We start from the raw sequence: 72,089 nt of genomic DNA, 5'->3' as shown, positions 1-72,089 counted from the left end.
CTTAATATCCACAGCATTGTTATAATTAAATAGGAACCAGAATGTGGGCCAAACCCAAGAGAATAAATTGACCAAATAAATGGACTGTGAGCAAAGAGAAAGTCTGGAAGTGTATTGGAAGGAAGATATTAGAAGTAAAGGCAAAGAAATTCTACCTCATTTCTGTAACTAAAGAGTTACAATTAAATGTGTCCTTTGTCATAACAAACAACTGTGGATGAAGTAGCAAAAAATGACATTATGTGTTTTTTTTAATCACATGTCAGAAACTGTATGGAAATATCGCTCACACATGGCAAGTATAGAGAATGTGCACAGCTGCGTTTGCAGCCTATAAGTCATCATTGTTTTTGTTTCTTTTCACAGAATTTGCATCTATATTAGAAACAGAGGGGAAAATTAACTGTGTCTTCCATATATTTGTCAGCTGATAACTCAGCAGTAGCTGACTCTGCTTCTCGTTCAAAAACTGTTCTTGCATTTCCATGTTATAGCACTTAAATCCATGCAAAGGGACAAATCCAGGCACATTTGCTTTGCTGTCATTAGATGCTCAGCCATCTCGCCGTGAGGAATTGAGTAAATGAGGAGGTGGGGACTGTAAAATATGGCCTTTGACTTTTTGTTCTGTATTGCGTGACTGGTGTTGGCAAACCTTTGTACTGGCTCAGCACTAACTTTGACTGCGCAGTGACAGGAGTCCAACACACACACCGATCTTATCTTCCTGTGTGAAACCAGAGGAGACTTGGCACCTCTGTCCTACAGAGCTCGGCCCAGAGGGCATCATGGGAAGCCAGTTTGGGGATGAAACTCCCACAGAGGTTCAGAGTTCCTTTTGTTTTTTTTGACCACCTGTGAATCTAGATTTAAAATAACATCTGTTGGTCGTGCACATGGCTTGGCCAGCTTTCCAGGAGCAAAATTATATGGAATTGTCAGAACTCTTACGGTGAAAGATTAAACTCTATTCTTATTATTTATCATCTTAATTTCAGATTTCTTTTTGTTTTTTTCTGAAGTGCTATATATATATAAAACTGATTATATATCTCACACTTTCAACAATCTCAACGCAATTTCAATGGCATTCTCTACCAATGCTGATGGCCTATTTCTCTGTTTTAATTAAGACTCACCAGTAATGGGTTTATCCTTTTCCCTTGCTTGACCTCTTCACCAAGCTTCTTCAATTTCAGCTTGATACCTTTTGCATTTTCTTGCTGAGAGGAAGGTGTAGGGTTTTTTTTTTATAGTCAAGATCTAAATTTTTACAGGCTAAAACAAACCACACAAACCCCGGATCAAGAGAGCATATTAGAACTTCCATACATATATAGTTTAAAAAAATTAAAACACCCCCAGGCTACGAGTCATGTTTTACTTTGTGTTTCAATTTTCATGAAAATCTAAACCGAAACCCTTGTGCCAAATAACCTCCTCTGTTGGCCGGTGTCTTTCAAAGTTATGGAAGAGTTTAGGACTTCCACTGTTTCCTCGTATGAAATCTATCCACTCTGAAAAACCAAAACAAAAGTGATGTTTTATCCAAGCAAGGCAAACTAGAAACACACTTGGATGCAGCCTGACCGTGAAGATGGTATCAACCACCAACTGCGAATTGCCACAAAAATGTCTGACCTCCTTAGTTTGTGTTGCAACAGTAGAAATTCAGTCAATCAAAACTTTAGTTGTGTTATAACTTACAGGAATAGAGAGAAAACTATTTTTAAGTCAGGAAAAGTTAAGGTTTGTGTTTTTATATATGTATGAAGTGTGAAAAGGCACTGAGATGCACAGAAAAGCCCTTTATGACAAATGTGGAAACGCAGTGCCTGGATAAGAAATGCAATACATATTCATCACATGCCAAAGTCAGAGCTTAAACAAACAAGTGCAGACCTGGACAATGACAAATGCACGACTGTTTTTAAGTGAGTGTGCAGAGCTCTCGCACATGCGTGATCGTTTCCGATAAGTGCCCATGTGACATCAGGACACACAGGCAGCTGAAGTCTGGTTTGCATCCTTGACAAAAGTCATGACTGCGCCGTGTCCCAGAATTCCCTGTGCTTCTGGTGAGACTTGCACACAGACTAAGAGAGAGTATCTGGACCCTGTCAGTGTTTCCTGAAAGGCCTCAATTATACAGACCGGCCTAATTAGATCAGCTTTGATTGCTATTTTAAATAATGGAAATGACATGAAGTATTATGTTTGTGCTTCCCACCCATCTCTTTGCTGTCTTGCAGTTCTGCCTAGCTCCGTGCCTGTCACGTCTGGAGTCGGTGAGTGGGTGTTGTGATGTTGATGAAGGGCTGACGTGGCAGGTGCTCTGCTGATGATCTGGGGTCAGGCGCTACATTGAACCTGAAAAGATTTTAAAGGAAAGGCAGACTTTTGACATTACACATCAGGCTTCCCTCACAGTGTGTGGATTTATACAGAGTTACCAGCAACACAGGACTCCATCACAGACAAACACACAATGGCACGCACAGTGACATCCCCACAAGAAAAGTACCAGAAGCACAACCGCACTGAGGGAGGGCCGAGTTGTATCATCCGGAGTTCCACAACAGGTCTCCATTTGTGTTTTACGTGCACGTAAACAAAGCGGGGTAATTTTTCCTTGCCATGCTTGCAGCCTATTGAATTCATGCAATGTTTTTTTCTGCCCATGTATATATTTGTTTGCATGTTAATATGTCAGCATCAGAATCACTGAAATTTTACACATACAAGAAATGTTTTTTATATAAATGTGCTTGTTGTCATCACAAAACTGTGTTATGTGACTTTGAAAAATTGCGTGCCAAGAAAAAAAAAAAAAGGCACACTTGGAGTGATCTTGTGGAAAGATTTCTGACCACACAGCTCCCATTATTGCAACAGCACACATCATTTTAATGTTCTCACAGCAAGGTTTTGGTCGAAAACAACCTCACTGTACAAAAACCTTCATATTTATCATGTGACGCACAGGTACTTTTTTTCCTAATTGCAATTAATTACAACCAAATGACATTTAACGGGAGAAAGCTTTAGTGTTGTTAAACTTAAAATGCAGATTTTGAATCATCGTGGCAGTCTTGCTTACTAATTCCACAGAAATTTCAGACTACTGACATTTTAAATTCAAGACAATACATCATTGATTCCAATACGAATTTAAGCAATACATTTATTGTTAGTTTACACATATTAAACATTAAAGAACTAAAGTGGTTTCTTACAGTTGAAAGTGTTTGAGAGGAAAAAAATACACATTTTGATTCTTTTCTGCAGTTTCGTGATTGATAGCATATAAGTGTAATTATTTACTTATATGAAAATGTGCAGTTCAAAAAGAGATTGAAGATAAGGGGTGCAGGCTTATGAAGAGAGGGCGAGATAGCATGTGACTGACATCTGAGGAGAAACGTGTCATTATGTAGTTAGAGCTGAAGATCAAGTGTTATTGGAGGTGGTGTGACTATGCATTCATTGTGAGGCAGCCTTATGTTACATCAGGTACAAAAACACAGGCCACAGAAAATTGAGCTTGGCTACTTTCCCATTGTAAACCATTAAATTAATTTTCGTATTAAGCCCGGGCAATAAAGAAGAAGCAGAAGAAAAAACGTCTAACATGTCATTTTAAAACTGATGATTCAGCAGAACTTTTAAATGGCAGCCCCATCCACTACCTCTGAAGCAAACACTCACAATTATGTGCCAACACGTGTGAGCAGTAACCGTCTCAAATTTGGACTGTGTTAACTCTGGGGTTGAAAACAAAAACACAAAACAAAAACCATTGCATCTGAAATTTATAGTGAGCAAAGATTTCCAGTAAAAAAAGAAGAAGAAAAAACCAGATTTCACTGTGGTGATGGATGTTTGTTTGTGGACTGTGCCATTTTTTGCTAATTAGGCCTGCTAAACCCCCAAACAGGAAAACATGCAGTGCTAAGTGTGTAAACAGACGAAATTGATGGACACAAAAATTCTTTCCACTAATATGATAGTGTGTAGTGACATCATTTGTTGTAAAACTACTTGTGCTGCTCACTTATCCCATAATACTGTGATGCGTGACGGAGAAACACCCAAACATCGGACTTGCTGATCTGTTAGCAAGTCTGTCTGTTAGGCTCGTTGCCTTGCGCTAACAAGACTAATAAGCACGTAGCGCTGCAGTAGCCTCCGTATGTGCTAACCGTATGTATCTTGGTCAAACATGACATCTGTTTGGCTTGTCTTGCTTTGACTTATGTCAAGCTGTGGCTAATCCCTCCTGTTGCTCTGTGTCTGCATGGGAAAGAGGAGACTGCAGTGACGCTTGGATTTTGTGCTAAGGCGCAGGCCTTTGATGTCCTATGCCTCAGTGTCTTTAAAAATCTTCTTTTTTTTGGTTGCTTATTCCGTGTTTAATTGCTAGATCAGCTTATCTGACAATTAACTGGCACTAGGCTGTATCTCTGCTTGTTCTCTTTCTTAACCCAGGCCCCAAAAAAGCACTCTTTTGTTTGAAAAATATACTAAAACTTCCATCATGCCTATTGAGTTCATATCAATAAACATCTTTGGAGGTCAAGGGGTACGAGTCTGCGTCCCCGGGGATAGGAACAGAGCTGTGGTTCTGGTTTTAAACACACTGTAACTGCAAAAGGAGGAACAGAAAAGGGGCTCAGAGAATGCAGACGCTCTTGTCAGTAAAATATGGTCAAGCCATGCAGATAGCCAGCAGGGCTTGTTTCTCCCTGTCAGTGAAGAGAGAAGAGGATGAACAGCGTAAATACACCACTTCCTCCTCCTTCTCCTCATGGTTTTTATTTTAAGCCGCATTCTCCTTCCCTTCTGTGCATACCCCCTCGGTAATTTTATACAAACAAAAAGAAATACATGGCGCGGAGCGAGGAACGAATGTGGCGAGAACCTGTTCGAAATGATAAGACACGGTTATCCACTCACACAATGATAGAAGGCTTTATCTTTACATATTCGATTGCAAAGTCGGCCTGAATGCAAAAGAAGACGGTCTCATTCATAATTGCAACTGGCATAATTTTGCCACACTATACTATAGGGAAACTGTGCAGGACCAAACAATTACAGTGACCTTAAAGACACAATCAAGAGCATTCCCTTTCTTTGTTCCACAGACAACCCTAAGCACTTGTGTTTGCTGCTTTTTCAACAAAACAAACAAAGGCAAGCAGAGCTGGAACAGTGATTAAAGAAATCAACAAATCCTCAACAGGACATGAGCACATGGGCCTCTAGGCTGGATCATGTTCTTTGGAAATGGTGAGTCAATGACGGTACAGGACAAAGGGTGAATTTGAGGAGGGGATTTGGGGAGGGGGGTTGGACGGGCACTGTGGGACCAGAGGTGCGAACTACAAGCCGACGGAGCAGCCTCTCTCAATTTAGTTTACCATATCCGTCATGGGAACGTCACTTCTATTTTCTTTTCATTACAAGACCAATCTCATCAAAATCCTTTCAAACAACAGTGGAATAACAGCTTATTTGTTCAATGTGGCCTCTGAGGAGCGATTTTGGTCAGTATGGAGGTCTGTAGGGTATCTTTGTTGCTGGGCTCGGCACTTGGTGAAGGTGGAGACTGTTTTTTGACTCACCGTGAAAATTTAATTTAATTTCCCCCTTTTTTCATATGGTATATTTCAACATAGAAATGAATGCAGAATGCTACAAACTTAGATATATGTATATTTTTGTGCATAATTGGCAATCACTGTAATTTGAAGTAGAAAATAGACAGCCAAGCTGCGGTAATGAGATCATGACCTTATTTTTGTGGGTAATGTTTGGAGAGCTTAGTGATGTGGTGCCAGAAAAAAAATGGGGGGAACTAAAATAAAACTCCTGAAAAACACAGTGGGACGGACATTTTTAAGCAGTTTTACCAGATGTTTCCCTGCCTGGGTTTATTTAGGTAGACAGGTGAGTGATGCATAATGCTATGGCCTGAGACTCCTGTGCACAGCTCAGCTCTTTCCCTCCCTAATTGTCCCTCCCATCCCTCCAGCAGACATACAGAGAGTTACACCTATGACTTCTCTAAAAATGGCTTTATCTGCATGGATGGATCTAGATTTGAAGCTGCTTATACAAATTATGACGGCAGGTTACAAGACAAGTAGTGCCAGCAGAGGAGTCTGTAAAGTTGTCACGAGTTCGAGTGGTATGATGACAGGGTTTAGCATTTTATCAAAACTGCTCCAAAGCTCCAGCAAAAATCCTCTGAAACTCTGTTGAACCTCCAGATATGTACGCATAAAAGTCCATGTAATCAAATGCCAATTCTCTCCAGGGAGTGTGGTCTGAAAAGGCAGTAAATCAAAGCAGTGCTACAGGGAAATCAAATAAAAGGCAATGATACTGTTGGGGCAGTTTTTGCTCAAATGTATATCGTCCTTCTCTGCCAGGAGTCCTTGAGATAGTTTCCTGCCATAATAGCATGTGTGAAAAAGAAGAACATCAACGGCTTATTCTGAAAATGACTTACGTTAACACTGGAGCTGGAAAATGTCTGTTTTGAAAAATAAATCCGGGACTTATCTTGTGAGTGAATCAAAGGGAATGTTTTGAACATTATGTTGCCAATTACTGTCTGCGGACTGCGGTACTATCCAGCTATTCAGTATACTTTTTTGAAATAACCAGACACACTGTACAACCCCCCCCCCCTCCCCTACCCTTCTTTTTTGTCTGGGCATAGCTTTTAATGTAACTGCAATCAACCACAACAAGATTTTTGAGGCCCAGCATTCATCCCTTAGAAATCCCACCAAACGTGAGTAGTATTGGAATTCCGGAGCACCATGCCAACCGTGAAGCCTCCCTGCCTCTCACAAGCACTGCGTGGAAGGGCAATTTTCCTCCGGCTGAACTTCCCAAAGCTGCCTCACCTGGAACCAATCTGTAACACAATCGAAGGGTCCTGACTTGAAAGCCCATTCCTTCCCTTTGATAGTCTCTTCTTGGTAGCCTGCACGGTGCTGGAAATAGGCCCTTTGCAATCTGCAGATGCAAAAGAGCCGAGGATTGAGATGAGTATCCACCCATCAAAGTGTATTATGCAAATAATTGAGAAACAAAGCTCAGATCCTCTCTGAATTCCTTGCCTTTGTGCTGGGATGATACAAACATTCAGTTGCTTTTTTTAAGCGTTATTGTCATCTGCTACTTTCCTTTGGATAGTGTTATGCTGTTCATTGCTTTTCCATTTTGCTTAATAACTTCTGAAACTACAAGGCCACTCAGCTAGAGCATCCCTGCTAGTGCCAATGCACAACTTCAGAATTTTAAAGAAAGATCTGTTCCCGTGCGCCACCTCTCCATCAGTTTTCTTGGAAGTTTAGGAGTTTTGGGGTAAGAGAGGTGTGAGCAACAAGCTCCTTCAGTGTGACTAAACAACTTTCTTTTGATGGCAGCTCTGAAATGTACCACATCAGCACTGTCGCAGCTCTTCCAGCAGGAAAAAGGGGCAATTAAAGTTTAATAGCTGTCCATTTGGGACTGCTGGGAAATTAATCTTGAGTCAACATGCCAAACCTTATTTCCTTCCTTCACTTCTCCCTGTGTAGGCAAACTTTCCCTCAAGCAAAACTCAATCGCAGACTTTTTTCTCTCTGATGTAGTAGAACGTGGCTGTTTTGGAGCAAGTCTTTCCTGCAGAGGAAATAAAGGGTTAAATAACCACAAGAAAATATAAAAGCATCACTACATGCAATAACATGGAGCAGGATGATGCAGCCAAATACATTTCTTTCTCCATCCAAAGGAAGAAAAAGTTATTTTTGTGCTCAGTTCTTTGAATAGCCCATTTACTTGTTCATACATGTGATTTCAATTCCTTGATTAGCTGCAATTGAATCAGTGGCAGAAGAACGGAGCTTATGGATGTAAAGCATGAAATGAAAAGGACATTTGTTCTGGAAACCCTCCATCTACATAGTCACAGTCTCTAAGTTTGGCAATCAGTAAGTCACAAGCATGTGTCCACTGCTCTAACCAGTGTGAAGTCCAGCCAAGCTGTACGCTCCTCTGTTCATTCCATAATCAACTTATCCTGTCTGTCTTTTATGTTCCTCATTTTCACATGCAAACCTTTTTTAGAGGTTTGGACCTTCAGCTGAACTTGGAATCAACATGGATTTTGTAACTATAAACAGTAACCTCTCTGTCTGTTTGTTAGCTCGCTGTGTGGAGAAAGATAGAAAAAACAAATGCAATTTATAATTTCTGGAAGATGTGATGATTCAATATTGTTGACTCTTGACTGTCAGGTGAGAACAGCCAAGACAGAGACATATACAAGCCTATATATACAGGAAACATAAACAACAGATCTTCCATCGTAAATATGATCCAAAGATAGTTAAGCTGTCACAAATATTTTTGGCCCATAATAACTGCAAGCCAATATCTTGGCCAATGTTTAATCTAAACTGTTTTTTTTAGGAATCATTGATCCCTGAACCTGCTAGCAACAAATTCCCTAATTCGTCCATTTTCTTACATGTATGCAATTCAGGGTCACAGGGGGAAGAGGCTGGGGCCTATCCCAGCTGTCGTTTGACAAGAGGTAGAGTAGATCCTAGACAGCTCATCAGTCTGTTGCAGGGCTAATACAGAGAGACAGACAACCATTCACACTCACACCATTGGCCAATTTAGAATCATCAGTTAACCTAACATCATGCATGTGAGTGGACTGTGGGATGAAGCCAGAGGACTCAGAGAGAAACCATACAGACATGGGGAGAACATGCAAGCTCTGCTCAGAAAGGTCCAAGAGTGGATTCAAACCCATGACCTTCTTGCTGCAAGACATGTGTGCTAATCACCGCACCACCTAATTTAAAAGTGGATCTTTGTGAAGTTATCCCATGAGCTGTTCTAAAAGAGATAACTTGAATGATTTATAGGTCATTATTAAGTGGTTTAACGTCCAACCACCAATTTTTTGCTGAAAATGGTCAGATACTGAAAATGAGTGGAAAGTCTGGAAAAGTATTGCTCAAGACCACTTTAAAACTTATAAGACATTTTGTATCCTTGGAAGCAAAATATAAGAGTTTTGCACAATGTTGCATCTTGTTTGTTTGTTTGTTTTTCCTCACCTTTGAGTTCAGTTGGGCTGTTCGTGCTTATTTTCAGTATGTCATAGAAATGTCTGCCAGACATGGCTATATGAACTGTATGCCTTTCTTATAGGCTGCAGTTGTGTGCATGCCGGTTTTAGTTCTGTAAATCAATTAGACAAAACATATACAATAAAAAACCCCAGAAAAAAATAAAAAACATATTGCAAAATTTGAAAAGTATTGAAATGCAGACAGAAAGTTTCTATTGCGCGGTTAGAAAGTAAGACAATGGACCTCACTGTTCATCTGAATAGAAGATCCAAGGTTCTTTTCTGCTCTCTTCTTGTAAGATCAGACTCCTTTGTGTTTGACTTGCTCGACCCCAGCCTCAGTAAACAACACATGCAGCTTTAATTGGAATCACTTGGTCACCCTGAAGCAGGATGAACAGGGCTTTGTTGCCAGCATGGCGGCTCCCAGAACCTGAAATATCTCCAAAGAGGTGGCTGGACTACAGAAACCATATGAATTTCCAGCAAATGCAAAAGTCATGACCTATTGTAGTTATAGCGCTTTTACAAGCATTCCTAGTATGTCGTGGTATTGGTAATACGATAATAATGCATATTAAATGGCCAGAAATATAGTTGGTGCTGTTGTTGAAAAAGACAAAGATAAAAATTGTGAAACTGTTTTATTTTCACTGATATTCAGTTTATTCAGTTTGTTATTATCATTCACTTTATTCAACTGCCCTCATATGGTCTCCATATATAGATCTGGTCTGCAAAGATTAATAATGTCTTTATATCGAAATGATAAGATGCATGTGGTGTAAGATACAATTGCACAAATATCAGTGATACCAGATCACAATAAAAATTTGGCACATCTGCAGCTCTGGCTCTGACTCAGGGTAAATATAGCCACGGATCTAAATTGTATGGGCCAAATATCAGATGCTTCACAACATCTGGGCCCTATAGCATTTCCCAGTGCCATAACTGATCATTAAGTGCCAGAATTAGCACATTTGTGCTAAATGTTTTATAAGTAAAGTTATGATTATTTTCTTTAAAAGTGAGCTGTTGATTTATCTTTGCAGTTAGTGGCTGCATTGCTTTATATTTGATGTTCTGTCCCACTAATGCATGTCCAAGAGACCGACACATAGTGAACTCAAACATACAAAATAATTATTACATGTAACGTAAAACATGAGAGATCAATTTTTTTATTGTTATTGTAGTGCACTAGTTATGATCTGTTCTTGTATGATATAGAAAGACCTTATGAACGCTTTTTTAGACGATAGAAATAGCAACCATTCATCTTGTGTTTGTTTCATCGAACTTAAGTGAATAAATGAGTAGCTAAAGAAAGGAGCATCTGCTTTTGCGAGAATGTCATCTCAAATTCAATAAAGAACATGACTCTGATTAAGATGCTGCTTGAAAGGACTTCTTTCCTTGCAGCGTCCAGGACATTCCAGGATATTAGACCAGTGAGTGAGCTCTCTGTTTTCTCTGGCTGCTGACCCTTGATAAAAAGGTCACTTGGGTTTCAGTGCTGGTCATCAGTGCTGTTTCATTCTTGACATCTCAGTAGCTCAACAATGGATAATGACCCATCATTATCACAGGCTCAATTGTTTTCTGACATACAAAACCAATAAACAAAGCACTGTGGTGCAATGTAAAGTCTCTTAGCTTTTAGGCTGTAATCAAAGTGTCTCAACAATCATTTTTATGACACAACATAATCTCCATAACCGCTTTCAGATATGTCGTCCCATTCGCCATGGTGCTCCTTAGAGGGATTCCCGGTGGCATTTAGTGGCTTTGAAGAATCCTCAAATGCACGGGCATCTGTTTTGTAGCCACCCAACAGTCACTGCAATTTTTGACATGAGGAAACAGAAAATACCAAACTTTGATCCCATAGACTGTATTTAAATGCTGGATGTGGCTTCCAGGTCTCTGAAAACTGCTTGTTTTCTTGCTAATGGACAGAAGAGTGCAAATCTTCTGCTTACAAGAGAAGTCCAGTTGCAAAGACATTTATGTAACCTCTAGAAACACTTCCCTGATGAGATTATACTCTCAATCACTAGTTTTAAGTCTTACAGAATAAAAGATGATGTTTATTTAGTAAATTATGGTCTTCATTAGAGTCAGAAATAAAGCTAGAACAGATCCACATGTTTTTTAAAAAAAGATGGTAATCGCCAAAACACCCAAGGCTTTAACCAATGGATGATGTCACAGTTGTTACAGCCATCTTTTAGATACAGTCTTCTATCCAAGCACTTGGATAGAAGCAGAACGTTTTTTAAAGTTCTTGTGATGTATATTAAATCATGTTTTTCTATAATTAGATAAGTATGTTTACACTGACAAGTATGGCTACAACAAGCACACTGTAAATATCCAGATGGTGCACTTATAAAAGTCCAAATGTGGAGTCCAGAATGCTCCTCACTTCCATACTTGGTCACCAGTCTGGCCTTATAGTATCAGTAAAAAATACTGTAATTGCTATTGTCAGTCAGTGCACAACTTTCCATGTTCAATTTAAAACAGCATTCACATACTACCTAAGTACTTGGTATATACTGTACACTGAATTAATGTGTAATAACAGAAGTATCCAAATTAGGATAACTGTAACTTCTAATGGAAGAATAACAAAATTAATTTGGCCTGTGAGTAAACAGGAAAACTGTTGGTACCCCTGCTGTCTGCTAACTGCCAACAAGGACTTTTTAAAGTTAATGTAGGAACTACCTGAGGTATTTAATGTGGTCTTTTGTCTCTGGGTCCAAGGTGAAAAGAAATGACAAAAAGAATCAGAGACACTGTGCTAAAAGACCTTGATAAACTCTGCAGCACAGTACAAATGTTTATACAGGAACCTCTTTAAACTGCAGGTGTTTTGCAAAGAGCTGTAAATTTGGACACCAAGACATTCTTATGTTCATGTACAAATCTTAACCATGTGTTGACCTGACTGACTTGACACTGAATTTTCCCCAAGTTTCACACAGTTTACTCTAGGAAAGGCTACACTCTTAACAAGTGCACTCATGCCAAAAAGAAAGTACATTATTAATTTAATTAACAAAACTGTTAAATGCAAAAGCAGTGCGTGAAAAACAAAGTACACCCTTACTGCATCCAGAGGAATGAAGTACCTGAGAAATCCTTATCTTTATGAAAGGAACAATGCAGCATAGCACAGCATGATTTAGGATTTTCTACTGCCACAGGACCTTGGAGTCATTGAGTCGACCATAAAGTTCTCTGTGTACCAAAGTATTTTAGAATCAAATGTGAGGTGTGACAGCTAAAGTTTGGCCCACGTTCAGTCATGCATCAGCACAATAATCCCACGAACAGCAGCATATTTACAACAGAATGGCTCAAAAGAAAAGAACTGAGGTGTTGCAATGGCCCAGTCAAAGTCCAGACCTCAGCCTGAATCAAATTCTATGGCAGGACCTTAAGAAAGCGGCACATAAATCAATGCCTGCAAACCTCAATGAACTGGAGCAAAAGCGTAAAAAAGAGCAGGTGAAAATTCCTCCAAAAACGATAGACTGATAAAAACAAACAGTAAACACTTACTGCTAAGGATGGTTCTACAAGCTACTGAATCAGTTTTTCATCATACTGCTTCTGAGGTTTTGTTTTTTGTTAAAAGAATAAATAAATAATGATGCAATATGTTGATGAAATCAAAGAATATCCAGTGAGACTATTTCTGAACATCTGAGCAGCAGCCCTGGCCTTTGACCTGTTCACTGAGCCGCCCACATGCTGCTGTGGCACTAGTCTCTGGAGTCATGATGATGTCCGGCGGCCTGAGTTCGCAGGTCACGGTGATGACAGCAAGCACCTTGCTGCGAGACTTCTATCTGCCCACCAAAATAAATAGAGTTTCTGCTCCAGCCCTCCCACAACACACACCCTGTCCAGCTCTCACGGACTCTCTGAGATTAAACACTAAGGATGGACAGGATCCTGCCTGCTCTAACAAAAACACTGTCAGGGCAAAAGGTTGAGCTCAGAGATCACAGAAAACTTTTATCCCTGACATTGTTTCAGAGAATGTGGCTTTACACTGATGGAGGGAGAGTCCTTGCTGTTTTCCTTTGCTAGACTCCTATTTTAAGGGACCTGTTTCTCTTTCTCTTTTCTGTTTGCAGATCAGACTGTGTGCCTAAATGAAAAAGCTGAGCATGCACGTAAAGTCAGTGGTGTACATGACACTGCTGAGTTTAAATGCATCCAAATCTGATGTTCCTCTTTTGAAAAATCTTTACAACAAAATTAAAAATAATAATTTCATTTTTCTCCAAATAAATCTATCCAGATTCAGAAGCATTTGTGTCAGTAAGCCCTGTGTGAAATAAATAACACAGTCCCACATTAACCCCACATTAACCATATGCTCATGTTGCACTTTTATAGCAAAAGACAATGAATCTTCAATCCATCCATCCATCCATCCATCCATCCATCCATTCTCTTCTGCTTGTCCAATTCAGGGTCGCAGGGGTGCTGGTGCCTATCCCAGCTACCATAGAGTGAGAGGCAGGGTACAGCCTGGACAGGTTGCCAGTGTATCACAGGGCTAACACAGAGAGACAGACAACTATTCACGCTCACATTTAAAACAATGAATAATTTAGAATCAATAGTTAACCTAACCCCACTATCTGCGTGTCTTTGGACTGTGGGAGGAAGCTGGAGTACATGGAGAGAACCCATGCAGACAGGGCAACAGGAGCATATGGTTAATGTTGGTTTAATAGAGTGAAGGTCAGCACAATTTTATTAACTTTAAAAAAAATACAAATAAACTAAAGGGCATCTGAGCAGAGAGCAAAACAACAACAAAAAAAACTCCCCTGCATTCACTAAAACGAGGGTGTAAAGCTTTTAACTTTACTTTTAACTTAACTGGACCCACAATCAGTCGGTGTGCAGATAAACATTGGACGACTAGATTATTTAGCAAAATACATTTGCTTTGCTTTTATGGACCAGCAGTCTTACATAGGATCTTGTGCCTCATATAAAGTGATGTTAATGGATGGATGGGATTCCACAAAATTATGACCCTGCCAGACCCATCAAGGCCCCACTCTGCATCCCACAGGACTCAAAGAATCTTATTTCAGTGCGGTGATGACAGACACTGCTGTCTACACAATACTTGTTTTTAATGTTACAGGTTAATTGGTGACTCTAAACTGGCTGTAGGTGTGAATGTGAGCGTGAACGCCTGTCGACTCTCTGTGTTAGTGTTGTCATTGGACCTTGCATGTGTCAGCTGGGATGTGCTGCAGTGCCCGATAGAAATGAGTTGTATAAGCAGTTGATGATGGATGTAACGCATCGATGGCGTGGCTGAGGATATATTTAAAATAAATCTCAAAACTGTATTTGCTAAAACCAATCAGCAGCATAAGAAAATACTCCATGAAGTTTAGCTGTGCTCGTAATAATAAATTGTGTCAGATGGACTGTACTCTAAATAGTCTATTTGAACAGCTTTTGTTTGTTGCTATTCAAAGGGGAGATCACCCCTATTAATATATGACTGCATTACTCATAGGAATGCCATATGTTACATGAAAACTGTGAAACTGTCTATTTTGGTGATAGGTAGGTTTGTAGCCCCTCCAGCTGTTGCCAGGACTTTTAAATTCCCCTGTGCTGATAAATATATAAATAACTACAAATTTAAATTAGAGATCAGTGTTTGTGGCACAACAATAAAATGTCGCACAAACATGAAAATCTGTAGTGCGTGTTTCATATGACCAGGCTTTCATAAACCAATAAGGGTTGCTGATCAAATAAGCTTCGTGCTATTGAAGCAAATCAGTTGGAAAACCTCAAAGGACCGCGCCAGATACATTATGGTTTTATATCAGCTTTCATTTTTCAGTTTTATGGTGGAGTCCTGAAATCTTAGTAATAAGACTGAGGTTAGTTTGGGGCAGAAGAGCTCCAGTTAATGACCCATCTGTCTGTGTGCTAAGTCCAAATTAAAGACATTTGGTTTCACTGGCTGTCAGTAAAAACTCAATCTTTTCCAAATAACTTAAAGAACGAACTGACATTTAACGCTTTTTTGGCAGAAACTGTAACTTTATGGTTTTTAAGACTTTCAAGATAATATACTGCAAATAAATCTGGGTTTAACACAGCTGACAGCTCAGGGAACATCCAACTTTTCTTGTTTGTCTATAAATTTTTATTTTTATATTGAGTTTAAATTTGGAAAAATACAAAAAGACAATGCATTGTTGCAGTTGCACACTGAAAAAGGACCCAGTGGAACTAATACACTGACATTGCTGACCCACACAGCATGTAGACATTTACCAAGACAGGAGGACGGGGAGGGAGACAACAAATAACTGGACATTTGTGTAATTTATTCAGAATACTGTTCCCTCTAAATTGCAGCCTGCAACCTATTTGCACAGCATTATCTCTCAGAAGTGGTTGGATTGGGTGAGGTGCCAGTTCCTGAAGTCTCTTCATACTGTTACACATTATTATCACATGTATCCACTGCCTGTTTCCAACTTGCTGTATAGCTAAAACAAAAAAGAAGCATCACTTCAGTTTTTCTGTGAGCACTGTTGCTCATTTCAGTCGAGGAAGTAGGAAGTGGTAACAGCATCGTATATACAATCAGTCAATGACAAACTTTACCAGAGCTAATAATGATAACACTCAGTATCATAATGTCTTCACGTTATTCCTCAAGTGACATAAAAATCATTCATGTAATTTTAACTTCATCATAGGTCATCCTCGCCACAATAATACTGAGTCAGCTCAGCAGTCATCATCTCCAAGCATCTTTATCCTCTGAGGACCTCTATATGGACATATTTGTGGCCGTGGTTTCCACAGATTATAAAGCCAAGCCATTACAGCAGCTCAGGGGAATTAAATTATAGGTAGGGGCACCCACTTGGCAAGAGAGGTTACCAAATATGTCAAGCGTCAGCCATTTAAATACCTGTGGGTGACTCCTAAATAGCCACGAATTTAATTAGGGCCACAGCTTTTTTTCTGTCTCATGGATTCCTAATAACTGTACAATGATTCAGAAACACTTTCACAGGCAACTCTATCTCAGGTCTGAAGTGTAAAGCCAAAGCCAAAGCACAGAAAAGCTACATTCCTTCTATTGTCCAGCAGGGGGCAATGCTTCCGGTTTAAGAACAAATAAAAAATCAATCAGAGTAAATTCAGCTCACTATCTCTATAGCAATCTGGGGTGGCTGTAGCTCAGCTCAGAAAGGCGAGCAGGTCAAAAGCACTTTGAATGCTCAAATTGAGCAAAGGTGAGCTATATAAGAAGTAGTCCATTTACCTCAGTAAACACTGTTGGTGAGTTTATGGTCTCAGTCACTAGTTTCTCACTCACTGAATACAACACTCAGTTCAGTTTTATATATATGTAGTGCCAAATCACAACAACAGTCACCTCAAAGCCCTTTATAATGTGAGGTAAAGACCATACATGTCATGATCCATGTGAGTTTTTCTGTTCTGGCTGTTTCTCCTGGTTACACACCTACACCTCGCCACCAGTTGTCCATCTGCGGCGATCAGCAGGATGGTACTAAAGACCAGCATTGCCATCTGCCGTATTAGGAAAAAAACCACCTACAACATGATCCCTTATGAGCAAGTACCAGGCAACAGTGGGAAGGAAAAGCTCCATTTTAACAGGAAGAAACCTTGAGAAGGACCAAGCTCAGACAGGGGCAAACACCCACACAGCTGGATGAACATGATGTTCATTTTGTAAAGTCTAGTCTTAATAATATTTGAACAAGTATAAGTATGCTTTAGGTTGGTCCTACCTTATTGTATGTTGTAACCAAATGATGATGCAGTGTCTCCTCTGTTTCTTACTCAGATCCATCTTTGGTCCTGGTCTGGTTTTAAAATACATTGACCAAAATACTCAACTACAAGTCAGGGGTTCACCAACCTCTGGAAGAGGCCTGAGTTGTTTCCATCTAGTCCATCTTTTTGATGCAGTCTATGTTCAAGAAGTGAAGCCATCACCATAGATTATTGTAAAATGCAAAACTGTACAGCAAATCAAATTAAACACATTCACAGCATAGTGATGAAAATTACTTTAGTCTAATTTCATCCAATATGACAGCTCCCCTGTTTACATTTTATTCGAGTCGTGAGATGGGATCACTTGACTATATCTGTGATGTTTTGACATTTTTAACGTAATTTCCTGGGGGTGGGGAGTATGGCTTGTTCTGCAGCTAATCATACTAACCTTTAGGCTAGAACACAGTATAGCCGTGATTTCCCTGAAAGAACCAAGAAACGTGGTTTTGACTGTCCAGGTAGTGTGCATGCCTGGGTTCTCCTGCATTTGAAGCCAAAAAGACCCTTCAGCAGCGACCTGTTTATCTGTTAGCACAAAACAGCAGGTATGTTTCTTTGAAGCGCTCATACTGACTCATGTGGATCTGGGTGCTCATTGCTAACCATGCTAACTAGCATTAGCTATATAAATATCAGCGCTAGCCAGGGTTGCCCACTGTCCCGTTTTAGCTGGAACATCCCGTATAATGAGCAAAATTGGTTCACTATTGTTTTAGATGAGGTATTGATTAAACTGAATACCAGTTTTTGCATTTTTATTATACTAAAAATGCAAAAGCTTGCTGTGCACTGCGCTTCTGGCACGCCGGTGTCCCTTATTTGATAGTTAAAAAGTTGGCAACCCTAGTGCTAGCTGGTATTTTAAAAGCCACTTTCAGCTTCAGAAAAATAAGATGGCAAAGGTTTAATGAAGATCCCAAGGCTTTGAAACACAAGGCCACAAAACAAGGGATGTACAGTCTGTGTACCTCAGCATTATACCTGTATACTGTACCTGTTATTGTTACTGTAAAGGCTGCTCAGTTTATTGGGTTAAACTCCTCTCCTCCTATCCAAATATCAGTGTACTTGAAGAAGACTAAGGGAAAACTGTAAGAATCTCCTCAATACAGTGTCAATCTAATATTTAGTTCTTTATACATTTTTATTCAAACCTCAAGTTATCCCTTCTTTAAAGAAAATAGGCAAATTTAAATAAGATGCACATTATATCATGCTCATTTCCTCATGTCAGTCCCATCTCAGTCCATGTGAATATGAAACAGCATAAAAAGGTCAAGTCTGAACCTGATCCATCACTTCTCTGCAGATAGTGTTATTTTCTTTGTTTGTTTGTTTTCATAAATGTATGAAGGTCAGTAATATAATGTTCCTACCCACCAACTACTCAAATACAGGCACAAATGAAAACAGCAACAGCTTTGGACAGTGCAGTGGACCGTAAACCATTTGTGCCAGTGTCTCAGAATTACACAGGTGGATCAATAATCCCTCACAGAGGCTATTTCATTGCAAGAATGTCCTCATTTTAATTAAACCGCTCTCTCCAGAAATACACAAGTGCACACGTCTCTGTTGCAAGCTTTGCGTGCTAGCTGGGTGTGCCCTGAATATAATGAAGCAGGATTATTCTCTCAACCGATCATATCAGTAAAGGAGGAATCCCAAGATCAACACCAGATTCTGGAGGTAGTCACATATGGGACACATATTTCCAGATCCTAACACGCTTTCATCTGTGGATTTTGAGCATGTTGTGGGTTCGGATGGACCAGACACAATCTTTAGGTTTCCTACAAGAGCTGCAGCGCCCAAAAGTCAAGGTGTTTTTAAAGAAGGCAGATGGAAAATGATCTCTCTGGATTGAATCCATACTCTAGTTCTTGTACACGGTGTACAAACATGCTAAAACATTGAAGACTGAGGAGAAGAGACTGCCTATAAGAGGTACATAACATAAATCAGTGATTTATGCTCACATTCACATTACATGAATATTTAGTGAACCATGAAAGCACATTTGGAAATAAAATTTTATACTTATGAGAAAAACAACAGACACAGCCCACAGTGACTTTACCTGTTATCTTTAAACCTGACATAAGGTGCCAGATGTTTAACCCTCCACCACAAGAAGTCCAGCAGATGTTTCACCGGCACTGTGTGCACTGGAGGTCAGTGCAGTATACCCTAAGATTATACACTAACCTAACCTCTTAGTAAGACAGATGCTCTTTCTATCTTTACCGCCTTCTGGGCTTTTTAAAATTCAATTCAAGATTAATGCCACTGCTTTTTCTTTTCATTCTTTCTTCATTTAATTTCATTGGTACATCTGCTGACGCAGATCAGTGCCTCGCTCATGTGAAATCAATTTGAAGCAGCACGTTTCAAGCAAGCAGATCAGCAGACCCAGAAGGACACTGAAACTGTCCAGAGATGCGCGAACCTGCCGGTTTGTTCTCGCCACCTTCGACTGCACAGAGGATACAGAGAAGGAAGAGATGCCGGTTCACATAATCAACCAGACCGTCACACGAACAAAACCAGTAGCACTGACAAAATGTTCTGTGACTTGCACAGAAAGATGATATGCTGGCAAAGAAAAATCTGTTTGATTTTAAAGTGTGTGATTTTAAAATCAAACAGAGTCATGACCACCTTTACCATTACTTATAGAAAGGACGTCATTTTCAAGACTAAGTCTCAGAATTAGGGATATGATATAAAATGATAAATAATAAAAAACTTAATTTATGCAGCACATCTTAAAACAGAGTTAAAAAGTCATTCACAAGATAGAAAATCAACCAGCAATAAAACATCTGACAAAAGCTGTGGTTGATAAAGGGGAGATGAAAGTGAGCGAGAAAGTAAATTAACAATGTAAAAACAGGTAAATTAAGCTCAAATATAAAGTGTTTTAAACACACTTTGTAAGATGTTGCATCACTGAGAAGAAATAATAAAAAAAATCATTGAAGCCAACATAAAATAACTCAAAGGGGAAAAAATGGTTGTTCCAGAGAGCAGGGCCCTGACAGAAAAAGCCCGGTCACCCTTGGTCCTCAGATCAGATTATGGGGTGGCCAGCAGAGCCTTGCCTGAGCACATTCAGTGAGTCAGCTGCAGCATTTCATATGTGAGATACACTCAGCGTATTTATTGGGATTTAAAGAAATGCACTGCTGCGTGTGATCTGCATAAGAGTGAAAACTAATATCTATTTATTTTTACATGCAACCAAAACTTGAATGTTCAATAACCTAATTCTAAATATATTTTTGATATTATTTGAGCACTGTATGCTGGAAAAGTCTGCTAATATGCTCACAGTGGTTCTGACTTATTCTGCAGACCTCTAAAAATACAATCTACACTTGTGAGGTTGTATTGAACAAGGCCTTCGTATTTACATGAAGGTAAAAATAAAGAGCTATTTAATCCCACTAAACCATCTATATACACCACTGATGAAGTGACCAAAGGAAGTATCAGGTGTCATGCTTTAGTTTGGCGTTACCACAAGAAAAGTACTTGAAGCGTATAGATGTCGCTGTTCTGTTTGTTCTCTGAAGCCTGCCATTAAATAGAATAGGTCCTTTTTAATTCCTGCAATCCATGCCACTGGCTCTACTGGCTCTTCCAGAACTTCGTCCTCCAAAGCACTTTTCATATGGTTTTGATAAAATACAATTAATTTAAAGCATAGAGGAACAAACAAACAAGAACAAAGAATACAGATCAAAGCATAACAAAATGAAAGAAGTGTCAGTGTATATAATTAAAATATATACAGAAATATACTACAGAAGTATTGTGATGTATGTGACACAAATAATCTCTTACTCAGGCAGATTGATTACAGATGAACAGTTGAGTAGAGCTTAAGTAATTTTTACACAAAGACTAATTGCAGTTATTTATCCTCTGGCTCTCGTCATCGTGCCAGGTATGGGCTTCTGATTTGTCCACCGCCACTGAAAATGTTATTTCGAGCACGTTTTTAAATTGTCACAGGCAACATGCTCAAAATGGCGCAGGCCGAGCTGCTATGACTTCAGAAATCCTCAGCATATTTCTGCTGTGCACACACACGCACACACACACACACACACACACACACACACAGAGTTATGATCCTCAGATTGTTGGGAACACGGAATTTGTCTTTTATGTGAATTAAATAAGATCTTCTTGTGGGCCTCTCTCCTTCCTGTTCCGCTTTCCATTTTATGTTCATTTCCATTCCCGGACAAAGCCGTCTCTCCACGGTGTATTAATGCCCATCAAAGGCCTCAATCAAGTTGCTTTGCCACAGGCTAAAGTCAAACTGGAGAGGCTAAAGTTTAATGCTGTTAGTGCAGTGAGGATGTGGGCTCATGTCTCTTCCTTGTCCTGGAGTTTATTTTTAACCCCAACATCCACAGATATCTGGTAAGTCCGGTTAGTGGAATGAGGCGTCTGAAAAAACTGCACTCGCTGAAAGTGCCATTTCAAGGTCACTGACTATGACAACAGCCTTTTTCATTGTGCCATTAGGACAATGTCTTCATGTTTCACTGGGAAAGCAGAAAATTCATTAAATATAACATAATTACACAGGGCTTCCTTAAAAATTAGTCACGGCTGTGAGTCAGTAGACTCGTGGTTTCAAAGTATCCGGCTATAATAAATGTTTATGAAGAAGCTGCCGACTGTCTGCTGACATTTTCACTTCCTGAGTGGAATATTGGGCTTTGTATCAGTCCTAATTAAACTTTAACCTTTCAGTTCCATCTGCTACTTGATTTGAGATATGTTTTGAGCAATGCATCCACTAAGTGCACAAAATTAACACAAGACATGAATTTTACAGTCATAAATCCCCATTTTCCCCCCAAGTTAAGTGTGAAATTAAAGCTAAAGTAAGAGGAAAAAATGCTATAAATCATGGAATAGAAAAAGTCAGTCTTCATACAAAACTGCACGTCTTTCTGGTGCTGGTTAATGTACTTGTAATAACATGCAATTAAAACTATATTGGATTTGGTCAAATGAATTTTCATCAAGGGGCTCTAACCATGTGAACCTCATTATAGTTACTTAGTTAAACTTCTGTCATCAGTCGTCACTTCTCTCTAAAGGAATTTGACTAAATACTGGACTTTATAAAGACAGACGCAAGCCGAGTTTTTGGAAGTAAAATATGATCCATGAATGCATTCATTGTGTATGTGTGTGTGTGTGTGTGTTGTGTGCTTTAATGCTCCATTATTCACTGCAGGTGGGCCTACTGTTAGGGGGACGCTTCCACTCACGGTGCCAGAAAACTGACACGTAAATAATTTTTTAGTAGTGAGGACCACAATCCCACACGCTCTCGCTCTGACCTTCCTGGGCTGCAAAAAACAAAGAGTGTCCAAGGTTCTTGTAAGATCAGTTAGTAAAACTGTGGATACTTTTTCTGTTTTTTGTCCGCTGAATAAAAGGAGACCAGATTATGTTTGTGGCCAAAGCATGAAGCACCCTCTAAACACACCAAGAAAATTCAAAAGGAATAATAAATTATGCTACATTTCATCTTCATTTACAGCCATCACATTAGGTAATATTCTGACACTTAGGATACAAGTTTTTATCTCTGAAAGGATTCATTAATTAATCGATACTTTCTTGATTCACATGCAGTGCACAAGAAGCCACAAGCTCATCAGTTATCGTCAGGTTCTCTGCTAAGAAAAAGCCCAGACAGAAGTATACTGTTCTAGCAGGTTGACGATTAGTTTAAGTGATCATGAACTCTGGTTCACTGCCATAAATCGTCCTTCTGGCAAAAGAGGAGTGAGTTCAAAGCAATTAGATATTTGTTTGACAGCAAAAGATGCAACATAAACTGTTGTAAAGTCACTTTATCTCTTCCCTGAGGACAGTCGGTTTACAGCAGAGTGTGAGCCAGGTTTTCAGAGCATGAACATTGCATCAGACATGCAACTATGGACACCTTTCATTCTCATGGATTTAATTTGAAATCCAACCAAGTCAAAGAAGCAGATTTCTGCTCGTCTTTCACTCGCTTGCTTTCTTTTCTTCCCTCGGACATAAAACGCGTGTTTGCATGTGTCCACCATGTGTGTGTGACAGTATGAGCTTACTTGTGCCTTGAATGCAGTGTGTGTCCGCATATAATGTGAAGCGAGCAGTTCATCCGTCTTTCTTTCTGCTGCTTGCCCATAAGCTCTGTGAGTATATGCAAAACAAATGTGCACTCCACTGGAAGAGCAACTAACACACACACACACACACACACACATATATATATATCCATTTGGCATGGGTGTCTATGGATAATGGAAAATATCAGTATTGAAAATATCCTGAATCAAATATAACAGACTCATTTTGAAGCTGTGAGTACAATGATCACTTTTTTATTATCATCAAAAATATATTTTTCTCTGAGACAAATTCATAGCCTACAAAAATTTCATTCATAAATACAGCAGTGCTTGAATTGTACTGCACATGATTATAGGTAAAAAGCCATTATGTACTTAATTATTTGCGAATAATAATTATAAATGATAATAAGGGTCTTCCAAATACTGAGTTGTTGATTAAAGTAGGAAACCTCAATAAGCCAACAGGATGTTTTTATACTGGTCAAGTTAATAGAAAGGTTAGCTAAAGCAGACCGGAAATATACTCACTTCTAAGTAATCCTTAAGAACGGTCGTTGTGTAAGATGTTCAAGCTTTTATTTTATACACAGTATGAACACATAAAAAGACAAATTACATAAAAATATTATTTTACTCCCAAACTTTTCTCTGGGCGTGAAATTATATCTCCTATGTCATAAAAAAAACAATAAGGAAACTAATTCGAAAAATGAATTTTGAACTCTTTTATTCAGAGGAAAAGTATTTCTGGCATGCTATTAAAGCTGTCTGTCAGCATGACAAAACAAATATATTAATTAGTATCAGTAATAACTCAAATCTTTCGGTGGTTTGTGCACATAATCTACCTGGATGCTGGTGTATTATTTAGTAAGACTGTAATAATAATAATCGTATTTAACTGAAATGTAAAAGTCTAATAAAGCTAAAATAGTTATCGCCACAAATCAAACTGGGGTTTTTTTCGCTGAAATTAATAGGATGCAAGTGACTCCGAAACCCGTTTCAGTTGATATTTCAGAGATGAAAACAAAAAGATCTTTTAAAGCAATACTCGTGTTATTCTGAAGCCACATACGTGGACCTGTCGGCTGAATATGGATGATTTGCCCTTGATGAACCATTGCGAATGAAGGATAAAATTGTCCCCTCTCCGCCCCGGTGCCATCACTCGCAGGCTATATATTCATATCCAAATTGCTTTATTGTCACGTGTTAAGCCCCACGCCCCTCTTCTTGCAAACTCCTTTTCCTTTTTCTTTTTTTTTAAGAAAAAGAAAAACCCAAATGAGCGCACTAACTCGTTCATGTCATCAACATAATCACTTGGGAGAGGTCTCGAAGGCAGGAGATCTGTGTCCCATCCTCTAAGGGAAGACGGGTTTGTGTAACTCTCCTCAAACCTGAGGGGAGTTGTGGAGTGTTTGGTCAACGACAGTGCTTCCTGGAAAAGATCTGAATCGTTTTATAACCAAACCCAGCTGCGGTCTGGTGTGCGCTGCAGTCACCGCGTGCATGTATGTATGCGTGCGTGCGTGCGGATGTATATGTGTGTGTCTATTTTCATCTGAATGAGGTAGAAGGAGGGGAAGGGGTTTCTGCGCTTCCCTTTCCAATAGAGGGAGAGATAGGAAGAGAGAGGGGGGAGAGAGAGACAGAGAGACAGAGAGAGAGAGAAAAAAGTTTGGTCTTGTTCTCCCTTTCACTCTTTTTTTTAGGCATGAACACTGAGACCTGCGTTTCATACAGCGATATGACATCCATGGATTCATATTATAGCTCCTCTGCTGCGCAAGGTAGGGATCACCAGACGGACCACTTTAGGACATTCCCAGCTACTGATACCAAATACAGCCCCGCTGCCTTCCTGCCCAACAAAGGTCAGGGTTACGGAGAAAAGTCCAGGAGCCCCTTCCAACAGGAGTGCCAGTCATTGGATGCCGCCGCAGCTGGGCAAGGCACTTTCAGCAAATACCACCTCTTCATGCAGAGGTCTTCTTGCAAAACACCCCCCGAGGAGGACAAACTGCACCAGGAGAGGGGACACAACGGAGGGCTCATCTCTTGCTACGGTGAGTGGGGAAATAATTAAGATGAGAAAAAAACAGATCAGAGTTTTAATCTCGTGTTTTCAGTTTAAAGGGAAGAAACTGAAAGGGCCTGTGTATCAAAGGGCACGCTGTGCAAATAAAAGCTACAGCATCAGGGTGTTTTCTCCGGAGAGAGTCAGCGCGGCGTTAGTTTTACGTCTGATTTCTCGATTAGGCACACTTGCTTTGAACCTGTCACTCACTGCTCCGCTTCTTCCCACAAACTCCGCGGGTAGCTATTAAGGGTTTAGGAGATTTGATCACCAATGGCACGGATGCACAAGTGAACAAGCAGAGCGCAGATCGGCGTGAATGGAGGAGTGTTCTGATTAATCAAACCATTTATCCAAAACTTTTTTCTAACTTTCTGTCATCCGCAGAGAGGTGAAACTCTGAAGCATTAAAAGTGTCAACTGCAGCATATGCAGGCTCTCAAAGAGGCAGCGGTTCTGTGCGTAACGCGGTTAAGGAGAGCAATAATCTTCCCGACTATCAAATTGTCTCTTTGGCCATCAAAATTAAATTAGGGCGAATTTAATGCGATAATCTGCACTACAATCCTTAATATTGGAGTTGAGTCGGACAATTGAATTAACAGGTTTTCAGATGGCACAAATAGTGAGCCCCAAACTGATGATATTTTCATTTCATTGCACCGCCTGATTGGATCCAATTAGTTTAATTGCGAAGGGGCGCTGCTGTAATTGGTAAATGATGAGAGTGTGAATAAAACTTTGACCCTAGTTAGGCGGGCGGCCACTTTTAAACAGCATTTTCTCAGCGCATAAAACGCCTTTAACCTACAGCGAACTAAACGTAAGACGATATAGTGAACTTCCTTTGGTATTATCTGTTGTTCAAAAACAGGTACGTCATTTCTTGTTTAACAATAATATATATATATCTGATATTATAAGTGGTCTGTGTGTCTATGTGTGTGTGTGTGTGTATGTGAGTGTGTTGTGTGTTGTGTGTGTGTCTGTGTCTGTGTGTGTGTGTGTGTGTGTGTGTGTGTGTGTGTGTGTGTGTGTGTGTGTGTGAAATTAAATATATCTTTATCTCTCTGAATGAAATATATATTGTCTGGACTGAGTTTCGTTGTCGCGCTTTCTATATCTATAGCTCAGTGGACATCTGTGCTTAAAAAAATAACCAAAAAAGCGAGCTAACGTTGCAGAAAATTGATAAAGCAAACAATAAAATAAATTCAAACAACAATAATTGTTTGATGGGAGGCCTCTGTTGTGTCGCCTTTACGCATGAAGTCATCCCACCACGATCGTCCACAAACACAGTCTGTTTATCTTTTCTTTTTTTAATTCGATGGGGTTTAGGGATGTTTTGACAGTTTCCGGATGTCGGCTTCTTTATAGCTTCACAATGTCAACAACATAGAAGTCTTTTCAAAAAGGCATTCTGCTCCTTTAAAATGGCTCTTAAGCTTTTTATTATTCGTTAACTTTGGCGTAGATCTGATGGATCTAGAATAAAAATCGAAATAAAATGTTTTATGTAATGTTGTGAGCCGCAGTCATTAGACCGATACTTAAACTACACTTTTTTTCTTCAGTAAGAGCTATGAACTACTAAAGAACCAAAATCATTTTTATGATAAACTTATTTATATAAATACAAAAAAACCCGATTATTGTGTTTTGTTTTGTTTTGTTTTTAAATTAAAGGCTTAAAGAGGAATCTTGATATCATATTTGCTGCATTTTTTCTAATGACATAAAATTTTATACCAGCTTTTCAGTTTCACTTTTCTTTGGTGCTTTATCATTTCACTTCCAGTTTTAAAAACTGGAATTTGAAAAACCTCTGTCAGGTTTTCAGGTTCTCGTGGATTCTGCCTCTTTCTGCGACTCAATACTGTCCAAATGCACAGTGAAGAAAGCAAGAAAACAAAACCCATATCCACGCCATCAGTGCTCGGGCATTAATACGACTCAGATGTCAACCTTCTCTGTTTGCTTTTATTTCTCAGCTCAGGCTTGACCCTCAGAGAGCCAATCCTCCTTTAAATCTCCAGTTTGGAAACACGTGACATCCTGCTTGATATTTGCAGATCTCCTGTGTTGTTTTTTAAATCGGCGTTACAGTTGTAGAAATAAAATCTAATTCCCAGTTTAAACGCATAATTCCTAAAATACTGGAGGAAAACTGTGTGAGTCTGGGTGGTGCTGTGGGTGGTGGCTCCCTTATCAGTGGCTGCAGGTTTTTCACTGATTTCTGCAGCGCTCACTGACTCGACATAAATTGAACACAGCAGTAAAAAATGCTGAACTCGCGAGCCAAGGGAAGAATTTATAAACGATCCCTGATGTTTTTATTGGAAAATGCTGGACTGTTTTACTTCCTGGCTCATTTCTTTTATCAAACCTGTATTTTACACACTCACTCAAATTGTCAGAGATTTGCTGTGTTGTTATAATTTGCGGCTTGATCCCTTCAGTCAAAGGTGATGTGATGACTGGTCTCCGAGCTGTCTGAAGCGCAGGCCAGCCATAATTGAGACACAGAGCTGCGTAACCGTCTAATAAACATTTACTTACATTAGAGGAACTGCAAACACGGCTATGTTGTTTATACTCAGCACACTGCCAATCATATTGTTACAGCAAATCAACAAGGCAGCTCTTGGAGCCCGAAGAGAGCTTTCAGCTCAGGCTGAGGGCTGACAGCCTGAGACCGACTGATAGACTGGGAGAAGAATATGAGAGAGCGCGCTGAAAGAGCAGTGTGTGGTTAAAAACACTGTTTGAAGGCTGATTTAAAGCAACAGTCAGGCTACATGTCAGATTTAATTGTATTAAAATATCTATAAAAAGAGCCAAAGTTATGGGTTCACATTCCTTAAAAAAATAAAGAATTAATTAAGTATTATTTTAAAAGAATCCCTCAAAATTTAATATACTGGAGAAAATATTCCATATGGAGATTAATGAGTGTTTCTGGACTACTGGATTTTTGTAGGTCATTTGTTTCACAGCATAATGTATATGATTTTACAGGCAAAATATTATAATATTTGCAATTTCAGTGGTGTATGGTTTTCCAACAGGTTAAACAAGCTGCAGAAACTTGAAATACTAAAAATAAGGGACCTTGAGAATTGGTAATTATTTTCCATCACAGATAATGCACGTTTTCTTTTTATAAAGAAATCTTGTCACCACCACAACCAGAAAAATATGCATGCGATTCACAAACTCTACTGTATGAAAAACTTTCAAAAATGGTGAAAAAATAGAAGTCTAGGGACCGGGTAGGTCACTTCGTAGTCTTAAAACAACCACCTACATGTCTTTGTGATCCTCTTCCTCTTTTGATGTGTCCATGTCTTCTCTCAGTGTCTCAGGGTGCTGACCTTTAGCTCGGCGTTCCTGCCCTCATGTGTTTGGAGAGGAGCGGGAGCTCCCCTGCAAGCGCACAGCAGAGAAAATCCATTTGAGGGCCCCCCCCCCCCCCCCCCCCCATCCGAAACGCTCTGGTGTCAAAACAGAGCTCTTTGCAACATTTAGAATTGGACTCGAGCTTTACACGGTGCATGGTTAACTACCCCAGCATGACAAAGTGCAGATGGTTGACAATTTAAAGGAAAAGAAAAAAGTTATTAGTAATCTGAAATATGTGAAATGTCGCACTGGAGGGATGAAAGAAGATGTTTACCTCATTTTGAGTTCTGATGGTGGAGAGTGCCAATCCAGAATCTGCCATCATAGGCTTTAGGCCATCCATATGATGAGCTTCATCCTTATCACCACTCAGTGACCTCCTCGTGCCTTATGAGTTGGAGTGGGGTGAGGGTTATCTTCCATTAGAGAGTAAAGGTGGTCATTAAGAACTCCCACCACATATCTTCCTTGTAGGGGTACAGGAGTTGAGTTTTTTCCTGTAATTTGTCACTCATCTGTGCTGTTGCATGGAGGATTGCAGGCCTTCTTAGAGGAGATTTGTGCCTCATATACTTTTTTTTTCTTTAGGTGTAGGCAGTAACATTATTCACTAAAGACATGCCGCTGTTGCAGTTGAAAGCTATAAAAAATCGCTGTTTGTTAAACTGATTTCTTTGCACAGCCAGAATTAAATACTGCTCTGCTGCCCTGCAGGTATTAATATTTCATAACTTACACAGGCAGTTAAGGAAATTATCTTCAGTAGGACCATCATTTACATAATGCTTTCATTGCCTTGTGAGGTTTTGCCCCTGTACTCTTCAGCCTTTTTACATTTTTTATATTCCTTAACCATTTTTAGCCCCACTGCAACAATTTCACCCACTCGTAATGGCAATCTGTGCTGATTGGTTCGAGCAGGGCATAATGGGAACCAGCCACGCAGCCCAGACAACTGAGGCACACTTCAGCAACTCGGTGACATGAGTGGAGGTGACAAGGACTCAGGATCATTTTACCATTTAGCTTAAAGTTTGGCAGGGTAATTTACATTAGGCTCGGTTTGCATGGCCGAGTGAGAGCAGCAGGGCAAAAGAAAAAGGCTCACGAGGACCAGGACTTCCTTTGGTCTCTTTGTCACTGCTTCATGTAAACTGACCGCTTACGCAGAACTAGAAGACTCCAGATTGGTTCTGAAATTTTTTGTACACTTATTGTTTAGCGAGGTGAATTATGGCAAACGGTTCAAATTTCCAAATCAATAACTTGTTGGGTTTTTTTTTCTTTTCAAGATGTTCTTCTGTTGTGATTTCTGCTTTTTGAAGGCCGGGCACTTTCTGAAACTCTGATGATGATGTAAACATAAAGTTCAACTAAAATACACACAAAAATAGATTTTTTTTCTTCAGTTTATTTATTATTTATTCTACAAACCATATTATTGAAACTCTGTGGTTCTTTTTTTAATGTTAAAATTTAGCTTATGATTTGTGATTGATTTAGTAGGATTCCCCAGTTTTTCTGTCAGTGTCAGCGTCTTTTGTCGGTCTGATCAGTTGTGGTATTTGTAGTATTCCTGCTGCTGGGTAATTAATATTTCCTAATCAAAGAGGCGAGGCAGTTTGGGAGTTTTTAATTTCCAAACAGAGCTGCTGCAGAGCACTTTGTTAGGACTGAAGCATTTTGGATGTTTAGCTGGTGGAAACTGGTTGCACGTTGTGTTCTCAAATTCACTTGCAGTTATTGAAACCTTGAGTGGAAAAAAAAGCCATCACGCATGTTTTCAACACGGGTGTTTTTTTTCTTCATTTTATGTCTGTGCATTCCCACGAAAAAAACAAAACAGAAAAATGTAGACGAGCAAGCTCTTCGCACTCGGAAGGAATGTTCTGTTTCGATCACACAACAAAAACATAAGATGGAGGAAATTCAGTTTTGTTCCAAAGTCTGGGAGAAACATTTGGAAGAGAGCTGGTGGGTGAGAGACAGGGAGAGCGATGCAGAGGGGGGGTGAGAGCGAGAAAGACAGAGATTGCGTGAGAGGTGATTTATCAACCTTTGTCTTTATGGGATTTTTTTTCACAGTCTGAATTTTTCACAGCCTGCTGGGATGGCTTATTGCTCTGTTGCAGAGAGGTTAATGGCTACCTGTTGCATGGTTACAAACACTGAACAAACAGAAATGTGTTCATGCTTCTTTTGTTTAGTATCAGGTTTTCCCAGTGTACAGCAGTGGTGTAAAAGTGCATTTTGTATGCTTGTATGTATGTAAGCACCTGATATTACAGCAAAGAAACCGAAGTGCAGCAATATCCTTCCAAAAGAGACAAGGCCATGATCGCTTCATCTTCAGCAGAGGTTGAAGATGTTTTTGGACTTCTTCTTCATCTTCTTTTTTAAATGATGTAAAAAAAACAACACAACAACACGGAGAGGATCTCTTATAACATACAGCTGGTAAATTGTCTGATCCACATATTTAATGCTTTCGACACTAAACAAAGTGCAGGAATATAATGAGGAGAGTAAATGTGTTGGTTGAGACCAAACCCGGAGCTAAGAAAGGATATCAGTGATGTACTTGGCACGCTGCATGAAACTTACATTTAGTGCTGATGTGCTTTCAAACTGCTGAATATGTAAATAAGTACTCATTCTGTTTAAAGGTTTCATTTGAGTCTATTTGATTATACGACACATCGTCTCACTGTTGTGCAACAATTAAAAATACTTTAGCTTTAACTAAAAGTACAAATATGAAACAATAATTCATTACAAACAATAAGTCTCAGGTCTGTGTAATAAAATAATGATAAAACACTTTATTTTACACATTATATTGCAAATCTTTCATTTTAGCAGCAGTCTGCTTAGGTCTGCATTTGTGATCTGTTATGGAGTTAAACCGGATGATGAGTAAAACAAAGAGCATCTGAAAACAGCATCATATTTTACATCAATCTTTAAGGCTTTCGTTTGACTGCCCAGCGTGCACGGCTAGGCTCTTCTAATGACCCCAATTTAATTTCTCTTTCACAAATGTAATCCAAATATACTCTGCTAGTGTTTTTTCTTCTTTCTCTACTTTTTGAGATATTTCCTTTTCACTTTGAATGACACGTTGTTAATCTCTCTCAGCCTTCGTGGGGTGTATGATTTATTGTGTTTCCTCTTAACACACCACGCTGACCCCAGTCATCCCAGTCAATAAAGAGGCCAGGAAAAGTGCCCTGTCACTTTACAGCCCCGTTAAATTTACACTTTGATGCTGCCCCTCGTTTTCAGCTTCGAATTAAGCAGCCCACGCCACGTCCCCGTCTAGCCCATAAGAGCGTCTGTTGTGCCCCGATGGCCTTGCAAAATTGCAAGTGTGTGAGACGCAGCAGAGCTTTTATTCAAGTGTGTAACTGTGATTTTCTAAATCCCTCCTGATCTCGTTCGGAAGAATTTTCTGAGTTTTATTTTATGTGTGCAGACCGTTCCCTGTCCGCGCGGCACAGAGCTGCACAGTAATTTGAACAGATGCTGGCTGGTAGAGTCACTGCATTGAAAATAGAATATTCTGTGGTCGTGGCTAAAAACATCTTCATGGCATTTTCATCTAAAAGAGAATAATTCTGGTGCGTGCATTTGCTGGACTGTTCTGGCCTACGTGAGTTAGAGACGCTGCGCGCAGAAGTGCAGATGTAAGCTAAAACTGTGAGAGAACAGTTGAAGTCATGAGCACTGTGATAGAGGTTTTGATGGAGCACATGTTTTTCACAGTCGCTCCTTTCCTGCCTCTCTGAGAGGAGATTTGATCCTGACAGCACTCTTTGCAGCCAGTCTTTCTTGTGCTCTCTCTGCATATGGCATTCCCTGCAGGAGGGCCCACTGCTCTTCACCTTGGGCAGTGCCGGAGTGCTAAAGAAGATTGCATGGATAACAAGCAGGAGATTGTCACAATATCCCGCCCTGCCAAAAAAACTTCAGTGACGCGATATAAACAATTGCCTTTGATCAGTGAGAGGCCTCATGATTTCAAACAGCCTGACAGCTCTTGCTTTGCAGGGACTGCGGGTGCAGGCCAGGGAAATATGATTAAATAACTGCATAGTATTTATGCTAGGAGAAAACACATTTTCTCCCTTCAAGCTCAACAGGGTATGTTAGTCATGGACAGTGAGGCAATGTTGGAAGCACTGGACCCCCAGCAAGCGGTCTGCACCAAAACACAGCTCCTGAGCCCATCAGGGGAGGCCAGACTTCTCTGTTCTCTGAACGTCGTAGAGCTAAAACGCATCTGGTCGGATGCACGCTGCAAACCGTGCAGCAAGGCAGGTTTTTTTTACTTTCTTCCGTTTTCTTCTTCTTTGCAAGGCTGAATAAAATAAAATAAGAGCCACACAGCTTCTGCTGTCCAGAACAGGCCTCAGTATTTTTTTTTAGTACCAAGCCAAATGCTTTGCCTGGTATTAATTGGAAAAATATGCTCGTTTTTATTATTCATATCCCTGCAAACAAGATAAGGATTGTAAACTATGAATTTGGTCTCTATTAGCTACTGACAGTCCAGCATTGTACTCGACAGTCAAGAAAACAACTGCAGCAAAAGTAATAAACAGATGCTCGCAAACACATCTCGTAAAAATGTGTTAGAAGACAGAATTGAGTAGAGAAAGAGAGAGGGGAGGGAATCAGGGTCCCTTCAGCTCACCTTGTAGTGCATTACCCAAAATGGCTCTGAGATGGGGTCACTGGGTGTGTGTGTGCATGTGTGATGCCTTCTTTGCTGACCGAGCGCTGAGCAGGAGCTCACACAAACGCACACACCTCCCACTTCTAACCTTGCAAATTCTCAGATGAGCGGAGACGTCCTCGTTCCTGAAAATAACTTTGCCTCAGAAAAAATCGACAAGCAGGACGGTGCCGCACGGCTACTCTAAGTCATGGTGATCAATCCGAATCCCCCCCCCCCCCCCCCCCCATGACGGGAATAGTTATTAACCAAGAGATGTGTTCACAATTGATTAGATCAGCGGGGCCCCAAAAGTCCTGCCAACTCAGAGACATGGCTGTTGAAATTTATGATCAGCTGAGCCATGAAGAAAGAGGGAGCGTGTTTGTAACTGAGACAGAAAGAAAGCACAAAGATCTCTATCTTGCTTACATGGCAAGAAGCCGCTCTGCAGCTATTGCATTTTGACAGTTTTGCTGCCAGGTGACTTTGCAGCCACATGACAGACTTCAGTTACACATACAACTAATATGAGGATAAAGTATTCTGTGTGTGTCTGTGTGTGGGTGTGTGTTGGATTGGAGGTGGTTTAGGAAGGTAAAAAAAAAGAGTTGTAAAAAAAAAATCCAATTTTCTGTCAGGCTCAAATTATAGCCTGAGATTCTCTTCACCCCCCCCCCCAAACACATCGCAGAATGATCTACGAACTACAACTGGAGCCTGTAAGCAGCCAGTGATCAAGACCAGCCATTACACACTCAGACAGACAAACACACTGACGCGCACTCTCGGCTCTGCACACCAGCGGATTTCACAAGTCGCAGAATTTCCTCACAAAGAGCGAGAAATCCCTTTGTTCCACCCAATCAAACCCAATGAAATATCACAGCGATCGAAGGCATAAATCATCATTTATGAACACGCTGCCAGGAGCCATGTGACTGGGACGTTTAGTAGGATAGAGGATCAGTCATTTCTTTCATTTATTTACTTTTAAAGGGTGCTGAAAAAATGAAAAATGTTTGTCCCAAGTGCCCAGTGCTGTAATAGATTATATCTATCTGACTTTTTGAGAGGGACTCAGATCAGAAAACACTTAATATCAGCATGGCTCTAAGGGGAACAGGGCGATTTGAGAAAGCCAAATAAGGCCACGCTGATAAATATTAGCATTTATCTTTCAGTAGCCATGGGCGTGTGAAATACGCGGTCTTAAAACTCCATTTTTCAAGAGCAAAAATGTTGCAAAACCAGAAACCATTTCAAATCTTTGTGCCAATAAGAGGAAGAGAAGAAAGGCCGGGGCAATAAAAACTTTCATCTTGTTCAAACTCCTCCACATGTGATTTGAATCAGTGAAGTGTGAATTGCTTCCTTAAATTCTGAATAATAGCATTTGGACAAACACCGTTAAAAACACATTTATTTTATTAAACTAATATATCCTCTCCAATAAAACATTGTGTGTCTAATCGTCAAGTTACATCCTTTTTGGGCAGTGTTATGTAATGACTTTTCCTTACATGCATTTGGGGTTTAAAAAAAAAAATCTGAACTTCAGACATTCACAAATATCAGTCCTGATACAATTATAGAAACACAAACCTCTCCTAACAGTTTTTAACCTTTTCCTGACTCACTAGGTAAAGACAGTTCTGGTCTGGCAGATTCTGACTTGGCCCCAGACTCCGACCCACCTGGAATGGACACCAGATACCTAGCTGTGAAGGATCAGGGCGTCAAGGCGGCCTCTGATAGGACGCCAGGCACTGACTTAGCGAGCCCTCTGGAAAAAGCTGATGGTGGCGAAAGCAACAAAGGCAAAAAGAGGCGCAACCGCACGACCTTCACGAGCTACCAACTGGAAGAACTAGAGAAGGTTTTCCAGAAGACACACTATCCTGATGTTTATGCTCGAGAGCAGCTCGCGCTCAGGACGGACCTGACTGAAGCCCGCGTGCAGGTACTGCAGCACACTCAGCAGCTGACGGGGAATTTCACATGAAGCTAAATGGGTTAAACAAACTGCAGATAGAGCTGGAAAAAAGGAAACACTGCACTTTATAATAACACACTGAGGCTGATTAAAAAACTTTATTTAGGGTGGTCGTTCAGTTTTGTGTCTTTAGAGACGTTAACTTCTAAATCAGAGGTGTAAAAAGAAAAAGTAAGCTCTTCCACAGCTGAACATCACAACCTCATGGATCTTTGAGCATCTGCAGCTCGACACAGATAACGTCACTCACAGAACAACATGAGAGATTTATCTGGTAATGTGGGAGTCAGGGGAGAGAGTGGGGGAGTGGGAGCTAACAGAGGCCAGGGGGGCCCAGGGGGTAGCTGAGGTTTGAGCTGCCTGTGCCTCATATGTGCAGTTTTAGGAGCGCAGACTTTCATCAACATATGAGGAGACCCCTTTGACGCTGCTGTTTCTATTTTTCCCCCCATCGCATTTGCACCTAAACGGTTTAATTTGCTGAATTTCTGATTTTAGCTTTGAGCTTGAGATGTCTCGCTGGCCCGGTTATGACTGCTTTGATACATTCCAACATTAATGGGCAGAGAAGGAAACCTTCACTGTTTCTGTGCCATGTCTGTGTGTGGTGTATGCGTATGACTACAAAAGCCCCTGGATTTTCTCTGTTTTTCTTTCATTAAGTTCCTCTTCTGACAAGAATGTGTCCCTGCTGTTGTCTCCGGGGGTAAGGTGTGAAACTTTTCCCGTGGGCTTTTAGCGAGCTGGAGATTTATATGTGAATTCATATCTATTTGAAGGCATGTGATGTCTTCCAACAATGTACGGAGACAATATTATGGATATAGTTTTTGATGTGCGGGGCTGTCATACATGGGATGAGATAAGAGCTAGATTAAAACCAATCTTCGACATGGAGCGGTGGCCAGCAAATTTCCACAGCGAAACGCAGGAAGTCCACGCAGCCAAAGGGTTATAACTCAACCCCGAGTCGCTCAAGGTATGCTGCTCGGCTCTGTTCTGCAGCTCGCGCTATCACGGACCTGCCCGCTTCAGATGAATGCAGCTTTTTACAGCCCTCGGCTCTCCCAGTGGTCTTCTTAAACGCTCAAGTTAAAAAAGATAAAAGACACGAGATGCCTTGTCAGTCAGAGAACGGGGCTCTGTGCTCCACACACACACGCACAAAAAAGCCCTCACAGCTCATCATTTAAACATCTGGAATGAAAAAACCAAAATGGGAAGAAAAAAAAGTTGATCAGCTGATAAAAGAAAAACAGTCCACGACGGCTTTTAAAAACCTTTTGTTTAATTATAAAAACAAAAGACAAAAATCACTGAGAGTCCATACTTAGGTTCGTTGCATGAAAACAGGGGGCTTTCAGTTAAACAACATCAGGGATCGGAGTTGTTTGCTTTTTCAGTCTTGGGGTTTCAAAGGAAGAGAGTGAGCCCAGCTCTTATATACAATATAGGAAGGTCAAAGGTCAAGGGTTTCAATAGCATCATTGGTTCTGAGAATCAAGATGGCATCTAGTGTGGAGTCACCATCTCTAACTCACAACACTGATAAAAATGTATTTTTTCTATGAAGCCATTTAAAAAAAAAAAAATGAAATCATGTTTACACTAATACTGTGATTTGAGCTGCGTTCCTTATGGCGACAGGTTAAAAACCTCTAAGTATTGTTTACTTTACCTTTACTTAAAAATAAAAATAGGACCTAACAACATTAAGACTTAACAGGTCTTGCAACAGTATCCCTGCCAAGACTGTTAGCCTTTGAGTTAGCGGGAGGTACAGAATAGGAAACACAAAAGTGTTTACAACATAGAAATGAAACAGGATAAAGCCTCACCTTCATATGGAAGCTTGTTTCTGCCACTCAAAAGAAATGTGAGTTAATGATCTCAAAAATCTTTCTTACTAACTTCTGAGAAAATTACTCAAATATAATCTCGAGTTATTATGTCCAAGTTTTCAGATAATAGCTTGAAATTTGATTTAGCATTGCCTGGTAAAAAAAATAAATAAAATAAAAACAAAAAGACCCAAACTTTAAACCAGATCCAACGAGGGCAGTGAGGGTCAACTTTAGTTGGCAGGTATGACGGCTATAGCTGTCACCCACCTTTATCATTATGTTTTACACTTTTTACATTTCAGGCAAATGATTAAAGGTAACGCTGTGTTTAACTGCATGTTAAACTGGCAGCTGAAAATATAATGTTAGTTATTAATACCTTTAATATAAATAATATTAATGGTGTTAGCAAATCCTGTGTTGCTTTTGATCATGGCCTATTACAAAACAAGGCTGCAGCAGTCTTTTCCAGCATGCATTACATTCCCAGTTCAGTTCTACATTTCTTTGGGTGTTGTGTCCACTGCTTGTCCTCATCTTACCTTTAATTGACACAGGAAATAAGACATTATGTGGTGGGAGGAGGAGAAACGAGAACAAACTCACATTTAATGAACAACAACACCGCTCAGAGGCGCTTCAGCGATATTATTGGCGCTTAAGAGTGTTGGAAAACCGAAGCCAGGCTCAGCCTTGGATTTCTTTTTACTTTGGCTTGGAAGCTGACATGAGTGACAGCAGAGGCGGGTTATCAATCCTCTGAGCCGGTCTCTCACTTCAAAGTGTTTTCAGCCCCATACAGCTCTCCTGCCGGGGCCAGTTTGGTATTTCTCTGCTCTTTCTCTCTGGGGCAGTAACATAAATAAAGCCTCATTGAAAGTCCACCAGCTACTTAAGCTGTCAAGGTCTTTACCAATTACTGTCACAAAGCAGCGTGTGCAACGCAAAAATATGTTCTCGCTGTATAATAGCCAACAGACTTGGCACGAAGCAAAGGCTGAGCAGGTTCGAGCTGCTGGCGACACTTATACTGGGCCTTAGAGGTAGCACACAAACATTTTTGGAGTGTAATTATCGATATTAGTCGAAAAGAGCCAGCGTGAGCTTGCCTGGAGTTGAGCATCCTGAGTTGGACAGTGTAGAAGAGGATGCATTAAAACATAAGGGAAAGAAGGATTATGCCCTTTGGTCTGTGTGCTTCTTTAATTTAGTAGGGGACAGCGTCAGAAAGCCAGGAGTTTTGGCTTCAGGAAATTAAAAAGCAAAATGCAAACAAACCTCAACTTATAATCCCATCTCACCTTTCAATGTCTTTTATTGCCTGCATAGATTTATAGTAAAATATCTGGGCACAAAATGTGAGAAATCCCATCGGAAGGTAACTTTTTGGTGCCGAATTTAAAATATAATCAGTCCAGGCTGGTAGCTGAGAGTTGCAAAGGAAATCAGGTGACCTCTAAAGCGTGCCAGAGACAGTGATGATAATTTAAACAAACTAATGCTCTCGATAAACAACGCCATCGGGTTCAGACGTCTGTTTTTGCCGGTCAGCATATAAGCACTAAGGTGAGACGGAGCTCTGTGAAGGCAGCAGCACATTGTTTACATGTTTTATCGTCATTGTTGTCTTTATCATCTATAGGATTTTGTTCATTATTATTATAATTAAAACTAAAAATAATAATTCCTTTCTGCTGCAAGTTTACACCTAAGTTTGAATTTTTGATATGCTTCAAATAATACTTTCAGCCATTGGCAGTCTACCCACATAAGGGTCGTTTTCCCATTTGAAATGGAAACTTAGATTTGTATCTATAGAAAAGTATTTCCTTTAGATTTGAGGGGAAAGCTGCTGTTAAGAGTTCAGGCTCCTCTGACTGCACACTCTGTCCTGGATGAAAGTAAAGAAAACCTCAAGTGTTGCTGGTGGTTTTTGTGATATTTGGACCTTTTCCTTTCTCTGCAGGTGTGGTTCCAGAACAGGAGAGCGAAATGGCGAAAGAGGGAACGCTTTGGCCAGATGCAGCAGGTCCGAACACACTTCTCCACAGCTTACGAGCTGCCTCTCCTGACTCGTCCTGAAAACTATGCTCAGGTACAGTGTGAGCTCTTTAACACGTGTTCTTTCAGACCTCTCTCCCCCGACCAAAAGCTAAACGTAGACAGGGGTGATTTTTTTTTCTTTACTGCTATGATCCTAATTTCTGCTACAGACTGGGAATGATTCGCTTGCAATAAAATCAACTTTTAATTGCCTTCCGTTGCGTCAGGAAAGTTGCTGCAGGTGGCAACAGTTAAAAAAAGAATCTCTTTTTCAAGGAGTTGTTGAACATTTTTGAGAAACTTGGCTTTTTTCCTTCATAGTAAGATTATTTTTAAGAAGAAAAAGGGCAAAGTATGTAGCACATTTTGTACGAAAGCACCTCTGTAGGGTACTGATTAACATGCTATGCTGTTTTTTGTCTAATTTTTTCAGGAGGTTCACAGTTTACCAACATTAACCCTCAACAAGGACACAAATAACTAATATATGTACCCTAATTACAAAATCCCTTAAGCATGTAAGGCTTTAGATTGGACTGTGCTGGGTTACAGGAATTGGCACTTGAAGATAAGGAGAGCCAGATAAATGAAAAATACACCTGCACTAATCTATTGTATACACAAGTGTTCGTGGGTTAAACAGCCAATGTAGTCTTTGCTTTCTTTGAGCGTGCATTCAAAATAATGAGGTGTGTGACTGCCTCACTCATGTTGATTTTCCAACAATATTCCAGATCCAGAACCCTTCCTGGATCGGCGGCAGCAGCGCTGCGTCTCCTGTGCCGGGCTGCGTTGTGCCCTGCGACACAGTGACTCCGTGCATGACACCTCACCCCCACTCTGCCAGCGGGGTGTCTGATTTTCTGGGAGTACCGAGTCCCGCAGGTCACGTGGGGCAGGCTCACATGGGCAGCCTGTTTGGAGGATCTCCTGGCATGGCTGGAGGCATCAACACTTACGATCTCAACATGGACCCCGACCGCAAGTCCTCCAGCATCGCCGCTTTGCGCATGAAAGCCAAAGAGCACAGTGCAGCCATATCTTGGGCCACATGATGTGTTGACACATGCTGGATGACGGGGGACCTTGTTGACCCCTGAAAAGTCTAAACAATCCCAGAATGGAGTAAGGGGTGGCACTAAAATCAAGGCAACAGTGGCTACCTTCAAAAATGCTGCAATCAAATTATGTGGGGAAAAAAAGAAAGAGATAAAGATTTGGCAAAATCGGCAGTGCCATGTTTTTGGTGGCACAGCAGTGAGTGCTGTGGAAGCCCAGTGAGAAGGTGAAGGTGTGCTGTATAACAGGAGTTGCAGTGTAGTGCTGAAGATAGGCAAATATATATATATATTAAAAAAAAGATGCTAGAAAAAAGTTCAATTAATCCAAAAAAAGAAGAAAAAAAAGAAAAGAAACATCCATGCACTTATTTGCTAACACAGACACAATTTCTATTTGTACAGAGCTTTTGGTATGTTTGTTTTGGTGCTGTTTTTATTCTGATCTTGTTATTTAAAATGTCCCCCTTTTTCCCTTTTTTGCGTCATTTAATTTTAAGTTTTGATTTCACAGCTAGTTTAAAAAGCATTCTGAAAAAAAACCCTTTTAAAAACCTCCATACATTTTACTCTTTGTCAGCATTAACTTAAGTCATGCCGGTGCTGAGATGACCATCAATACAAGCGTCACAGTAACCAAATCTGGGTATGTTTTCCAGTGACTGAAAACACAGACAGGGCTCTTCCCTCTAACATTACAAAGTAAAACAGATGAAAAGTGGTTCTCTTGAGTATGGCCAAGGGTAAAAGATCCACCTGCTGCACTGACCCAGCCTGCTGATGCCCAGAGAGGAGGAGGAAATGGTGTATGGGAGTACGAGAGGGGCACAGCAGGCCTGCTGCTCTCAGGGTTGAAGAGCCTGGGAGCGCCAGCCTCCAAACAGATGCAGTTCTGTTTTCAGGAGAAAGACTCCAAGTGGACATAACTGTGCCCCTTGCATTTCTAGTCTCACAGGTCTCAGAAAGAGAAGTGCCTACCAGTCAAGCCAGACTGCCAGAAATAACACAGGAACCAGCAGAAGCCTCTTTTGAAACAGAGCGGGCTACTGGGGATAACACCGTGTGTTGACGCTCTTAAGCACTGAATGGATGTCAGTATTCAGCAGCCTTTTCTGGACTTGAACAAGCCTGCATTTGGCTTTCAGTGCAGCGCTGCCATACATGTCATTGTTACTCTTCCTCTTCTTTTTTTTTTTTAACCATCATCAGATCTTTCAAAGTACTCCATCACCCTGATTAATGCATAGTGACCTCTGTGGTTCTGTTTAAGGTTTTGGCCCTGTGTTCCTCGTGCATACATGAAGATTCAAGTGTATTTGGACCAGAATGTGTTAAAGCTGAAGTAAAATCAGGGTCTCCTTTGCACTCGGTTGCAATGGGCCGTGACCTAGGACAACAAAAACTCTCAAATTGATTCTGTGTGAGTCCTCAGCTTAACTCCAAATGTGTTTGGGTTGATGCCCTACTAAAGTGTGTACATCAGCTGGGTTCTGTAGTACTGAGTAAGCTCGGGTCTCTCTCTCGGATCCAGTTCACCTTAATTATTTGACGCTGTAGCATAAAACAAACTAAATGGCAGAAAATCCACAGGTGCTTCGATGATCAGTCTGCAATCTACAGCGAGGTGACTGATGGGAATGAGGTTAAAACTGGCTGAAAGTTCTCTACAGCAGAACAAGGCAGGATAATTGTGTCCATCACAAAGTTGTGACATGGAGACGAGGATTAAAGCTACAAAACTTTGGTCCTAGCTTCATCCGTTTTTGACCATATTTATAAACGTTTTTTCCCCCGTCAGATACCAACATGACAGGTCCATGTCTTCCCTCCGCTTTCGTCTAGTTTACTTCTATCAGGACTTAAGCACTATTCCCTGTGTCTGTGTCCTTTGCCCCCACGAAAAGAAGTGTAAGATAGAGGTTGACCCAGCCAGATACCTCATACCTTGCCGGGGATATCATTCAAATTTTTAAGCATATTTAAAAAGCAAACTTCCATTTTTCCCTGGTAACAGCATCTTGCAGTGACAGAAATAGCCAATGAGCTTTTCAAGTGCAGCAAGATGAGGTAATACATGGCTTCCTTTGTTTGCAAAGCTTGATTTAGGCCTGAAGCATAACAAAGGGTTTCATGGTCTCAGAAAGCAAACCCGATACCTTGTGGTACCACCTCGAGGCAGAGCAACCATTGCTAATTCCCTAAACTAAACCACATTCCCTCTTTTCCTGGGTAGGTAGGTAAGAGAGGTGAGGTGCGGGCTACAACCTGTCAGCAGAGCAGATCGCCCTCAAGTTGTCCAAATCACCTCCAGTTTCACTCCTCTGTGCAAATGCGAGGCATGTGCATGCACAGAGGACATATCCCAGAAGTGAGAGGGTATCCTTGCGAATCTGAACATGGGGCCCCCTGTGCTCTAGCCTAGGGGTTGGACGGAGGGCGAGCTGTGAGGGCGTCTGCTGTGTTCCGGTGTTCTGGGAAAAGGACAGTGCACACAGCTGCGCTCAGGGGGTAAATGCAAAACAAACATGCCTCACACATGCTTCCCCCTCAGCTGTCATGGCTCTGCTTTCAAAGATCTACTCCCCCCTCCCCAATCACACACATTGCACTGCGCCTCTCCCTTCGCTCACTCCCACTATGTCCACCAGCCCCAAGCAGCAGCCCCTCATCGCAGGGTCTGAGGCACAGCCACACAGGCAACTGAGGAAGGCTTTTTAATTAACACTGAGCCATGTGGAGGCTATGGACTGCAGTATTGTGTGTCAGGATGGACAGGACTGTCTGTCTTCTAGTTGGTCTAGCTGGACGCAGACATACTGGCAATGAGACGCTCAGGTTTACCGTTTTCTGTGCATTCATGAGAATCTCCAGTGAGGTCTTTAACATATGGAAACCAAAGACGGACAGTTTTTACCACTTTAAGTAATTTCCTACACTTACACAAAGCCTGTTAATGCAAGATTCAGCTTTATATTTAAAAAAAAATCTCTCTTGTATGCTGCACAACTCCAGCCTTGAGTGATAACGTCCCCCTTTCTCATTTTTTTAATACTACTGAAGTCAGGTAATCAGTATAGGAGTAAATATATGATAAATGCGTGCTGTTGTGTGCATGTACAGTGTTGTGCGTGCAGCTTGAAGTGTCATAAGACTCGTAAACATTTTACTAATTTTATGCAGTTTTATTTTGTGGGACAATTTATAAATATTTGAGTGTAAAACTTCTCTTAAACTTGGTGATGATCTGTTTGTATTCCTAGTGTTTGTGGACATTGTTTTCTCATCATGTTATTCTTTAATTTCCCCCTCCTACCAAGTTTGTGTGGCTTTAAGCTGTCTTTGGAAATGAGAGTATGAATTTACTCATGCTTGTGTGATTAAAATACCATAAGTTATTGTACTTTGATTTAGAGTCGCTGTGTTCTGAAATGCGTAACAGCCTTAATAAGGTGGAAGCAGCAAAACAGTAACTGCTCCCTGCAGCTTCTCAGCAGACCGAGACTTCCAGAAAACTCAAATGACTGCAGCCGCGGTACAGAAGAAAACCATCCTCCTATTAGCACTCGAAGATCGCTCAAGTCACTCCGAGTCTCAAGAGAAGTCTTTCAAGATGTCAGCTAAAGGCGCTGGTTGGCCAGAGAAGTGTCTGAGGCTGTTGAGAAAACCCATAAAATTTGCTCCGTCTTATTACTTCGCACCACCGTGCCAAAATATTGTGTCATCCCTGTAGTCACATTGTGAAATCCCCGTGCGTTTCAGGTCCTTTGAAGGGACAAAAGTGCTGAAATGAGATCGCGCAACCCACAAGACTATCACACTAATTGAAGCTGACAAAAATACGAACTGCACCCTTTTGAACCGCTGACATTGAACAGGGTGGATTAGGCAGCTATATTAACAACAGGTGACAGCCTGGAGGGAACAGTGGATCGGCCGTGTCACGGAGGGGCTGATCTGGACAGTCACAGATTACAGCGCGAGGCAGACGTTAAAGAGGAAAGTGTCTTTCCTCATCTTCTTTCCCACCTCTCTTGAACATCGAGGAAAAAAAAAGAAAAAAAACTGTGGTACATGGTTGTGCAGGGTTTTACTTGTATTACAAAGTCACATATATACAGTTAAATGCATAAACCCCAGTCGAAAAAATATGAAAACGGGAAAGGGAAATTTAAAACAAACAAACAAAACCATCTTAAAAGACCGCACTGCTCTCCGATTTGCTGCCTTAATGATGTAACTGGAGAAATTAGTGACAAAAAAGGTCAAAAAGTGAAACATACACAATAGGTTCGATTAAAAAAAACAAAACAGGAAAAACAAACAAACCGTTTATGTCTGTTTTGAAAAATGTGGACTTGTCAACCAGTCTTCTATTCTAATGTAGTGTTCATAGACAATTCATGAACTGACTTAGTAGATGCTTTAATAAGCATCACAGTTTTCTTACATTTCTACGCATAAATACAAAGAAAGGCTCGCTCAGGCGGTATAAAATTACAGTTGCAGTGAAATGCTCCAGTAGCTCGACATGCCTTTTTCCAAATCGCCTACTCACTCTAAATCTTAGATTTACGGTGCCAGCTTTTTCCCAAGGTCCGCTCTGACTGCATAAAGCACTGTACATCATGAATAAAGTGTCCTTGAATCGTTTTGATATTTATCGTGTTAACTTTAACATTTATTACTCTTTCTGTGTTGTACAGTTTTAAGAATAATGTCCGATGTCAGCGTTTTGGAAAGAAGGAAAAACATAGAAGAGAAAGTTTGTGTTGGAGAATCATAAATTATACAGCACTGCTGCAAAATACAAATATATACACTGTATACACTGAATCGAGAGTAGCTGGAGCCCAAAGCAACCAGCTCCAAAACGGTAACAGTGAGGGACCAAAAACCTGGAGTCAGTCGGCCTTGTCCGTCAAACGTCAGACTACTTCACAGCCACCTCAGATTTTGGTTTAACTCTGATTTAAAATATAAACCTGATGTCATTAAATTCAAGGTAAAAACAAAAATCACTTGAACTGAGAGGGGACATGAGCACATCCCGCTTCAGTCAGAAAACAGTGTTGGTTATGCGTGTTTGAGTGCTGAGGCTGTGATGGGGTCCAAACATCCTCTGCTGGCTGGTCAGAGGCTGCCGATGTTGGGGAAGCTCTTCAGCTTCTCTGGGAAGTCATCTTTATAGAGCACCGGGTCTGCGCGATGTTCCACCACTTTCAGAGGCATCGTCCCGAAAACTGAGGCAAACTTGTTGATGCACTCAGATCTACAGAGCGGGAGACATTTTATCAACAAGCATGATAAAACCATTCATATAGCATCTGACCCTTAATAGACTCAATACTGAGATTGGGTACATTAAGGTCACTTACATTATTTTGACATTTTATGCAATCGCTACATGAAGGTTTTTATAATGTTTGTTTTTGGACATTGGCTACTTTTTCACTTATTTTTAGTCTTTGTACAAAATTATGTTCTTGTTTTTTTTTAGACTGTTAGAAAACAAACAGTGCAATAAACACACTCTACTACTGATGTTCTGAAACTGCACAAAACTAAAATGATCTGAGGGAATTTCAGCTGCTCTTTGTTGATCATTTGGAAAACAAATACCTCTCCACCATGTGTGTCTGATCCAGCGACAGTCCATCTATGGCAGTACATTCAGGGCACTTGAACTTCTTCCTTGGAGTCACCTAAACAGAAGCACAGTTACAGTCACACCAGTGATATTTGCTCACTTCAGGGTTTGTTAAAGCTCAGCATCCTAAACAGGAGCAGTTTGGTCAAATGAAGCAAGTCTTTGACATCCAAAGAGAACTTTTGTTGCAGACAGTGTGAAGAATTACTTTTTAATTCTTATCGGCAGGACATTTCCTTCCCTTGACTTTTGTCATGAACATGTGAACATTTGAATGTACGTGTGTAGAAGGAAGGGGAAGACAGATATTCTTGGTCAAAGAGGGTAAGTTAAGGAACCTGTTGGAGATGTTATGGGAGGTAGGACCAGAGGTGCAGGTGTAAGAAAGTGTGCAGAGTGTGCATAAGCCCTAGTGAGCTTAGAAAAACACACTGGGAGGGGAAGTGTCAGTGAGTGACTCCCAGATAAGGGAGGTTAAGGTCGGGCTTTAGCTCAGGGCCCCTGCACCTGGACAGAGTTGGGGTGATGGGGAGGGGGAGAGGCTGTGATGTTGAAGGGTGAGAGCTGATCAGACCCAGAGATGCTGGTCTGCTGTGTCAGGCTACAGACTCCCCACGCAAACTTTTAACACCCAGACCAGACAGAGCCATGAACATACCTTTATGGGGGCTTTGCCAGTGATGTTGGCCACCAGGAAATTCATGGCAATATCTTCACAGTTCATGTGAGCATCCACCCAGTTCTTGATGTCTCCCGGCATCTTGTATGTGTACAAATAGTTGAAGTACTGAAAAGAAAGAAAAGAGCGGACAGTTTAACATAGTGAACCAGCATCATGTAAGGAGAACTATTGTTTTTCTAATTTCCTTTAAACTCAATGCACAAATGCCTTTCAAAGACTAGCTTTCTGCATTACTGTGAAGCAAAAGTACCATCAGTACCTTCAATACTTCGTTTACATCAATGCACTACTGATGCTGTGGTCTAATCTAAGATGAGCTTCACACATTTTCACTGACAAAATGCTAGTGTAGAAAATAGTTGCAGCAATGCAAAAACATAGCAATGCTGGGACCACGAGGGCACAAATTCCAAAATTGACTTGCGACCCAAAGTCTATGCTTTATCATCTTCCCACAGAAATTACCCCAACTTTTGCTGAACTGTTACATACTTCTTGTGAAGTCTTAAACATGCTGAAACATGGGCTCATTTTTCCAAAGGAAAACAAACGCGGCATGTATAAAAACGGCAAATTAAAGCTCAACTTGTTTTCAAGCAACCTGTCTCAGATCACCTTGTGGTAGAAGGCAGCTCCAGTTAGAACCATGGAGACCTCATTGGTCCACTCCGACTCATACTTCCACTTTCCCATTTCATGGTCCCAGAGGTGCAGCCGCCCGGGGTAGCCCACCAGCCTGTCTGGAAACTCCCTCCAAACCTGGAAAGAGCAGAAGAGAAGACAGATCGTCTAACACTCAGCTAACGCGAACAGAGATAAGAATTAAGGACTTGCATTAAAAAATGAAATATTCAGAACAAAGTTCAAATTGAAGTTTTAATCTTACATCCAAATATCAGCGTCTGATGCTTTTCCAAAAACAAGTACTCAAAGTCAAAAACTTGGAAAACAAAGAGAACACTTTCAGAAAGAAACTGATTCATGACAAGCTGAATATTTCAACAGGCTGCTGGCTCAACACCAGCAGTCAATCTGACCTCCCTCTATAAGCATAGTCACCAACAGTGAAACTCCTCCTCTATACGGCCTGTAATTCAGCGTAATTACCCTTTAACTGAGCATAATTTTATTAAATGGTTTTTAAATGGATTCAGGTGAGTGTGCATGGCTAAAAAGAGCTGGACAGGTATGTGAGTATGGAAAGCATCAGCTCCAGACCTGTTATTGTTCTTCACACATCAAACACATTAAACAGGCCGTCAAATCCCCAACCACTAGAGAATAAACACTGTAATCTCACTCAATGACTTTAAACTCTGGGATCAACTTGAAGTGGTTCCTTGCAATACCTGCCATCAGGGAGATGACTGGAAAGTATGGCCAAGGTTAAATTCTTCTTTTGTTTTTCCTCACCTCGTAGCCAAACTGCAGTTCATCAGATGTTAGCATGATGATGTCATCATCGATCGCTAGCACAGCTTCGGTCTCGATCTCGTCATAGGGGAAGAAACGGTTGCTCAGTTTGTTCTCTTTGGTTCGCACGACTTTGAGTGGGACGCTGATCTTCGGCCAAAGAGTTTCTATCAATGGTGAAAAAACAAAACATTTTTATTTTATTTTTTTTAAACAGAAAGAAAAATTCCAAAAATGTACTTTTAAAGACAAACATTGCTGAGTTCATGTTATGTGATAATGAGTTGGCTATATTTGGTGTCACTGAATAATCAAATTAAATGACTGCAAATAAAAATGAGATGTATGTGGAAGACATTTAGGGGTTGAAAATGATTAGAAAAAAATCAGTGTGTGAAGATATCATTTACCCCTGAAAGAGGTTTTGAAATCTTTGCTGGCAGTGGAAAAATAGCGCTGTGGGAGCTTAACTTCCCTCACTGACTCATATCGCTATACTAACCTCAAGCACATGCAAATCTAACCACACTACGATTCTTCAGGAGGCAGACCAACAGGGGAGCATTTCAAAGATCTTGGGCAGTGTCCATGGCACGGACTATGGCACAGACAGATCACACAGAATGTGTTCCCCCATTAATGGAGTAACTGAGGCCTGGAAGCCCATGAGAGGAGCTCCGGTCCTCCTAACCAAGTCTGAGGTCTCCTGTCAAAAGCTATTGTCAAAAATAAGCTGAGTTTAATGCCCTGAGTTTCTTTTTTCACACTCTCTTTGGATCTGTCATCAGTTTTTTTTCCTTTTTTTTCCTCCAGGCTTATAAACAAGACAATAAAAGTCAAAAGATTATTTGCTATAAAACAAATTACTGCTAAAAATAGATGTAATGCTGGATTGTGTATATAAAAAAAAAAAGGGTGGAGCAAAAACAGTAAGCCATTAACACATCAAATCTAGGCTAGGTGTGAATGGGGAAGAAATTTGCCTTCATAGTGGGTTGTGCCCCATAAGTCTGACCCATCAATGGCCCCTTGTTAAGTCTAATAGGACACAAAGGCTCCATCAAACCAGGCGCCGCTGATGCCTCTAATGAAAAGGCAACTAACAGCACTTCAAAGCCATTCACTACTTGAGTACATTAGCCAACTCTTACAGCAGAAAGACAGACTTAATTCTCGGTATAAAACACCTTCATCTGAATTAAGCTGTCGGTGGGATAAGGACCTAACCATTTTATACTTAACTGCCTAATAAGGGTAAATAATTATAGGGCACCGTGCCATAAATAACCACTAATAAGACCTCACTATCAAAAATCTGTAAAGAACTAATGATGATAAATAGCCTGAGAGAAAAGCAGAAAAAGTTAAACAGAGTTAGTTGGTACCAACCAAATCCTAATAACAGGTTCTTTTTTTATTAGCACCATCACATTTATTTACTCTACGTGTGACTGTGACTGGAGCGCTGAGCAATCAGTAAATTAGTAGCTAGGTGATCTGCATATCATTAATACACTTCTCTTTTTAGGGGCAGTGTTTTGCCAGTCCGCTCTACTTTTTTTATTTATTTATTTAAAAACCCTCTGTGCAACCAGAGAGCATGAAACCGTTTGTGGGGAGATGAGTTTTGGCTGCTCTCTCCATTATCACTTATCTGTTGTACAGAAGACATTTATTGCTCAGGCACACAGGCCAAGAGACCAATCAATAATATCCTGTGATTGCAGACTGGTCCTGACCAGTTGGTGAGTGACTGCTGGCTGTCGCTGGGTGAAACTGGTTGAAAAGCAGGAAGCAAGAATATGGTATCACAATAGAAGTGCAGTTGAGGGCTGTTGTGGTTGTGACTGGTAATTTAGGGCAGAAGTAAATATCAGAAACCCCTCTCAATTGAACACAAAATTTAACAAGAATACCAATCACAGTCTCTTCTACAAGATTGCTTCCATTACCTAGCTAGTTTGGTTTGACCCAGTAAACTTCAAAGTGGGTATAGGCTTTTGAAAAGTTTCATGACCTTGAATGTTTTCCACTCACCCTCAGGAGGACTCTTGTTCTGGTTATTCCACACCACCAGCAGTTTAGCTAAGCTAGGCACCTTGGAGATTTCCGTGATGACCCGGAAAAGACTCTCAACACGATCGTAGGTTAGCACCACTGCTGTGAATCCAGGAGCCCTCGGTGGGATGAGTGGTAAGAACAGGGGGCTGTTTACACTGGACCACTTCTGTACAAGAAAGGCGACAAAGAAAGACATAAGCTTTTAATGCCTGGAGCATCTTTTTCAATTCTTTATCATTCACTCTTTTTGTCCTTTCCAAGCAAAGCCACTGTAGCGCTAGTCTCATGAATTCTGTGTCAAACCAGTCTGTCATGGTTTCCATGATTGAATGCGCAATAACAGGGCTTTAGTGGTGAGTGAGGTCACTTTTTATAATGGAGCAAGAATCGTCCAACAGTGTGTCAAAGGGCCTAGCAGAGGCTGAGTATTTAAAGCCAAAAGCTTCCAGTGACAGTGCCAAGTAAACCCTACAGAAGCAGTAGCACAGAAGGACAAGAAAGGAGTTGGAAATTGAGACAGGTGTCCAACCTCTCGTGCCTACTGATCTTGTGATGCTATTGTGACAAGTGAGACTAAGGTAGGAAAATGTAGGAGAAAGTGGGCTGGACAGGGAGGACGGGATGGGATGGAACAGTCATAAAAATGAAAAGAATTTCCCAGTTGCGAGTAGCGGCCATCTAAAGTCAGTGTGGAACGTAATCCTGGATGTAAATCCGTTAGTTAGATTAAAAAAAACAAACTCACCTCCAAAAAAAATTGTGATGGTGTGCACAAAGTAAATAAGAACAGAATGCAGTCCTCAGTAAACTGCTTAAAACTATTTCTAAAAGTACAAATACAATACATGGAGTGGGATTATCTTTTAAATCTATGCTCCTTTTGAACTTACTGAAACCAGTCTCAAAAAACAAGTTGTTTCTAAAGGGTGTTTTTATAGGGGAAATAAAACCAAACCATATCTTCCACTTAACAAGCGTGCGCTACTGGCAAATATAAGAATATAAGACCTTCAGGGCACCCTTGATAAACTTCATCAAAAGCTCCAAAAAAAGTTCCACTGTGTTTGAGCACAGCAAAGAGAGCGCATCTAACACAGTAAATCTGTGGTCTGTTTGAAGTACATATAAACCCTGTTTCTTCTCTGGTCCCAGGTGGCCACAGTGTGATTATGTGGCTGCTTCCACAGCATCAACACAAGTCTGTCAACAGAGACACGGCCACTGCCTTTTACACAACATCACTCACTCCATCACAATTAGAAAAAAAAAAAAAAAAAAAAAAAGCACTTTACTGGCAAGTGGAAACTTCACTGTGGTCGTTGTCACATTGTCAAATAAAAAGAGGGGGAAACAATTAAACTAACACATATAGGCAGCACAGTTGCATGAAAACAGACTAAAAGACACTGAGAGCAGTTTAGTCATTTGTCAAACAGAAAAGATTCGATAAAAGAAAGCCACAGCTCGAATATCAACCATCAGATAGTGGTAGGAGTCATTTTGCTTTTATACTAAACATTTAAACTAAGAAGAAGAATTTTATTTGGTTGTTTGAACTGCTTAGGTGGTTATTCTCTAATCTTAGACATCAGGACATCTGAGAACTGCTACACAACTTCTGTTAGCATGTCATTACTTGAGTTACTTGTAGCATTTTTTTCTCATCCAAGGAATTTAATCATTTTCTGATGGGCCCAAAACTGTATTTTTAAATATTTAACTTCTCTTTATACACATGTGATGGACTTGTTGATTATTTACACACTGGTTCAACCATTTAAAAAGTCCTAGGAATCCTTCTGAGGCACTACTTCGTGCATTCATGTCAGTTTTTAACTAAAGCATTGTTAGTATTAGATCTTAGTGTCCTCATTGTCATCGAGCTGTGTTGCCATGTACTGCATTACACTGTGGGTTAGGGCTGGGCCATATCATACCATTCACGGTAATACCGGAATAATGTTGGGCAACAATAAGAAAAGGAAATATCGCGATAGAATTTGGGTAAAACGTGCATGCGCAGTGCCTTTGTTTACATACGCACATGGCCGTGATGGAGAATGAGAAGGGTGAAAGCGGATCGTTGAATGAAACTGATGAATCAGAACTGGTTTGTAAAAATGCTGCAACTTCAGTGGTGTGGAACTGGTTTAGCTTTCATCCATCAGATACACAACAAAGCAGTATTTTTGGTAGAGCATGTAAAGTATTTTGTCTAGTGTCAATTATATAACCAGTTATATCGTTATTGCAAATTTTCAAATGTATATCATGATAAATATTTTTGGTCATATCGCCCTGCTCTACTGTGGGATATTTAAGATGGTGTATTGACCGGTGACCAGATACTTAAACTTTCTCCCAAGAATAGCATGCACTTCATGTACTACTCAGTTAACTTATAAAAAACAAAACCTTACTTTAGCATATAAAATACTATTCAATGGCATTTCGCACACAGCCTAAACACTTTCAGTATGTCGTTCAAAGTCAGCACTTTGACCTCATAGCAGTTCTTTTCTTTCATATTTAACTTTTTAAAAAAGAAGTAATGCCCAAATACTCAAAGATTGTACTCTAACTTTAAGAAAAAACAAGAAAAAGACTTTCCTATGCCCAGATCCCAATCACCACAAAAACCTAAACTGTGGCAAATTATAAAGTCTGAGATGCCTCAGTTCTTGTAATGTAAAAACCTTACAAGTATGCCCCCTTCCTACAAATCCCAAACAAAAAGCAGCTTGTCCCTTATTCTGAAACCCCCTCTCCAAAGGCACCAGCAGTCCTGGGCAATGTGCTTTCAATTACCACCAAAAGACTAGGGGAGGAGAGGGGGAAAATGTCTGCCTGATGTATTTAGTGCTGTGTGCAAGTTCTCCTCATCATCCATTCACAGAATTCATACAGACAACACTTTATCTCCCATTTCAGGCAGGTTAATCTAAAGACCTGTCCTGTGACACCGTCAACACCCTCTGGGTTGGGACAAACTTTGAGACCAGAGTAATTCTGATGGGATGGACTGGTGGCTTAGATGTTAATACGAAACATTTTGACACAAGAGGCAAATGTCAAGTGAAGCTGTTTTGTGAAGCGAGCTGGTTTAGAGTGAAGTCGTGGTTGAGAGTGAACAGCTGGATAACCAGTTCATCCTGAAATACTATACGGACTTAAGCAGAACTGGAAAGGGAGTCCCCCCCCACCAAAAAAACCCCTCAAAGTGTTGACTGTTTACATCCACGCATCCTGATTGCAAGTGCCACCTCTAATCTTGGCATTTTAGTGGATCTACTTAAAATGTGGTACTTGTAGACATCTGACAGATCCAAGGCCATTATTATGCATCTACACACAAGCTGACATGCACACGCCTCTACACCACAGGCGGAGGATGGAGGAGACTCTAGATCAGACCGAGCTGATTAACAACTCCTGAGAGATGGTCGCCCCAGCCAAGATGTCGGCAGCCACAAACTCTTATAACCACAGGGATGCTAAGCACACACATGCACACACACAGAGACCATTCTTTCACATCCAGCGTTCTCGCTACAAACACAATGACTCAGGCGTACGGGAACTTAGTTTTCACCACAATGGAGGCATCCTCTGAGCGCAGAACTGCTGACACAAACTGGCTCCCTCAAAGCTATCTGGGTGTATACCAAACTGTGAAGCGCTGCATCTGTGGTATTTCAGAAAGAGGGAAGGCATCTACTGTCACTCTACTACAGAGGCTTTGATTTATAAGGCACAGGAGAGTGGGAAAGCTTATGTGGTACTGTGAGCGTGTGTACAGCCAAAGCTCTATTTTGGACGAGTGTCACTCAGATGTCTTCAACAACAACAAAAAAAACCTTCTAGGAATACAACTGAGCAGCTCAGCACATAATAGCCAAGGACTTTATAGGTTATACAGATGTTTGCTGCAAAAGAAATGAAAAAAAAAAAAAAAAAGCAACAGCACAAAACTAAAAGATAATAATAGAACATTAAATATCCTGTTTGGTGACTAAAAGTTACAAACATTTGCAATATGCATGTCAATGTCAAGTGTAGACAGTTACATACCACCACAGGTGGATTGTTCCACTGCTCATAAGTACGCGCAGCATATGGGTAGATGCGATCGTTGATGATCTGGAGAGTTGTCAAGCCAATAGCCTTCATGGAGCTGAAGTAGGCCTCCCAGAACCAGCGTGCCTGTAGACAAATGACACAAAACTACTTAAAACTGGAAACAGGCAAGCCAGAGTAAAAACACGACATGCCTAGGGTCAGTGCATTCACATTCAGTGTTACGTATATTCTTTCGTCTCATGTAGCTCAGGAGGTAGAGCAGGTCATCTACTAAACAGAAGGTCAATGGCTTGATCCCTGGATGATCCAGTCTACATTCCAAAGTATCCTTGGACAAGATACTAAACCCAAGATGTTCGCCGATGCTTTCATTGGAAAATTTATGTTTGATAGAACGCACTCAGATGTAATAAAGACGTGCTTTTATGAGGAGGTGAATGAGAAAGCATTCTGAATGCTCAACTAGAACAGAAAAGCACTATCCAAGAACCAGTGCATTTAACTTTAGCAACATATCTTACGTAAATATTATTTAAAAAAATGCTGCAAATAGATATAAGATAACTCAGTGCATATAAAAAAATATATATATTTTCACAGCAGAACTGTAAATCTAGAACTACTAACTTTAAGATAAATATGTTATTTCACTGGCCACATGAAATGATATTATGTCCTCCAAAAAATTTTTTTATTCTCATATTAACCTACAGAGTGGAGCAGTTATAAAAAAATAACACCAGAGTGTTGTCATAACTATAAAATCCAGATATTCCCTAGTCCACATCTTTGAAGACAATTTTGCAGCCCTCTCCAACGTCTTTGTCCTTCAACGACTCTTCTTTTGAAGCCCAATGAAATCTCTTTTGACTGCGTCTGTTTTCCTTCAACACATCTCTGCTTTGACTTTATGATAAGTGAACTCTTAACCCATATCTTAATGCTACATCAACGGACTCTGGAATCTCCAAGTGCTCTCATTCACCATTGACTTCACATAGTTTTTGTGTTTTTGTCAATACTGGAAGCATGGAAGTCATCTATGTGTTAAATTTCTATAATCATGAAAATTGCTTCAAGACTGTTATGAAACTTCAAGGGACAGTGCCATGTTACACTTATATGACTCCACCCAATCTGAATTACTGATAGTTTTGGGGTGAAGGATGTAAATATCTTAGAGTCTGCCCTCCTAATGGATGCGTCCATGAGCATTACTGCATTTTGTGGATGCTCTATGTTAAACAAAGAGCTTGTTAACACATAACCATGAGACATTTCCCTAAATCGCCAATGTCGATGTCATAGGATGAAAGATTGGAGATGTAGAACAACAAAAAGAGCCTATATTTTTACAGAGGAGCTGAGGAGAATCCAAAAAGACTTTCTAATCTCAAGGGGGAATCCCAACGGTCCATAAATCAGCCAGTGATGAAAGTTTCTTTTCCGACCGGGAGGAGGCAAAAAGCAAACTGTGCTGGCCTGAGGGCCCATTCCCCTCCCCTCCACCCTCTCCCAGCGCCTGGAGGAATTTTTATGAGCAGGGAAGAACAGACATCATTGCAAGAGAGAAGAGAAACCCTTTCTACGTCTTCCAACTGGAGCAGTAACCGTGCAGCAAGTCTATAGTCTATACTTGGTCTCTGTTGGTTCTACTGCTTAAAACAAAAAGTACAGCAGTACAAATACGTCCAACCAAATAATCCATAAGCTGAACAAAAATTACTTCTCCAATCATTGTTTTTTTTTTTTTTAAATTCTGGTGTAATGTAAATTTTAACTATGAGGCTGCTGCAAATGGTGAAAAATAATTCATGTATGATGTAACAGTAATCTGATGTAATGGCTGGTTTAAAATACTCCCCAGCAGCTCCTGCTTTTTTGTTGTTTATAATCATTAAAATGTCAAAGCAGTGCACAATAACAGTTAAGCTGATGGTAGTCTGCATGGCTTTGTTTAAATCAGCTGTAGCTCTCAAGTGCCTGACACATGAATTAACCTGTAAACCAGAATTGGCAGTCACTGAGTTGTGTACAGACATAGGCAGTCATTAGTGTTTTTGATATAATCAAAAACAGCAGTGAAACCTGAAGTCTGTTCAAATCACGCTTACCGGGAAAACCTTTCCATTCCAGTTTTATCAGCATGTTTGTGTGGCTGTAAAACATTTTGTAGTGTAACAAAGAGGCACACAATGCGGTGATTCCCATTTTCCTTTGTTTCACCTGTGTTTTCATGTTTTATTTAACCTTAAACTGTGAAGTTCATATAACTCCTGGGTTTGTGTTTAGGAAAGAAAACAGGAATCTGTTGGAGCACCTCAGCTGAGATTAAATTTGCAACTCAATTGGTAAAATTAACAACCTGCTACTAAATTTAATGGGCAACAAATAAATGACCAAAAAAAGCCAGTGAAGCCACTGTCATTGTTCTGACTGCTCAGTTCTGTATGAAGGCTTGCATGTAAGAAGAAGACTACAGGAATACCTATACAGTGAGACTATTGCAAGTTGGGACGATAGGCAGGGTCAGCAAACTAGAAACAGTCTAAGGAAAAGATGAGGAGTAAGTTTAACTTAAACTCACTGGCAGTAACTCCCTCCATCTCTCTTATGTATTCTAATTTAATGACAGAATTGATTTATTTGATCTATGTGTCCTATTTTGAGGGTATGACCCAAAGAAAACAACGGGAGTAAATACACAAACACTGGCTCTGGAGTGGCCTCAATTGAGCACTGTTAACATCTCACAGCTGTTTAGTATGTGGCCTTTTTAAATCTGACCTAATTTGATGCAATTACATCATCTCAAATTTGAAAATGAGTTCTGCAGCTTCAACCAAGTCCGCTGGCTACTAATAGAGGCTCAACAGTATTAACAGTATAAACAAAAGTAGCTTATCTTAGTCCGATTTGTTTTCTCATCAAATCTCCCTCTTTCCCGATTTCCTTTCTTGCTTGGAAACCCCACCCCACGCAATATGACAATTACTTCCCTTACCTCTGACTCTTAAGGGGAATGGCTACAATATTTAACAAACCTTAATTTTATGCTTAGTTGTTCATTCATTTCCATTGACACAAGTATGCATTGTTGATTCCTGTTTTTAGATTTTAAGTACAAATCACGCCACCTAAGATTTACACATGAACTGTGATTTACTCTGAAATCAAGGGTTGCTGAGCCCTCTGCTGGCAGATCTAACAAAATACATTATCTCAAAAGTTTAAATGGACCCACTGAGTTTTCCCTTTACAACAATGAAAGTTTATATTAAACAGCACCTAAGTTCCACATATCGAGGTCAGTGTATGTTTAATTAACCTATGAACCTTTCTAACTTCAAAGTGGTTGCATGTTGTCAGACCAAGTTTTAGTTAACTTTTAGCTTTGTATGATGTCAACAAGCGAGGACATCCTTCATATCTCTGGCTGTCACTTCAGAAATCTCACTCATCTGCTTTTCTTCCTGTTTGGGAGGAGGGACCAATCAGAAGGAAGTAGGATTAAAATCAGGGTGATCCTAAAGGGAGAGGAACTAATATGTCTGGATAGCAGATTAACTGAAGGGCTGCAACAAAGCCCAGTTTAGGGTACATGAACTTATTTTGAACTGCAGTAGAGTTCACAATAAAAGTATGGAGCTGGAAATCAGCACCACAGGTCCCTTTCAAGCTCTGTTATACATGTGCTTTAAAAAAAAAAATCAGCATGAACTTTACTCTATGGTTTATGTAGAACAATGTCCAGTACTCTTATTTGGGAATAATCTGGATAATCGTACATTAAGCAAAAGTACCCCAGTGACCTATAATAAAAGTTCACATCCTTGTTAATTTTGGCACTTAGCCACTGTGGCTGTGAATGCTAATACATCTCAAAACTATGATGTTCCCATTCTGATAAATAAGGTTTGTGTTTTTAGTTGTTGTTTTTTTAACATGGGAATGTACCATGGTGCACTTAACAAATACAAACAGAAGGATATTAGAAACATGCTTTATCTAGCATTTTTCCCGAACATTAAAGTAAAATTCTGTCTTAAAATGACTTCTTTCAGTCTGATAAATGATCTAAATCATGATAAAAAAGAATTTGGTAAGAGAAATGTATCAGAAAAAAAACCCTCAAGTGGTGATCAGTTTGATTCATCTGCACACCATCAGAGAAGGCAAAAAGAGTACTTCTGTGACCAGTGAATAAAAAATATCAGATGCTTCCATGGTAGCTGTGAGATGTCCACAGCATAGTACCACACCCCCGAGAAAAACCTAGCAACCTGACAAGCAAACCATGTTTTAGAGTATATCTGGCGTAATCCAACACCAACCCCATCTTTGAGCCCTTGGCCTAAAACGCCTGTTTGGCCAGTATAATTGGTAAATGGACTTGGGTTGATACAAGTGAATGAGGAGCAGCTGAACTGGTGCACCTCTCTCGTGGCTGCTTTCACTTTTGTTTATTGTGGCTCAATGCACATAGCAAATGGAAAGCGAATGAGCCGTCTCTGTCCATTTCATTCAAGCTAGAATCAACATAAAGTCCTCAGAGAGCCTTTTAAAAATCCAGCCTAAGCAAAGAAGGAAACTCACAAAAAGGAAGACTGCCAGCCAAATTTCTGGCTTTTGCACATGACATAAAATTTGTTTTGGTTTTCAAGGGCTTGATTGGTTGGCCGGCTGGTTAAGGACCAGGTTCATCTCAGACATGACATGCAAGTGCTGTAAAACCCAGCGACTAGCATGTCAATCCGACATGGTGGATATCTGATTGACATCTAAATGTATGGTGCAAACCAAATATAAACTGCAACCAAATGTTCTTTAGTTTTGCAGAAGTTTGCTGAGAGATGTTAAACACTGTCTTGTACCTGTCTCTGCATTTCTTCAACCTGTCGGTGAGGGATACTCTTCAGGATTGTGTACATCTCTGGCAGCTTCTCCTCAGGAATAACAACAGATGCCCTGTGCAGAAACAAAAGCATTAAATATGACAGGCTTTCAAACGATTTATTTTTCCACTGTATTAAGATGTAGGCAGACCTTTTCCAGTCAAGTACTTCAGAGAACGGCAGAATGTAGGAGTCAGCCAGAATGACGGGAACACAGCCAGCCTGCAGCACATCACTGAGGGCAGCCTGACCCAAACGTGCCCCCCTCAAGACCACACAGAATGACGACTCCTGCAGAGAAATGTTGGGAACAAACTATTAATTACAAGGAAAAAACTTTAACTGCATTCTGAACATGAATAAATTAAATAGATTTTAAATGAGTGCACTTAACGAGAAAAATATGACTCTTTGAGTACAGATTGTTATGTTTCCCACCTGCAGGATCTGTGGGTAGTCGTACACCTGCCCTTTGTAGCATCGTTTTCGTGCAGAGGCAGCACCCTGAGAGAGGTTGCTACACTTGTCCAGAAGAAGGAGAGCTTCTCCATTTTCTTCCTTCAATCGCTCCAGTTCGGCTCTGTACTCTCGGTGAATAGCAGTTTGTGAAGAAAGAATAAAGTAGTGCCGAGGCCTGGGTGGAGTCAGAAGATATGGAAACCAGTTATTAGAGAAGATAAATTAGGAAATGATTTTAATTTAGTCAATGTGTGACATGTGTTTACCCAGGTTGTCTCTCAGGCAGGTCAACATCTGCAGAAAGGGGGCTATAAACTGGAATGCTCACATCATAACCTTGTCTGTAGGTCCATGTAGAAAAACCACCTCCAGCCAGCAATGCTCTGAAACAAACAGATCTGGGTTGTAGCAATGTTTCCAGAAAAGAGGAACCTTAACACGCTCAACACAAATTCACTCATTCAAATTTACATTTTGTTAACAGCAATGCCGATTTGCTTGTGGTTGTATTCTTAAACAGTTCCCAATGATATGGATTCTGTACTAAGTTCGTGGTTTCACTTTTCTATAAAGTGAAACCATGCTGACATGCACACCTGGTTCTGATGAGGCTCCATGCCAAATACATTGTGGATGAGCACAGGAAATTCCTTACAGCTAAGATAGTGTTCAGTGTCTCAAACGTGGTAATAAACCCAACCTCTTGCATCCTTAACAATCACTCTCACTCAGTCACCTTAAAGGGTCTGGAAAACATGTTCTCTCTTACCTGCTTGTAAGTAGATCTTTCATCTGCATCAAAATATCACTCTTAACAATTTGTGAATGACTGCAGTTTTGATAAATACTTGTTTGAACTTTGATAATTTCTGCACAAAAACTGATTAACATTGTTTTCTAGTTGAATGCATTTTTACCTCCAAGCAGGAGGCTGTTGGACAACATAAAAGCTTATTTATCATATTTCTAGACAGCTTTTAAGCTGTACCAGTACAACCTCAGCTGATGAGGATTAATTAATGGAATTAATGAACAAAGACTATGGAAGTGTCAAAGCTTTGATCTAAATATGAGCATCTCGTTTACTATTATCAGTCATTAATATAATCAGTTCCATTGCTAGGGATGGGTATCGAGAACCGGTTCGCACTGTTTCAATTCCTTGGAATCGTTTGCCATTTTGCAAACGATTCCCTTATCAATTCCAGTCGCCCCGAATGACGTCACCACATTGCGGAGCGTCATTTACCTGGCAGGAAACATGGCGCCTAAGCGGCTCAAACGCTCAAAAGTTTGATTATACTTTACGAGAACGGATGACAACAGGGCAACTTGCAATACTTGCAAAGTAGATATTTCATTTAAGGGAGGAAACACTACGAATATGCAAAAGCATTTGCTCACAAAACACACGATGACCTTAAATGAATGTTGTGTTTTTAATTCCGCTCCGGACTCGTGAATCTCAACCCAGCAGCAGCGGTAACGTTTGCACGTCCTCTCCCGTTAATGCGGCAGGTAAATAATCGACTAACAGTGCATATTATGTTTGCGCGATCTGCCTTATTACAAACCCTGCCATTACTGTGCATTTAGGTGACCATGATGAGAGAGAGAGTCTGACTCAGATGCTGGCAGTTCTTGCTGCAGTCTACCGGTAGCGTCTCCTTTCAGGTCAGGATAGACGAATGTCACCAAGCAGTGACTAAGTTTGTGGTCAAAGGCTTGCACCCATTTGCCACAGCAGATGCCCCCGATGTTTGGTAAGAGAATGTGTTTAATTGTAGGCAGGGACATTACAGGATATTCTTGTGTAATTGCTACTGAATAATTTATGTTATACTTTGTTATTGCTACAGAAGAATATTTATTTTATTATTTTACATTTACAATTTTTTTTCCTGCTATTCGCTGTTCTCCTTTTTAAAAAAGAATCGATAAGAGAATCGATAAAGAATCGAATCGTTAAACAGAATCGAAAATGGAATCGGAATCGTGAAAATCTTATCAATACCCATCCCTATCCATTGCATTAGTTAAACATACAATACTACGATGCTGTATATTCAAATCATGTTTTTTTTTTTTTATTTCTCAGTGACTTCAATCACAGCAAACTAATTCTGTTAAGATGTGTTCCATTTACCTGTCTCTGGGCACATCCAAAGCAGTGTTGTAGTCAGGAGGGCCTCCAGGTAACATGTTGAAAAGCAGATGATTCATCCCTTTGTCCCATCTAACAAAACATCATCATCAAGATCAGAGCTGTAACAACTTCTCACTTTGAAGATTATTTGAACAATGGAAAACTGACTGAAGTTTTTCTAATTACTTGAATAAATAACTGCTCATTTTAAAAAGAAAAGCCTTATTTGACTTTAAGCTGTTACCATTTAGTAGTTTTAAGAAGTTCAAAATTTATCAATGTATTATTTGGTATCAAAAAATACGGGTTAAACAGAATATTGCGCATATTTAAGAGACAATATGTGAATCTTTTACAGATTAAAAACTACCAAAACAGTTAAACTCCAATACATGTTTAAAATCAGAGGCATCACAACAGAGACCTATTGTGATGAAATAAGGCTGAAATTAAATCTATTATAGTATTTTACAGCAGTACAAAGTATAACTTTGTGAGGGAAGGGGATTTTTGAGACCTTAATTTTGGGGAAAGTCAGCAATTTAAACATTTTTTTTAATCAATTTTGATTTGTTATTCCACACGTGGAGTTTTGGTGTCCTGATCACCACTGAAACTACAGTAATGCAAATTTAGACAATATTTCAAAGTAATTACCAGGAGGCGTTTCAGACTTTTTTTGAGGATCTGAATTAAAATAAAAACTGAGTACCTGGGTAACATTGCCAGAGCCTGGGCTGTCTCTCTTATACGGAGGGAGTTCTGATTTAGTACATCAATAGATGGAATGAAAAGGCAAGCCCTTGTAACATCGTCTGTGTAAAAGTCACTGTCAGAGATGGCACTAAGCAGATCATTGTATTCTCGAGACAGGCCGGTGCTGCTGATGGGGACCCCCAATTCATCTACAAACCTCTGCAGAGGGTAGATATAAACCTGCAAGCACAATTTCAACAGTTGTTCGTGACTTCTACGTAAGAAAATTGAGTGTCTGTGTGTGGGGAGTGTTTCCAGGTAGCATTACCTTGATTCTATTCTTAGGGTTGTAGCCACACCTGTATACATCAAAGCAGGTGTGCATGCGACAGCTCAGGTCACCCCTCTCAGGTATGGGACTGGAGACGGGAAGTCTGATCAGAGGTGCGTCGTGAACACTGCGCTTGTCGAGGGTCCAATCAGCTGTGGACTCAATGGAGTGCGGCCAAAACTGAAACATCCCTGTGGCGATTAGTCCAAGCAGCACCACAGAAAACAGGGTGATGTAGTAGATGCGGTGCTTGGTTTTCATCCGAGGGATGAGAGCAGGGCCCCGCGAGCTGTATTTCCCAGAGGTATACATGTCTGACACCTCTTCGTTAACCAGCCGCTGTAAACACAGGTTTCGGATCAATGGCAACTCCAGGAAGTGTTCAGACAACACGAAGCACACTAGGCATCAGTTTAAAAACCAGTCTTCTGTCGCGTGATTGGCAAAAATCACTAGTTTATATGCCGATTTCAATGCATTTGCTGCCAATGACTCGAAGCTAGATAACGGGAATGTTACCACTATCAGGGTGATGCCACCAAACCACAATGTCCACGATAGCAACCATAACATAAAAAGCGAGCGAGAGAGAAAAGGTCGTTAAACAAACGCCAAATTTGCAGAAATTAGCTAAGAAACTATCTTTCCTAACAGCAGCTAACGTAACCCACTAGTAAGCTACACTAGCTCTGTAAACATTCATGCTAACCGAGTTCACTAACATTAATAGGTGTTTCAGCCATTAGAAACCGACCAGAAAAGGAGTAAATGCCTAACAATAAACGTATATGTTCTACCTACCGAGATGTCGTTAGTCGGAGAGGGGAGTTTGGTCTTAAATCATGGCAACATTTAGAGAACAGACTGCACATATGCATACAGTGCTAACCTAGCTTTGAGCTAGCAGCTAACACCCCTAGGTAATCTTTCCGTGACTTGCGGAAGTTCTTCTTCTTCTTTGCTTCCTCAGAGTATATTCGAGACCCAGAAGAGACGTGCTTTGCTTCTCTCTGGCGGAATTGGAAGTATAAGAACACATTTTTACCAATATCAAAGGTTGAGACCTCTGATATTATTTAAGAAAATAATAATAATGATGATAGTTTAAAAAAAAACAAAGTCAATTCAAAATTTACTACCATGTGCTTTCACTGGCCCCTTATAGTGAGTGCTCAGATTTCATGCTTAACAAACTAACAAAATAAAATTGCACAATAAAATTTAATATAATTTTTTTAATTGGTTGAAAAACGTTCTTGCTGCTAGTGCGTTAAAATATGTTAAATCTTATCTATAATTTTAGCCAGAAACATATGAAGATTAGTCCCACTTTACCTGACGGAATTAAAGTGGGATAAATAATAATAATAATAATAATAATAAAAAGCCAAGTTAATGAATTAAGAAGCTAAAAACAGCAATGGTTTGTTATTTTTGTCATAGCAAATTACACAAATACATATAACTATGTAGAAATATGGAAGATTTGGCATGCTTTAGGTTAATTAATGTAGAAGTGGATAAAAAGCATATAAAAAAAGGAAGGGTGATTGGTATAGATGAAAAACCCATGGAAGTATGGAGATGTTAGGAAAAAAGTGAGTGGACTTTTTAACAGTCTTGAGTGACAGGATCCCTGAGGAATGGAGAAGTGTACTGATAATGATTTTCTAGAACAAAGGTGATAGCTTAATGTTGAAAAAGGGTATGAGGGGTGGCAGAAGGATAGCAGAAAGAGTGAAAGCGAAGGCTTACAAGATGATAGTGAGACCTGCTGTATGTTTTTTTTAGACAGTAACACTGAGAAAAAGACACGAAGTGGAGCTAGCAGTGAGTGACCAGGATGGACACAGTTAGAAATGGGTACAAAGTTAGAGAGACATGACTGAGATGGTTTGGACATGTGCAGTGGAGGGATAATAAATATACCGGGCAATGGATGTTGAATATGGAGCTGCTAGACAGGAGGAAAAGAAGAAGACCACAGAGAGGATTGATAGATGTAGTGAAGGACATACAGATCATTGGTGTGACAGAGGAAGATGAAGGGATAGGGTGAAGGGCAAATTGAAAAAGGAAGGAAAATAAATACAGTGGGGCAAAAAAGTATTTAGTCAGCCACCGATTGTGCAAGTTCCCCCACCTAAAATGATGACAGAGGTCAGTAATTTGCACCAGAGGTACACTTCAACTGTGAGAGACAGAATGTGAAAAAAAAATCCATGAATCCACATGGTAGGATTTGTAAAGAATTTATTCGTAAATCAGGGTGGAAAATAAGTATTTGGTCAATAACAAAAATACAACTCAATACTTTGTAACATAACCTTTGTTGGCAATAACAGAGGTCAAACGTTTACTATAGGTCTTTACCAGGTTTGCACACACAGTAGCTGGTATTTTGGCCCATTCCTCCATGCAGATCTTCTCGAGAGCAGTGATGTTTTGGGGCTGTCGCCGAGCAACACGGACTTTCAACTCCCGCCACAGATTTTCTATGGGGTTGAGGTCTGGAGACTGGCTAGGCCACTCCAGGACTTTCAAATGCTTCTTACGGAGCCACTCCTTTGTTGCCCGGGCGGTGTGTTTTGGATCATTGTCATGTTGGAAGACCCAGCCTCGTTTCATCTTCAAAGTTCTCACTGATGGAAGGAGGTTTTGGCTCAAAATCTCACGATACATGGCCCCATTCATTCTGTCCTTAACACGGATCAGTCGTCCTGTCCCCTTGGCAGAAAAACAGCCCCATAGCATGATGTTTCCACCCCCATGCTTCACAGTAGGTATGGTGTTCTTGGGATGCAACTCAGTATTCTTCTTCCTCCAAACACGACGAGTTGAGTTTATACCAAAAAGTTCTACTTTGGTTTCATCTGACCACATGACATTCTCCCAATCCTCTGCTGTATCATCCATGTGCTCTCTGGCAAACGTCAGACGGGCCTGGACATGCACTGGCTTCAGCAGCGGAACACGTCTGGCACTGCGGGATTTGATTCCCTGCCGTTGTAGTGTGTTACTGATGGTGACCTTTGTTACTTTGGTCCCAGCTCTCTGCAGGTCATTCACCAGGTCCCCCCGTGTGGTTCTGGGATCTTTGCTCACCGTTCTCATGATCATTTTGACCCCACGGGATGAGATCTTGCGTGGAGCCCCAGATCGAGGGAGATTATCAGTGGTCTTGTATGTCTTCCATTTTCTGATGATTGCTCCCACAGCTGATTTTTTCACACCAAGCTGCTTGCCTATTGTAGATTCACTCTTCCCAGTCTGGTGCAGGTCTACAATACTTTTCCTGGTGTCCTTCGAAAGCTCTTTGGTCTTGGCCATGGCGGAGTTTGGAGTCTGACTGTTTGAGGCTGTGGACAGGTGTCTTTTATACAGATGATGAGTTCAAACAGGTGCCATTCATACAGGTAACGAGTGGGGGACAGAAAAGCTTCTTACAGAAGACGTTACAGGTCTGTGAGAGCCAGAGATTTTCCTTGTTTGAGGTGACCAAATACTTATTTTCCACCCTGATTTACGAATAAATTCTTTACAAATCCTACCATGTGAATTCATGGATTTTTTTTTTTTTCACATTCTGTCTCTCACAGTTGAAGTGTACCTCTGGTGCAAATTACTGACCTCTGTCATCATTTTAAGTGGGGGAACTTGCACAATCGGTGGCTGACTAAATACTTTTTTGCCCCACTGTAAGTAGGCATTGCTTTGTTTGCTCACATATAAGTTTTCATTTGTGTTAACAAAAACTTCCACAGTTAAGTCAGAAAAATAAATGTAATCAAAGTGAAAACTGAAGATGTTTTATTTAAATTGGTTGAAAATATTTTGAAGAATTAGATTTTACAGCTTAAAACAGTCGACTTGCTGTAAGTAGAAGCATTTCCATTGGTAAGCCAACTACTTTTGTCTTTGGCTAATGATGCAAGAACTAGTCATGGTCTTTTTGCCTTTCAGTACAGTTTTTCCCTCTGCCTCATATCCGTACTGATACTCTGAAACACCTCCTCAGTACTGGGTCTATTCCAGTACCCGCAACTGTGGTGAACACTTAAGTGTGTGAGCCTACAGGTAGTGTGTCACAGTCTGGAAAAGTGCCAGAATACTGTATAATAAACCCACACTTCAGCACAAGTGGGTATTGTGGAAATTATCAGAAATGTCTCACACAAGCAGGCACTCTACTACTCACAAATACAGCTAGTGTGTGCATGGGATTTCCTCTTTTCTCTGCTTTTCACTTTAGATTAGGCAATATTCAGACAAATAAGGAACCCACAGTTCACACTGGCCACTTTTTTAGGTACACCTTTTTAATAGCTTGTTAAGGCCAATATCAAATAAATCAATCACATGGCAGATGCTCAGTGCATTTAGACATACAGACATGGTCAAGATGACCAGCTGACGTTAAAACTGAATATCAGAATGAAGAAAGAGGATGATTTAAGAGATTCTGAACATGGCGTGGTTGTTGGTACCAGATGGGCTGGTTTGAGTATTTCAGAAACGCTGGTCTATCACGTCCCCCAACCATCTGTACAGTGTTGTGAGGGAAGTCAGAAATAAAAGAATATATACAGTAATAAGGTGACGATGACTTGTTGATGCTGGAGGTCAAAGAAGAAAGGTCAGACTGCTTTGAGATGATAGGAAGCCAATATTATTTCAAATAACCGCTTGTTGTAACCAAGGTATGCAGAAGAGCATCTCTGAATACTCAACATGTTGAACCTTGAAGCAGACGGGCTTAATCGTAATTTCTGGGGTAGCATTCAGATTCAAATTTGCAGCTGCCCACATGGACAAGTCAAATGGCTTCTGGAGAAAAATATGAGACAAAGATTGAGCTATTTGGCCACAATAACAAAAAGTATGTTTAGAGGAATAAAGATGAGGCTTTCAAATTTAATAGGCAATAACTGCAACAACCTTCATGCATGGTGGTGGTAGTATTATGCTCTGGGGCTGTTTAGCTGAAGTGGTTTCATCACAAAGTTGATGAAATGACGAAGGGGGATAATTTCCAAATTCTTCAACTTTCGCTCAAAACAACAGTTAAACATCTGAAACTTGGATACTATTTTATTGTTTCAATGGGGACAATGATCCTAAACATCAACACTACTTTTGGAATAGATAAAGCAGACTAACATTAACCTTCCGGAATGACCTTCCCAAAGCTCCGACCTCAACCCTTTTGAAATTGTGTGGATTACATTTGAAAATCTAACATTAAACCCACAAATTCTGCCATAAAAAGTTTTCAAAGATCCAACCAGAATTATACCACAAGCTTACTGATGGCTATTTTAAAAGCATCTGGTCGAGGTGCAGTTTGCTAAAGGACATTCAACCAAATATTAGTGGGAGTGGATGTACAGTATATATCCTTGGTCTTATCAACACCTCACATCCACTCGACATCATTTGACCCATGACGCCTCTTTAAAGGCTCAGCAGTAGACTCTAATCTGACCTACTGTACACTCATAATACAATGCACCTACACCTGGGCTTATAATAGCTCAAACAGCTCATCTTTACACAAAATATATCTGGCCTCTCAGCACTTCTAAAACCACTGATCCATCCTTTACATCAAATCTAAAGGACCCAAATCCAAAATTCATGCGTGAGCAAACAAACACAATCGAAAACTTTATTTTAAAAAATAAAAACAAGCAAATTTAATATATACATTTATGGCTCATTTAAACAGACATATCAGCAGCACATATTGGGGGAAAAAAGGTTAGGACACAAATGGATATTTTTCAGTTTGTAGTTTATTTCATTACAGGCGGGGTAGTGAGGGAGAGGGATTAAATACATTCTCATTGTGGGGCAGGAAAGGACGGGAAGCAAACCAGGTAAACATGGACAAGACATACTTGAATTATTCCTTTAAATAAAGTCCAATTCTTAAATCTGCCAATAGTTTTAATAAATAACTGTCAGATGAAATCTTTTTTTTAATATATATAAATGTCAATACTGATATCTTTTTAATATAGTGATTATCTCCTTATTGTTATATAGTTGTTTTCTACATGACTCTATTGGAATTCATCTTTTTTTTTTAGACATCTGTATAAATAATTACACATAGAAGATGGTGCTATACACATCATGGTGGAAAATATTGGTGCTTTCTTTCAGCAGTGTTTAGTGCATGACCAGCTGCAAGCAAAGCTACTGAATGTAGGAAATTGTTGGCCCAACCTTAGTGTGTCTACTGGGACTGGCAGCATGATTTCAGTAGTGTCAGACTGTAAACTGGCTGGCTGGTCTGCTGTGAGTAACCACAGCAAATCTTATTCCAATTGGAGAGACTGTGCAGATCACTATGGTGACTCCAGGCTTGATGGTGGCGCTCCACCAAAGGTCACTCACTGTGAGAAAGCTGTCACTCTGCAGCATGTCTCACCACCATGACACATTTGCAAAAACAAAAAGCATATTGTTACCAGTGGCATGGCAGAATGTCAATTTTTTTTCCACTCAAGACAGGGGGGGAGGGGGGGGAACCCTGAAATATTTAACTCCTTACATCTGGGAAAGTCGAAAAAGTTCTCTGTACTTTCCTTAAAAACTGAGATAAAAACCACTGACGTCAAACCAATCTGTTGCAAGAGCAATAAGGATAATAATACCAGCAAATATAGCAATAAAGTGATAACAACATTAAGTGTAATAATTCAAATCGTGACCCATCGGTTACACCCAGAGTGATATGGAAGATACTGTGCTGCACACAGCAGTAAGAGTCGGGAAATGCAATGTTCGAGTACACTTATTCATTCAGTCCAACCTCAAGCATGTTTGAGATGAACCGTATTAAAGGGAAGCAAACGCCTTGACGTCCAAAATGACAAAGCACCTTCAGAACAAGAGAAATCTATCCCGAGAGAGCTGTAGGATATATAATTTGGTCCTGTCTGATGACCTCGGCGACTATTGAGCCTCTCAAAAGTTTGAGTTTACATACGATGGTAATTTCTGGACACATTTAGAGCTTCTTTACTGTGGCTTAAGGACAAGACACGTTCTATACCAGCCATGCTACTCTGGAATGCATGCAGACTGACCTGTTTCTAAGAGCTCTCCAAGAAGAACTGTACAGTAATTATTATGAAACTAGGACAACTATTAGCAAGTTTGATATTCCTATAAACTCCAGTGTACAGAGGCTGTGTTTTGGAAAAGAAAGCCATGGCAGTGTTTTAAGGTCAGGATGACATCTTTTCTGGAGTTGCTGTGTAACAGTCTATGTGGGTAATCAACAGGATGGCTAGGGAAGGAGATAATGAACTTAGCTTGTTTTTAAATAAAGCAATATCCATATACATATACAAAATTACATCCCATAAATACATTTGGCAAGACGATGTATTAAATGGTTTTTTTTGGCAAGAGGGGTAAATTGAGCAATGATGTGCGCAAGTAATCAAATGTCAGTCTAAGGTGGTTTTAATGATGATTTCTCTTGAAGAATAAATAAATTACAAAAAAAATTATCATCATGCATTATAAAGAGTAACCAAAAGACTCAAAAACATCCATAGGCATCTGAAATAACTTTGTCACAATCACTAAATGTTTAAGACACATGGATTTTCACCAATGTAACACACTTACTCTCTTTCTCAAAGTCAATTCTTTGTAGACCTGAGGAACATTTCTTGAAATCTTATCACTTCTATTTATTAACAAAATGTCCATCTTCACATTTCTGATTTAAAGAAATCAAACAAAAATAAAAGCTGGACAAATTTCCGGAGCTGCTGAGTGTGCAGGAAGTCGTCCAGTACATCAACCCAGATGATGTGCCTATGCTAACCTCTTCTACAGTGTTAATTTTTGAATCCCTGCTCAGTTAAATATTCTCCCTTTGATTTGGTTACTTCAGGGAATTGATGTAATGTGGACGCATTCCCATGTGGGTGAGACAACATTTTCAAATGGCATTGTGAAGCTACAGTTATTTATATATTCACCCAAAAGCAGCACAGCCCCCTGGCATGCAGAGAGAGGTATCCTTTTTTTTCTTAGTCATTGCAATAGTGTGAAAATGCTATAAACAGAGTTCAAAGGGGTACACCTGAAGAATGGGAATATCGTGTGAGTTGGTCAGTCAAATTCTGTCACTGGATCTCAGATGAGTAACTGCATTCCATCGCATGCATGTACTGTGATATGTTTTAAAATCTGAAATTGACTGCACCTCTCAATCAGAGCAAAGGGCATTGGAGACTTCAGAGCGCACTCTACACCATAGACGATAGTGTGTTCTCTTCAGGGCAGTGGCAAGGGGGTGATGTTCGTAGGGAGTGTATGGCTGACGGGGCACCCTCGCTAGGAGAAAGGTCGTTGAGTTCCTCAGATGAAGAGAGAGGGAAGGAGGGTGACAAAGATATGCCCGAAGAGGGGTCAGCGGATCCAGCAAAAGTGCGCGGGGGCTTAGGAACTAGATTAGGCTCCACTGTTGCCCTGGCCAGAAGTTGTTTGTCATCCAACCGCTGCTCATCTCCAAGACACTCACCCTGCCCAAAGGAACCCCGGCCTGATTCTGACTCCCCATCAGAAAGGTCCAGAGTTGGTGAGCTGCTGCCATCCAGTCTGAAAAGAGAGTCTAAGTATTGGGCAAACTCCAGCACTGCCTGGCTGGGGTTTCCATTGGATAGATGGGGTGGAGGTGTAGAAACCGCTGGTCTAGTCTCTGCACTTAACTGTTTCTCTGCCGTTTCCAGCTCCCAGTCTTCCTTTTCTCTATCCATTGGTCTAGTACCAATATGTGGACTTAGGGGAGCAACAGGTGTGCTCCCTGGGCTGTAGACACCAGGCATTTGTTGGTGATCCTCATCAGGAAGCATTTTCAAGTTGGCATTAGTCTCAGTTTTGTAAGACTTAGCCAAGACACTCTGGTTTAGAAGAGCTGGGGAATGGAGTCCACTGTAGCGAGGTGTGGCAGGGGACAGCCTCATAGGATAATCTGGGGTTGATCTGGATTCCAGTGGGGTAAAGAAGGGCCCAACCTCACCCAGATGCTCTGTTGTTGCTTGGCAGAGGACATCTGCAGATAGTAGCTCAGTGCGAGAGCTCAGAGATGGGTTCTCCTCTGGGATTGGGGCATCCAAAGGGAACGGGAGGCTACCCAGCATTGGTGAACCCCTTAATGCAGCAGAGGACCGTCGGGAATCCAGACTATACAGGGACTCTGCATCTGAGAGACTCTCCATGACAGCTAAGGGTGCTTTGCGGTCCCTCAGCTCCACTGCCAAACGTTCTCGTGCTCCACGCAGTACTACAG

General features: G+C 40.4%; 3 protein-coding genes across 5 annotated transcripts in view; 1 reads left to right on the top strand and 2 right to left on the bottom strand.

Moving 5' to 3' along the window:
* The first annotated feature begins 24,531 nt into the window (after positions 1–24,531).
* Positions 24,532–41,563, top strand: alx4a (ALX homeobox 4a). 2 transcript variants are annotated; one of them, XM_005931434.3, is made up of 5 exons: positions 24,532–24,731; positions 24,933–25,286; positions 35,063–35,382; positions 39,226–39,354; positions 40,037–41,563. In XM_005931434.3, the coding sequence occupies exons 2-5, from the start codon at positions 24,935–24,937 to the stop codon at positions 40,355–40,357; spliced, it is 1,122 nt and encodes a 373-aa protein (XP_005931496.1). In that variant the 5' UTR covers positions 24,532–24,731; positions 24,933–24,934; the 3' UTR covers positions 40,358–41,563. The 2 variants fall into 2 exon arrangements, with proteins under 2 accessions (XP_005931496.1, XP_005931494.1); XM_005931432.3 differs by having other exon boundaries at positions 24,532–25,286.
* Positions 41,564–44,428: 2,865 nt separating this feature from the next.
* Positions 44,429–63,739, bottom strand: ext2 (exostosin glycosyltransferase 2). Its single transcript, XM_005931431.3, has 15 exons — positions 63,572–63,739; positions 62,768–63,109; positions 62,456–62,679; positions 61,744–61,833; positions 59,864–59,980; positions 59,577–59,772; positions 59,290–59,429; positions 59,118–59,211; positions 54,235–54,366; positions 50,140–50,329; positions 48,103–48,269; positions 47,305–47,448; positions 46,666–46,794; positions 45,980–46,062; positions 44,429–45,629 (listed from the first exon to the last, which is right to left on the bottom strand). Exons 2-15 carry the CDS (start codon positions 63,080–63,082, stop codon positions 45,491–45,493), a joined length of 2,160 nt encoding a protein of 719 aa, XP_005931493.1. The 5' UTR covers positions 63,083–63,109; positions 63,572–63,739; the 3' UTR covers positions 44,429–45,490.
* A 4,758-nt stretch (positions 63,740–68,497) lies between these two features.
* Positions 68,498–72,089, bottom strand: part of dagla (diacylglycerol lipase, alpha) — a 41,273-nt gene continuing 37,681 nt past the window's right edge. For both annotated transcript variants that reach the window (XM_005931426.3, XM_005931428.3), the window contains one exon: positions 68,498–72,089. This exon is cut by the window's right edge and continues 62 nt beyond it. In XM_005931426.3, the coding sequence (XP_005931488.1) occupies positions 71,047–72,089 (1,043 nt within the window). In that variant the 3' untranslated portion in view covers positions 68,498–71,046.

The sequence above is a fragment of the Haplochromis burtoni genome, unplaced genomic scaffold, assembly GCF_018398535.1.
Source record: "Haplochromis burtoni strain Fernald_Lab_line unplaced genomic scaffold, NCSU_Asbu1 Contig_59, whole genome shotgun sequence".
NCBI lineage: Eukaryota > Metazoa > Chordata > Actinopteri > Cichliformes > Cichlidae > Haplochromis > Haplochromis burtoni.
The sequence above is the reverse complement of the archived record's forward strand: the minus strand, read 5'-3'. Positions and strand labels throughout refer to the sequence as shown.

Excerpts from the sequence above, each read along its gene's own strand:
- alx4a (XM_005931432.3), top strand. The coding sequence starts at position 24,734 with ATGTATGCGTGCGTGCGTGCGGATGTATATGTGTGTGTCTATTTTCAT. Across the intron at positions 25,287-35,062 it reads AGGGCTCATCTCTTGCTACG|GTAAAGACAGTTCTGGTCTG; the intron begins GTGAGTGGGGAA and ends CTGACTCACTAG. Across the intron at positions 39,355-40,036 it reads GTCCTGAAAACTATGCTCAG|ATCCAGAACCCTTCCTGGAT; the intron begins GTACAGTGTGAG and ends ACAATATTCCAG.
- ext2 (XM_005931431.3), bottom strand. The coding sequence starts at position 63,082 with ATGTATACCTCTGGGAAATACAGCTCGCGGGGCCCTGCTCTCATCCCT. Across the intron at positions 59,773-59,863 it reads CTGCCTGAGAGACAACCTGG|GCCTCGGCACTACTTTATTC; the intron begins GTAAACACATGT and ends GACTCCACCCAG. Across the intron at positions 50,330-54,234 it reads GGAACAATCCACCTGTGGTG|AAGTGGTCCAGTGTAAACAG; the intron begins GTATGTAACTGT and ends TTTCTTGTACAG.